Here is a 72,089-nt window from a genome sequence, read left to right on the forward strand (position 1 = left end):
ACATTACTAATTATTTATGTTTATGGCTTCTCAAGTTGTCTTAGGTGTGACTCTAATCTCTTTATTTTTCCGGACTGACACCGGTCATCGGAACAGTGAAATATACCAGGCTATACAACGGGGGTGTTACAATTGAGACAAATATAAAGCAAGATTAGTTTATGGCTTGACATGTGGCACCAATTAATTGCTTTTATCTCTTGTATATAAATACAATATAAGAAGAAGAAGCAATCTTCTTCTTTCTTCAACCCCTTGGACGGCATCACTCCCTCTCTCTCTCCTTTCAATTTTCTTCCATTGACAAGTGAGAGAAATCTTATTTCTTCTTGAATCAAGACTACTAGAAAGGTTTCTAGTGTCATATATCCATATAACCTTCACCAAAGAAAAACCCTAAAGTATTAGTGGTTAGCAAGCTTCAAAGAGAGGATTTGGGACTAGTGAACCTTGGTGTGCTTATGGTGGACAAGCTAGAGGGGCAATATTTTTGGAGCCCTAGGAGCACCCAAAGGGAATAAGAAAGATTGATTCAGCGCCTTGGAGGTTAGTTGACTTCAATCCCTTCTTTAGTTAGGGTTTAATAAGATTAAATGCTAGATACCAATCTTTAATGGCAAATAAACTCTTAATGTGTGCTAAAAGTATGTTTTAGCATGCCCATGGGCACTAGAGGTTGGCTAGGTGCATAATTAATTTGGCATGCTAGCATGTAACCCTAGATAAATTTTTTGAATTCCAACCTACTAATAGCCCCAACCACGCTTCCCATGCCTTCAGGAAATAGTTCTAAATATAAATATGAGTAGTGTTTAAAGATGAATAAAAACCGTGGGAGATGCAAATGCGATCAATTGAATTGGATGTATGGCTGCTCTATAAACTTTAATTACTGATTTATTGCCCTACTGTTCTGTTTTGTATATTTTTGCTTTATGAAAATTTTAGTTGAAGGCTGGACATATAAATAATATAGTAAAGAAGTAATCCTAGAGCAAACACAAAAGTATGTAGGGATAAATATTGATTGTGAAGAAACAATTATGGAATGTGAAAAAGTTAGAAGGATTAATGGTAAGTAAGATATTTGCAAGGTAGTAAATCCCTTATAAAAAAGTTTAGCAAATATAAAATCTTGTGATAATATAAATATGTAAATCAAAAGAACTCGAGCATGAATGAAGTTAAAATATGATGATTGGAAATAAGGAAGAAAAATAAAGACTGGTTTGGGGAAATTGTATTTATATAATTTCTTATATTTTCTTGATTTAAAAGTGGTTCTTGAATGCTTGTAGGTTTCTTATAAGATGTGAATTGTGATAGGTGAATCATTATGTGTAGTTTTGAGTTATTGTTGATAAGAAGAAGGATGTATACCTAATAGACAATAAGACAACTTAGCTCTAAATTTAAATTTTGGGTAATGTAAATGAGCATAAGTGCATGGCATTTATGGAGGGATTTTTCTTGCCTAAACTTGGTCTACTATGAACTCAAAATAAAAGATATATAGTGGGACTCACCTATTAAATTCATGGGTCTCACTTGTTTGTGTCATGGGTTCATAATAGATCAGATCTAAGTAAAAATTTCCCTTTATAGGGTTAATTTTAGATTTATTTGTAAGATAGGAATGTCTATATTTAATTGTTAAATGTAAACAAAGGTATATTGATTATGATTATAAAAACATTTTTTTTCGATACGCATTATATTCAAAGGATGAAATGATAATTAATAGAAACAAATGAATTAGGTACCACTAAATTATATTATTAAATGTGATAAAAATTATTACATTTAGTAGGATGGTTTCATTTCACATGTTCAATTAGCTATATGTTTTTATAGTATAGGGACGGGTGTGACATTATGATTTTTCTTGTAAGAATTTTGTTGAAATGCATGTATTGGTTTCTCCTTGACCTTGGATTACTCTTCCAATTGTCCTTTAAATTCTTCTGTTACAAAATACTAAAGACATAATGATGGTTAAGGCTATATTCAATAAATAAATTAATCATTCAAGTATGACATGTTTGCTTTTTGAATTACAGAAAATTGAAGATTACGAGAAAAAAAAATTAATTTCCCAATTTTTTCAAAATTTTCTGCAGTAAATTTGAGAATTTCACTAAATAAACTTAGAGTAAGGACAAAGATACCCATTACCCACCTATGCTTTTCTTTTATTTGAACGTTATCTTTCACGGTTAGATTGTATCTTCTTTATCAAGGCTACATCCTCCTTCATCTTTGCCGCCTCTTCAAGTTTAATCTTAAAGCCAAATTTTGCAAAACATTGAATTTAGTGATAATGAAGAAAAAAAAAGAAATGAGAGAAGTAGGAAGAGGCAAGCAAAATTTGATTTTTGTTTTTATTTTTAAATTTGGGGAAATCACAAAAAAGTATCATGTGATTTCACCCCATTTTCACTTAGAGTTTGTGGTTTATTTTGTAACAAAGTAGTACCCTAAGATTTGCACTATTAACAAAAAGACAACTTTTTGTCCTTGGTTCCGTCAAATACTACTAACATGGAGGAAAGGTGGTTGACGAGGATTAAAATAATATTATTTAATATTTTCAAAATATAATATTATTTTTTAAATATTTTCACAAAAAAAGAATATATATAAAAAAAACACATAAGTGACCTTATTTAACCTTGCTTGACTCAAGTTTAGAAGAAAATTTGTTTGCTCTCATTTTAACATAACATAACATTCTCTCCCAATTTTTAGTCAAGAATCTCAGTTGTTTGAATTGATTGAGGGTTAAAAATTGGATTAGTTGTTTAAACATCATTCAATTGAAGGTTTTGGGTTTGGAAGATTGGATTACTGTGAGTGTTGACAGATATTGGGATAAATTCACTGTAGAGTGAGAGAAATTAAAAGAAGAAATAAGCTCCATTTTCTTGAGGTGCAAGGCATCAAATCCCCTTGCTACAAGTCAAGCTACTACCATTGAATTTTAACAAACCTGGGTACATCAGAAAATTTGGACATATGGATGAATTTTGTGAAAATATTTTATATTTTTCTATGATGAATTTTTTTTATTTTGGTCTTATTTATATATACTATGATTTTGGGAGAAATGGGGGAAATAGTCTATAATAGGAAAGAAAATTTATAGTGTTACTAATGTAGAATTTTTTAGGTCTTCTGTGTTGATGATATAAACAACTTTCTATTGCCTTTTGTCCTACTACATAATTTTATGAGTCTTGTTATGTTAATGATGTAAACAGCTTAAATTGGCTTTATTAGCAATATTAATCAATAAATTTTTCATTGTTTTTCAAGTTTATAGTGCATTCTTTATATATTACAGAACTGCATTTTCACCATTTGTATATTAGAGGTTCAATTTTGTCTTTGAACAATACTATTTTGCATTTTCACCATCAGTTGCATCCATTTCCTATTTATGTGATCAATCAATAACTCATTCAATAAAAAATTGTAACTACATTCAATCCAAATGCACTAAACAATCACATCTGAATTATACAAAATTTTCTTCATTCAATAAACAAAAGGTCATTACATTAGCTGTATATTCACCAAACAATTTTCAGTTAAATAGATCATGTTCAAGGAAAATACAAGTGCCCTTTCTCATTTTCACTTCCCAATCCCAATTCACTCAATATAATATTGAGAAAGCACATAATATTCCAAGCCATTTGCACATTCTCTACAGGTATCCATTACATAGCCTTAGAGTTGCTTGCAGTTCCCTTAGAGCCGCAATTTCCTCAATATATGCATGTAATGCCCTCTCCATATGATTGTTATGCTCTTTTATTTTCTTCATTTCATACACCAGTTTTGCTCCCTTGCATAAGCTTCAATAATTTCATCTTCACACTTTATATTTTGTAAATAAAAATATTTTAACTTTAAAAAATATTTTTAATTATTTAAACTATAAAACAACTTTTTATTCTTTAATATATTATTTTATTTTTTTAACGTTGTTAGTTGATACCATTAATTTTAGACTTATTTAATCAAAATTAAAACTCACGATTTTATTTAACCATCATTAATTTTTAGGTCTTATTTAACTATTTGATATTAATTTAAAGGTCAAAATAGATCTTTTGCTTAAAAAAATCTAATTACACAAAAAAATGCAACACTTTTATTCTTGAAAAAATGGGCCGAGCCTAACGCACCCCTAAAAGCTAGCTCAAATGGAGGAAGTGCTTAGGTTTTATATATAGCTCAAATGCCTCATCCCAAACCTATGTGGAACAACATACCCCCCTTACGTTCTGGCATGAACATCTGCAGCGTGAAGTTTGTAGGCAAACACAAATGCAGGTGATTTAACATTGAAGCAGGGTAGGCTTGAGAGAATAGGTTAGTGAGAAAGAAGAGAATGAGAGAATTATAGAGCTTGATTATTCTCTCAAGCCGATTGGGGTTTATATACCTTTACAAAATATTATAATATAGGAATATACAGATTCTAGGCTATTTTATAGATTCTAAAAATAATAATTACAAGATTGTAGCAACTAATTAGGAAGATTAGCATGTGAGTTAAGGTAAGAATACAAATAAATCAAGGCAAGCATCTCAATAGTCCCCCTAAAGCTAAAGCGTGCATGTCATATGCTCCAAGATTGTTACAAATGTATTCAATCCGTGGTCCTCTGACAGATTTAGTCAGAACATCTGCTAACTGGTCATTTGAATTAACAAAACTAGTGGCAATACACCTTGATTCAATCTTCTATCTAATAAAGTAGCAATCTATCTCTTTATGTTTCATTCTTTCATGAAAAACTGGGTTAGAGGCAACATGGAGGGCTACTTTATTGTCACATATTAACTTCATTTGACTATGTTCCCCATATTTTAACCCTTAAAGAAGTTGTTTTACCCAGATAAGTTCACATGTTGCCAAGGCCATAGCTCGATACTCTACTTCTGCATTTGACCTGGCAACCATATCCTACTTTTTGCTCTTCCAAAATTTTAAATCTCTCCAATCATGATATAATATCCTGAAGTGGATCTTCTTTTTTGAGTCTAAGTTGCTGTAGTAACTCTATGTCCATATATTTTATGGATATGATCTTTCTTTTGTTTAGCCTGGCACATACATCACGGTGGGCAGCATTCCTGAAATCTAGGCTAAAGCAAAGTCAAGTTGTAGCGGGGTTTGGGGTTAGGGTTGGGGTTGGGCGGCTTCTTAGCATGCTTGCCTTATCCTTGGTCTTTAGGGTGGTGATGGGGTATCATTCCTTATCCTAGAGGAAGAGGAAACTCATCTAGCTACTCTTTTTGTTAAAGCCATTAAGAGAGAGAATCAAGAATGGGTTAAAGTTTGGATGGGAGAAATCAAGAGAGGGAGAGAGTTTTTGAGAAATTCTTAAAGATATAGAGTTTTGATGTTATGGAATGGGGTATTAAAACATTTAAATAGAAGTTAAAAGGGCTATCACATTGTTTCATAAAGATTTTTCATGCCTCTTTAGATTAGGTCTATGAAGATTTACACGAGGTCGTGTTCCACTACACGGGTCGCTCCATGTGATCTTCTATTTCTTTTTTTTTTTTAAGCTTGGTGAGTTACTTAGCCTCTGTGTAACTATCTATCCCTCTTTCTCCTTTTCTTTTTTGACCTTCAATTTACACGGGGCTGTGTACCCTTACACGGGGCTGTGTACCCTTACACGGGTTGCCTAGTGTATGTTTTTGTTTCACAAAATTCCCATTCTTTTTCCTTTTCCTTGTTATAGAACCCAAGTGTCCTTGCATAGGGCACCTTGTGTAACTTTCTAGAGTGCTTAGTTCATGTGTGTTTTGTGCTTAGTAGGTTACACGGGGCATGCTTCAAAGCACGAGGTACCCCATGTAACTTTTTGGAAAAAAAAAATTCAACATTTCAAATGCATAATTTTTCCTATCTTTTCAAAGTTTCATGCTAACCTATTTTTAAAGATATGAATGAAATGCATAATAGAGATTAGCAACAAATGTACTTCCCCAGTTTTGAAAATTTCCCATCTTATGTGGTTTTGATTCTTTCCTTCCATCCATTCATTTCTCTTTGCCTATAATGTCTAGGGTTTTGGGATTCCTACAAAACTTAAAAAAAGCAAAAAAAAAAAAAAAAAACTTAAAGAAAAATTCAAAATTCTTAGGTTGCCTCCCAAGAAGCACTTATTTATAGTCTTTAGCTTGACTACTCCTCATGGCTCAATGTTATGCAAGTGGGTTGCTAAAGGAGTGTGTTACTTCTTTCCCAGTTGGTTCTCTGAAGAAGTATGGCTTCAGTCTTTGGCCATTAACTTTGAAGGCTCCTGATGTTTCACTTCATACTTGTACTATTCCATGTGGGAATACTTGCAGGACCTTAAAGGGGCTGAACCACCTAGATCTTAGCTTTCCTGGAAATAGCTTCATTCTAGAGTTGAAAAGCAAGACAAGGTTTCCTTCTTTAATTTCTCTCCTTTTGATATGCTTTTCATACTAGCTTTTCGTCCTTTCCTTCAAAAACATTGCATTCTCATAGGCATTTTGCATAATCTCTTCCAGTTCATTTAGCTATAGAAGCCTCTTTTCTCTAGCAGCTTTGAGGTCAAAATTAAGGGTTTGGATTGCCCGTTAGGCTTTGTGTTCAAGTTCAACAGGGAGGTGGCATGACTTCCCACACACCAAGCAAAAGGGAGTGGTTCCAATAGGTGTTTTGAAGGCAGTACGGTAGGCCCATAGTGCATCATCCAATTTCAGGGGCCAGTCCTTCCTAGAGCAATTTACTGTCTCTTCAAGTATCCTATTTAATTCCTTATTTGAGATCTCCACTTTTCCACTTGTTTGAGGGTGGTGTGGTGTTATCACTTTGTGAGTCACCCCATATTTTCTAAGTAAAGCTTCAAACTGTTTATTGTAGAAGTGACTTTCTCCATCACTAATGATTGCCCTTAGTGTGCCACATCTTATAAAGACATACATTTTGAGGAACTTGATAACTACTTTTACATCATTTGTTGGTGAGGCCATTGCTTCTATCCACTTGGATAGATGATCCACATCAACTAGGATATACTTATTGCCAAAGGAGGATGGGAATGGACCCATGAAATTTATACCCCAAATGTCAAATAATTCAACTTTAAGTATTCCATGGAGTGGCATCTCATTCCTTCTTAAAATGTTTCTTGCTATTTGACATTGGTTACATATTAGCACAAAATTTATCACATCTTTAAATAAGTTTGGCCGATAGAACCCTAATTGCAAGATCTTTACTATTATTTTAGAGGTGTTAAAGTGTTTTCCATAAGGTGATGAATGGCAATGCTATAGCACACTTTCTACTTCCTCCTCTAGTATGCATCTTCTGATAAGTCCATCATTGCACCTTTTGTATAGTAGAGGTTCTCCCAAGTGTAGTCCTTTATGTCATGTAAGAACTTGTTTTTCTACTGTTAAGACATATTTGATGGCAAAACTCTGCATGCAAGATAGTTAACAATATCTGCATACCATGAGGGTTGAGAGATGGATAGGAGGTGTTTGTCTGGAAAAGAATCATCAATTGGTAGGTCCTCCATAAGATTTCCCTTTTCTTCCTACTTAAGTTTGTAGAGGTGGATTGTTACCACATTCTTGGTTCCTTTCTTGTCCTTGATTTCTAGGTCAAATTCCTGCAGAAGAAGAATCCACTGGATTAATCTTAGTTTGGCTTCCTTTTTCTTCAAGAGGTACCGAATAGCAGTGTGGTCTGTGTATACAATGACTTTAGATCCAACTAAGTAAGATCTAAATTTGTCAATTGCGAATATTACTACTAGAAGTTCCGTCTCTGTGGTTGCATAATTAACTTATGCATCATCAAATATTTTGCTTTCATAGCAGATAACATAGACTTTCCTATCCTTCCATTGTCCAAGCACTGCTCCTACTGTATAGTCACTTGTGTCACTCATTACCTCAAATGGTAACTCTTAATCTGGTGGTTGTATTATGGGTATAAAAATTAAGGCTTCTTTTATCGTGTAAAAAAAGTCAAGGCAACTATCATCAAACTCAAAGGGAACATCTTGATTTAACAAATTTATTAATGGCTTAGTTATTTTTGAGAAATCCTTAATAAATATTCTATAAAGGCCTGTATGTCCCAGAAAGCTTCTCACTCCTTTGAATGATGTTGGTGGTAGCATCTTCTCTATTATCTCAATCTTTGCCTTATCCACTTCAATCCTTCTTTCTAATATAAGGTGAAAAGGACTATGCCCTCTCTTATCATAGAGTGGCATTTTTCTTAATTGAAGACTCGATTTTACTTCTCATATCTTTATAATACTTTAGACAGGTTAGCTAAACACTCATTAAAAGTAATTCCATAAATAAAGAAATCATCCATAAATACCTCCATAATATTTTCAATGAAATAAGAGAAAATAGCCATCACGCATATTTGAAAAGTGGCTGGGGCATTATGAAGACCAAAGGCATTCTCCCATAAGCAAAAGTGCCATAGGAACAAGTAAAGGTGGTCTTTTCTTGGTCTTCTAGGTGAATTGGGATTTGAAAAAATCCTGAATACCCATCCAACTAACAAAAGAGGAATGCTTGGTTAGCCTTTCAAGCATTTGGTCAATAGAGGGAATAGGGAAGAGGTCTTTTCCTAGTAGCATTTTTTAGTTTCCTATAATCAATGCACATGCGTTAACCAGTGACTGTCTTAGTGGGAATCAGCTCATTATTTTCATTTTTAATGATGGTTGTTCCATCCTTTTTAGGCATTACATGCACTGAACTAACCCATTTACTATAAAAAATCGAGTATATGATACTTGCATCTAATAGTTTCAAAATTTCTTTCTTTACTACTTCCTTCATGTTAAGGTTTAGTCTCCGTTGATGTTTAATGATGGGTTTATTATTTTCTTCCATAGGTATTCTATGCATACAAATGGATGGGCTAATCCCTTTAAGGTCTTCTATTGTATGCCCTATGATTTTACTTAGAAGTTTTTTCTCTTCTAACTCATTTTGGCTAGCACTTATTATGACAAGATAATTAGAATTTGATTATAAAAATGCATACTTGAGAGTAGAAGAAAGAGGTTTTAGCTCTACCTACTTTTTAGCCTCTTGTGGTTCAGCCAAGGGTTGTGATTCCTTTAATTCTTCCACTTGGAGCAGTTGAGCTAAGGGTAGAGGTGGGCTAGTGCTCCAAGTGATTGTGCATAGGCTACTATTTCCTTGTTGTCATAATCTATGGTGTTGCTGTGCACAATGCATGCTTTAAGAGGATCTTCAGGATATCTCTTATAGAATTCCTCTTCCACTAGCTTGTCTATAATGTCAACCCTTAAGCACTCATCCGTATTTAGCTTATGTTTTATAGCTCTAAACAGGTTGAACTCTACTTCCTTTTCTCCTACTTTAAGAGTTAACCACCCATTTTTAACATCTATGATAGCTCTGGTGGTTGCCAAGAAAGGTCTTCCGAATATGATGAGAATTTGAACATCTTCCTCCATCTCCAGGACAATGAAATCAATAGGAATAACAAGCTTGCCTACCTTGATGGGGATGTTCACCAAGATGCTAATTAGGTACTTGAGAGACCTGTCTGCTAGTTACAATGAGATCATAGTTGGTTTGAGCTCTCCAACATTTAGCTTTTGGCATATTGATATGGGCATCAAACTAACACTTGCACCTAGATCACAAAAGGTCTTGTCTATATTCATGTTGGCAATAAGATAAGGTATTGAGAAGCTTCTAAGATCCTTAAGTTTTGGAGGTAGCTTATTTTACAAGATGGCACTGCATTCCTCCATTAGAGCATTTGTCTAATAATCCTCCAGCTTTCTCTTCTTTAAGAGGATCTCCTTTAAGAATCTTGCATAAGATGGCATTTGAGATAATGCTTCAATGAAAGGAATGGTAATGTAAAGCTTTTGTAAAACTTTTAAAAACTTTCCAAACTGCTTATCCAATTTGACCTTTTGAAATCTTTGAGGTTTGTATAGGAGGCTGGTATGGCTCGGGTAGCTTCTTTTTCATGTTCTCGTACTCTTTTTTATCCTTGTCAGCTTCCTTCTCTTCTCTCTTTGCTTGGTTATCAGAATCACTAGAAGTTTCCTCTACTGACTTTTGTTTATCTTTTGGTTATTGCTCTTTTAAAATTCTGCCACTCCTCAAGGCAACTGCCTTCCAATGCTCTTTAGGGTTCATCTTTGGCTGACTCGGTAATTTACCAATGGCTTTACTTGAAAAACTAGCTTGCTGAGCAATTTGGTTCTTAAGCATTTTGTTGTGAGTATCTAGTTAGTCCATTTTGGAAGCTAGTTGCTTTATTATCTCATTTTGTTATTGTTATGCTACTAAAAAGCTTTTCTTCATAGATTCCATAGTCATTTTAGATTCAAGCTGTTGAGGTAGAGGAGGAGGTGGTGGTTGAGCTAGATTCTGTCCTCTATTCTGAAAACCAGGTGGTGGTGGTGGTTAGTATCCTTAATGCCTATTGATGGACTGATTTTGTTAGTTCTGCGAGTTTGACCATATGAAGTTAGGGTGGTTCCTCTATCCAGGGTTATAAGTGTTTGAGTATGGATTGTTTAGCTGCCTCTAGTTAAATTTTCCTCCATTATTTACATAGTTCATCTATTCTATGAAGGGCTTACTATAATTACTACATTATAAAGTCACGTGCCTTCCACCATAGTCGACGCAGTTCTAACTGCTTGTCCCTATTGCATTGGCTTGCATCTTATAAAGTCTCCTTGTGAGTTGGTCTAAGCATTGATCATGCTTAGGGCATCCAATTCTAGGATTCTAGCTATTTTTCTCATGTCTCCACGCTCATTTAACCATTCAAAATTATGGTACGCAACCCTCTCTAGAGGTTTAAGAGCCTTATTAACTACTTTATCCATAAGGTCTCCTCCTGCTGCTGAATCAACTGTACTTCTTGTAGATGGTAGTAATCCATTGTAAAAGTTCTAAACTAGTAGCTAGTCCTCTATGCCATGATGTAGGCACTCCCTTTGAAGGTTTTTGTACCTTTTCCATGCGTCATACAATGATTCTCCTTCCCTTTACCTAAAAGTATTCAGCTTGATCCTCAATTTTGTAGTCTTTGTAGGTGGGAAGTACCTTGCTAAAAAGGCTTGTGAAAGATCCTCCCAGGTGGTGAATGTTCTAGCTGATTAAGAAAGTAGTCACTTTCTTGCCTTATCTCTGAGAGAGAATGGGAATGATCTGAGTCTAATAACTTCATCAAAGACCCCATTCATCTTGAACGGGTTGTATAGAGCAAGAAAGTACCGAAGGTGATTTTGTGGATCTTTTACAAGTGAACCCCCAAACTGAGTCTATTAAATCATTTGGAGCCATGCTGGTTTAAGCTCTAAGTTATTGGCCTCTACTATGGGCTTGGTGACACTAGATTAGAATCCTTAGATTGTCAAGGCTCCATAGTCCCTCAAGGGCCTTGGCCTGTTATTAGCGGCCATGGCTAAAGTTTCAAAAACTACTGGTTCTAGCTCTTCATGTCTCTTTCCTCTCTTGATGGCTTTAAGAGTCTTATCTATTTTAGGATCCAATTTAAGAAACTCCTCCTCAGGTTTTATTCTGGTCATAAACTGAAAAGAGAGCCTGAAAAAGGAATAAAGAATAAAAAAAAAATAAGTAAATTAAGTAAACAAAAATAAATGCCTAAATTAGCTAAATTGCTTATCGCTCAATATTACTAAATTCCTTAGCAATGGCGCCAAAAACTTATTTGTTAGTTTATAACCCTGCAAGTGCACGGATTGTGAACAAGTAATATAGTAATGAGTAGAGTATCGTTCCCATGAGGAATTTGTAAGTACCAAACTAGAAAGCAACTTTGACTACTTAGACAATCGAATATGATGAGAGATTTAATTAAAGTTGACTAAAGATGTTAAAAATAAAAGAAGATAAAACAGTAAACTTCAATTTAGAAATCAATTCACTTAAGCAATTGCAGAATTAGGATTTTACACTTCAACCTTATTATGGACTTAACCTTACCTATTTAACAAATTGAGAATTGTTACTTTAATGGAAATTAATCTTAAGATATCTTAAGTCCTCACTCAAGGCACCTAAGGTATATTTTACTTAACTTGAACCCTACTTTCGTGGTGATCAATCTTAATTAAAACCCTTTAAGCTCTTTGATTAATTATGAAACTTCATAAAGGATTTTAGCCTATCTTTAGGTCTAATCTCCTAGGTTTAAAATCCTGATTTCTAATACTAATATTCACCTTTTAGTTCTTCAATTAGTATCTTATATCATGACTAAGTGGGTGCTAACACATAATATGCATTAAGAATAAATACCCTCTACACTGTATTGATGATTTGTTTGATAAACTAATTGGAGCTAGTTGTTTTTCAAAAATAAATTTGAGGTTTGCATATCACCAATTGAGGATTAGGGAGACAGACATTCTGAAGACTGCCTTTTGGATCAAATAGGAGCATTATGAGTTTCTTGTGATGCCGTTTGGTTAACATATGCCCTAACTACATTTATGGAACTCATGAACAGGGTATCCAGGCCTTATCTGGATCACTTTGTGATCATCTTTATTGATGACATACTGGTGGACTCCAGAAGTCCTGAAGAGCATGCACAACATCTAAGAATGAGTCTTCAAACATTGAGGAAACACCAATTGTATGCCAAGTTCTCTAAGTGTGAGTTTTGGCTAAAGAGTATATCTTTCTTGGGGCATATAGTTTCAGGGAATGGAATCGAAGTGGATCCTAAGAAGGTTGAAGCAGTAGCAGATTGGCCGAGGTCGACTATAGTGACTGAGTTCAAGAGTTTCCTAGGTTTAGCAGGGTATTATAAGAGATTTGTTTCTTATTTCTCTAAGATAGTTGCTCCAATGACTAGGTTAACTCAGAAGAATAAGAAGCTTGAATAGAGTAATGAACGTGAAGAGAGCTTTCAGAAGCTTAAGGAGTGTTTGATTTCAACACCAATACTAGCTCTGCTTATAGGCAATAAAGATTTCACAGTTTACTGTGATGCCTTTAAAGTGGGTTTGCGATATGTTCTTATGCAAAATGGAAGGTTAATAGCTTATGCTTTAAGACAGTTGAAGAAGTATGAAGCTAATTATCCCACTCATGACTTAGAGATGGCGGTCATAGTCTTTGCCCTAAAGATGTTGAGATATTATCTTTATGGTGCAAAATATGAGATCTTCACAAATCATAAGAGTCTCCATTACATCTTCAAGTAGAAAAAGTTGAATCTCAGACAGAGGAGATGGGTATAACTATTCAGTGATTATAATTATATAATTTAGTACCATCTGTGAAAGGCAAATATTATTATAGATGCCCTCAACCAGAAATCATTTGGCAGTTTGGCTCATATATCCATAGAAAGGCAGCCTATCTTGAAGGAGTTGCACCAGCTAATTAGAGAAGGGTTGTAGCTAGAGTTATCAGCTAAGAGTACCTAGATAGCTTAAATGAAGTTGACACCAATGTACCTAAGGCAAATAGCAGAGAAACAACATGAAGACCTTGAGTTGGTAAAGATGGTAGAAGTAATACAGAAGGTAAGATTAGTGACTTTTATTTTGATGGAAAAGGAGTGTTAAGGTATGGCAATAGGTTTTGTGTGCCAAATGACATCCAACTCAAGGGAGACATTATGAGAAAAGCTCATAATGCTAGGTATAATGTTCACTTTAAAGCCACTAAAATGTATCAACATCTAATGAAGGTGTATTGGTAGCCTTCCATGAATAAGGAGATTACACAGTTTTTGTCTGCTTGTGAGGTCTATTAGAGAGTGAAGCTGGAGCATTAGAAGCAAGCAAGAATGCTCAACCCACTATCCATTCTAAAGTGGAAATGAGAAAATGTGGCCATGGACTTTATTATGGGGTTACTAATTGCCTCCAACACACATTACTCGATATAGGTTATAGTGGACAGGTTGACTAGGCTGCTCACTTCATTCTTTTTAGAGCTAACTATTCAGTGAATAAATTAGCTTATGTCTATGTGGCAAAGATACTAAGGTTGCATAGAGCTCTAGTGACAATAGTTTTTGATAGAGGACTGTAGTTCAAATCAAGGTTTTGGCACTATCTTCAAAATGAGTTAAGCACCAGGTCAGACTTCAGTATGACTTTTCATCCTCAGATAGATGGACAGTTAGAAAGGACCATACAGACTCTAGAGGATATGCTAAGGATGTGTGTACTTAACTTTGGAGGATCGTGGAAAAGTACCTATCCCTAGTTGAGTTTGCATACAATAATAGCTATCACTCTAACATTAGAATGGCACTGTATGAAGCTCTATATGGGAGGAAATATAGATCTTCTGTGTGTGGCAAAGAAGTAAGTGAAAAAGCTTTAGCAGGAGCATAGTTAGTGGAAATCACCAATCAAGCCATGCCTTTAATCAGAGTAAGGTTGAAGACAGTAGCCAACAGATAGAAGAGCTATGCAGATCTCCATATGAGAGAAGTAGTTTTCCAAAAAGGGGACTTGGTGCTTCTAAAGGTATCTCCAATGAAAGGTGTCATCCAATTTGGAAAGAGAGGCAGACTAGCTCTTAGATATATTAGACCATATGAAGTGCTGCAAAGGATCAGGAATGTATCTTATAAGTTAGCATTGCCACTAGAAATTGAAAGAATCTATTTGGTGTTCCATGTTTCTATGTTGAGGAAGTTCATGTTAGATTCGAACAAGGTTATAAGTGAACTAGACATGAAAATTTCAAAAGATCTTTCTTATGTTGAACAGCCTATTTGGATTGTGCATATGCATATAAGGAGCTAAGGAACAAGGAGATACCTATGGTCAAGGTGTTACGGAATCACCACAACATGGAAAAATGCATGTGGAAAACTTGTGATTCCATGATACAACAATATCTCTACCTTTTCTAGGTATGTTATGTTATGTTATGTTTTTATGTGTTTGTTTTAACATTCGAGGACGAATGTTCTTAAGGGGGGAGAATGTAATACCCATTATTTTTTGATGTTGAAATATCTTTTCTTGATGAAATATTCAGGTGAAAATTAAAACTTCACTGATAAGGGAATGGTGGTAAGATGTGAAAATATGTTCATGTATATGTGTTGAGATGTTCAAAATGTATTTAAAAATGAAAAAAGTTTTAAAGGTTTTATTTTCCAAAAGTTTTAAAAGTGGTTGTCTTGGGCAGAAGGGACTTCAGTAGCTAAAGTCCTTTTACGGTTCAAATGCCCTTTTGGACATAATGGACTTCGACAACCGGAAGCATGGCTTTTGGAAATCGAAAGTCCCTTGACTATCAAGAGTATAAAAGAGACCAAAGCTTATTTTTCTACCCAAAACACTTGGGTTTTCTCTCTTTCTTTCTCTCTCAACTACTGGGGCATACAAAGAGTTCTTTGAAGAGATTTCCTTGGGTTTTTCAAGATTCAGAGGTTGATTCTTCCATTTAGATGTTTGGAAGAGGAGATTCAAGCTTTGGGATTTTGGTTCTCTCATCTCCAAGCTCCAAAAAAAGAGGTAACATTCTTTTTTTCTTGATTTAATAGGTAAATCTAAGAAAGTTGATGAGAGATTAGGTTTTTTTAACTTCAATTTCATGAAAAGTTATTGTTAAATTGAGTTTTGAGGAGTTTATGTATGCTAAGGTTAGAGTTTCATGATTTTATGTTGAAGTTACATGTTTTGTTTTCAGAATAATTGTGTTTAAGTGTTATGAGCCTTAAATGGCTAGTTCTCCTTGATGGATTGAGGAAAATCCATGTATTTATTATGTTAGGTTTGGGGAAAACCTAGGGTTTGAGTTTTTGATTAATGTATGTGGATACTAAGCATATTTTCAAGTTGTTTTAGGCCCTAGAGATGTGTATATGTGATGTGATTGTGTTTTAGAACTTTGGAGTGAGTTTGGGTATTGATGGGAGAAGGATTCTATAGGTTTTTTTAACTTGGAAATTCTAGAATTCCCAGTTTTGGCTGTTAAAAGCCAAAGGTTTGGCAGCCAAAGCATGCAGTTTCTCAAAAAATCTAGAAAATTTCCAAGTTCAATCGCTAAAGTTAGTACTGGACAAAAGAGCCATCCAAACCCTAAGAGTTTGATAGCCGACGTAGGTTCTGCTTGACTTTTTCTCCCTTCTTTTCTAAGGTTCCAAAACATGGATTCATAGTTCCTAAGGGCTAGAATAAGATGTTTATGATATGTATGAAGTTTTAAAACCTTGTATAATGCTCTAGGTTCCAATTTTATAGGATTGAGCTTGAGGGACTAAGAAGGTTAAGAATTTGAGGATAGCTGCTATTTAAGATATATGTTTAATAGGCTACAAGAGGTGAGTAACCCTAACTTTAATAAAATGTAAACTTTTTAAATTTAATTTATGATCATCCTTATGCATTGTAACACCCCTCACCCGGCTACAGTGTAGCCGAGCAAGGTGTGCTACACGGCGTGCCGGAGCACCTAGTCTGTGATTATCTCATTTTCTGAACTCAATTTGATTTAAGAAGTCTTTATGTGATATTCATAACATATTGGTTATATTTTCATATTTTAATAAAATCAGTTTTTCAAAATAGTAATAAAAATCTGGCAAGGTGCCGTCTGTATTTCGGACAAACTGTCCTTCTAAACCTGTTAAAAACAGTTCAATATGATAATATTCTCAAAATTTCAACTATTTCATAGTTTTAAAATACAATCCATCATAATTTACATTCATCCAAACACTCTCCATAGGAGTTTAATATAACATATTATTACAAATCTTAAAGTTTTAGAATATACAAAATTACATAACAAAATATCAAAATACAACTGATAATCATTACACAAGATCTTAAGTCCTACCATGTATGCAGTGTAGTGCAGATGACTCTGGACTCCTGTGCAGATCTGATGTCTCACCCGGTCGTAGGTCTGCTGGGCTCCCCAGCTGTGTCTCCAATACCTACACATAGCAAAAGCAACGCACTAAGCAATTCTGCTTAGTGGTGCCAAATATAAAGAAATATATACTAAAATAAGATAAATGAATTGTTTATGAATTTATAACATCGATATTCTTTGCAGTTTTTTATTCTACTTTTATTTGCTAACCTTTCATTTTTTTTGCTAATTTTGGTGGTGTTGTATGTCAATAAACTAAATTTAGCTATTTGAATTTAATAATGTTTAAATTAACTGCCCGTGTAGCCTATATACTGACCAGAATGGATAAATGGATATACTGGCACTGGGTACCTAGTACCTCGGGTCATCACACCATCGGTCATAAAGTGTCTCCCGGTGTGTAAACAGTGTGGCTAAATAGCCATATAGTCAATCCGGCGATAAGCCAAGTATAATAACACAATACGTATAGCCGTAGGCTATTAAAGTCACAGTGCGGTATAATATGCCGTAAAAACACAGTATGGCATAAAGCCATTTACAGAACAGCTGTCAGAATCCTATTGGTATGCCAACCTATCCAAACTAGTCAACTAGGCAAACTAGGGCACATTATAAATTAATTGTTTAATTCTTCATTTTTTTGAGTTTACTAGTTATCATGTAATTCACAAGTCAATGTATATGTTGAACTTTTTAGGTAATATGGATAAGTTGATTCTAGCATCAACTTTTCATAATTTGTAATTCAATATGCTACCAGTATAGTACAATTTATCCTTTTTACAAGTTGGCATTCATTGCCAAATTACTTCAAGTATCATTGTATGTAAATATCAAATTTTTAGTTTTAGTGTGCTAGATTGGTCTAGCTTATTGTCCTATTTCTCTTGGTTTTTAGCTTCTGGTCAAAGAAGCAAAATTGTAGCTCTATGTCTTATTAAATTTTTGACACAAATTTCAGGTCATTCTGAGTTGTATAGTCCAAGATATGGTTAATTTACTAAAGTTGGACAGATTGCATCTTTAGTGCAAAATTTGGTCAATTTTAGGTCACATTCAGTTCTGGCAGTTTTGGTACCCGAATTTGTGCAAGCAATTTGACTTGGTTCTGGCCATTTTTGGGCTTTTGTGTCTTCATAAGAATTGTAGCTCTATGCCTAAACTTTCCATAGTAAAAATTTCAGGTCATTTGGACCTATTTTGAGTGAGTTATGGTCAGTTGAATTGTTACTATTCATATGGTCAATTTCTGGGTCTGCAAGGTTGCATTTCCGGATTTGATCATTTTTAAGGTCAGTTTCTAGGTAAAATTTTGGCAACATTTCTACATGAAAGTTGGCCTATTTTATGTCTAGTTTCACCTCCCATTAGCCTCATACCAATTGGATTCACAATTTTGCATTTATAACCTAATTTAGCTACTGCTAACAACACACAACCTGCACATGAAAATCACACTTCCAATTTGACAATCCTCCTCCTCCCAATACTTCAATATTCATTTATGGCACTTCTATACATATTCAACACAATTCCAGCAAAGCATTTTGGGCAGAACACTCAAGTGCTCAATGCACACAATACACCCTTAATGTTCAACATTTACTTCAACACAAATTCAATATGCATCAACACCTATATTACACATACACTTCCATGGCAATTACACAAACTGCCCACAATTCAACACCATCATATTTCATTAATAAATTTCATAAACTTACACACAATTTCATGAGATTAAAGGCTGCCAAACATGGCAGTTTACTAAAGTATCAAAGTCCCATTTTTAAACCCTTAATTCAAGCACTAACATACACATACTTGGGCATTAACCTACTACAAATTCCATTTGAGTTAATCAACCTTAATTCCCATCCATTAAAGGTAAGAAAAACTCAAATACATCAAGCTTTCATGGCTACCGAAAGTAAACAATTTCATAACTCAATAATTTCTTCCATTCTCTTCACCAATTTACTCACCTCAACCTAAACATAAAGTTTACTAAAGCAAGGGAGAGGAATTGGACACTTACCTCTTGAGAGCTTCCCTAAAACTTCACCAATCTTCTTTTTCTTGTTCCCAATATCTTCCTTAAGGTGAGTGTGCAAGTTTTAATGAAGCAACCAAGTGGAGATGATGGCTAAATCATTGGTGCATGGAGATGGAAGGAGTTCGGCCATGGAGGTTCAATGGAGGACCCATTTCAGCTGGTTATTTCTCAAGGTTGAAGGTGATGATTTCTGTTTAAAAATGACTTAAATAGGTGTCCCAAGAATTGAGTTATTGGAGCACTAACTTTAATTTAATGTTTAATTATTCAAAGTTTCCTAATTTGCACATTTATCTCATTTCTTTCACTATTTACATAATGTATCTCATTTTAATTTTTCATGACATTTCCAAAGTGTAATATCATTTATTTTTAATGGACATTGAGGTCAAAAGATAACTCTTGGTGTCAAATGATCAAAATGCCCCGCTTCAGGTTGTATTCCCGATTTTTCAGTAACACCGATTTTTGTCTGTTTCTCGGTTTTTCATTTTTCCTTATACTAATTTATTAATTTTTCTTTGATATTTCTAATGTCAATTACATTTCAATAAACCTTTAATTATGTCTCAAAATTTAATTTCGAGGGTTTCTCGCGGTCCTGGGGTCGGCAATTGCCTTCGCTGTAACTTCCCGGTGCGGTCACCCATCGCTACGGTGTCGGCTCGTTTAGCCTAGTTTCATTTTCTCTCTTTTATTTTTCTTTAATTTTTCTTGTATTTTCTTTTTATTTATTTCATCATTATATGTCTGTTCACTATCACCGAAGTGTAGTTTCAGACATTCTGACTTGCCTGGACTGATATTAGGTCACTAGAGCAACAGAACATACATAATTGGTACAGGGAGGATGTTACATGCATCATGTCATTTATTTAGGATGTATATATATCTATAACACAAAGATGTTTCAATAATTGTTGTTGTTACATTGATGGATGTTAAATGACCCACTGACTCCTCCCATGTTTATGACTATGTTATGTTATGCTATGCATGTTATGGATCTATAAGTAAATCCCATAGGGAGATCTTTATGATGCCCTATTAGGGGAGATATTTAAGTTGCCCGGGGTGTATGACACATGTCATGTTTTAAGCGAAAGTCCTGAGAAGCTTCTATATGAGCCGGGCACATTGGATTTGGGGAGTTATTAGTGACACATCCATCCTACGTTAAATGTTTATGATGTGAAAATCCGAGTGAATGATGCATTACCTATGTATGAATTAAATAATATAATTAACGCCGGTTATTTTACTCACTCAACTTGTGTAAACTTACCCCTTTCCCCTAACCCTCAGATGTAGGGTTGCAGGACTAGAAGGGTTCTTTGAAGAAAGAGCATCAGGGGTAGCTTTAGCCTTTTCCTTTATGTATGATGTATGGGTAGATGAACATGTAAAATGTAATTGAATAGTATTGTGCTGGTAATTAAAGAAAATTGATGTTATGTAATATGTTTAAGTATGATTTATATGTTATATTAACCCTTTTTAGGCGTATACATGTTGAACCATTACACTTTAGAGCTTTTGTATGTCAAAGTTCAAATTATGAACCATTTTTATGTTATAAATGTATGAAAAGACTAAAGTGTAACGGTTTGGAGTATGCTTAGATGGTGAGATATAGGAATGTACGTATGTTTTGCATGTTTTAGGCTTGTTATGAGTTTTTGCAGCCTTAAGCTGACCCGATCCCTAGCATCGGTAATGGGCCCTACTTTAGGTCATTACAGCTAGGAATTATTTTCTATAGCTTGGCAAGACTTGGATGCCCAGATGACTATCAATGAGATTAGCAGAAGTTAATGAGGTAAAAGCAATTAAAGAATTTAGAGTGGAGAGATGGTACAGTCCTTGTGACTCATGCCTTATTCTAATCATCTTCCCTATACCTCGGTCCTACACAGTGACAGAGTCAGTGGTAAAGGTTACAGAGCAATTAAGCTCTTTAGTCAATTTGCTAATGGAAATCAGATTATCTGGGCATTCAAGAGCAGATAAAACTGTTGTTAAGGGAATAGAAGTAAGTGGTTTTACTTCTCCTATTCCGTTAACTACAGTTTATAACCATTAGCTAAAGTGACTTTAGATGGTATGGAAAAAGAAATAAGAGTGGAAAAAAGATTGTTATTACTAGATATGTGGTTAGAAGCACTGGGGTTTAGGATCCATGGACCAATAGGTGAGGACTTGGTTGGATAAACATGAAGGAGTGGAAGCGTGATTATTAGGCATTAGAACCTTGAATTTCAAAAATTATTTCCAAGGTTACATGCACCATACCAAGTTTCTTATGAACCTAATCAATTTCCAATGCCCAATTGCATACCAAAACATATTTTAGCATGCATTAAAATTTCATTTTCAATTAAAGATTATGAATTAGCATTTAATTCAATTAAACCCTAACTAAAAGAGAGATTTTTAGGTACTAACCTCTTGATGCACAATTGATGCAATCTTAGGATGCTCTTAGGACCCCAAATGTTGTCCCTCTAGCTTGTCCACCACAAGCACACCAAGAAGCAACTATGGCTGCCCCAAATTTTGCCTCTTAAGATTTGCCAACCACTTGAAGATGGGGTTTAGTGCTTTAGTGAAGGTTAATGGGTATTTAGGACACTAGAAACCTTTTTTAGAAAATTTAATTTTCTTTGAATCAAGTGAAAAAAGAAGAGAGGAGATAGACTCACAAGGCGCCGTCCACTTTGAAGAGAGGAAGAAGAATTGATTTTGTTTCTTCTTTCTTTTCCTTTTATACTTAGGTTAAAATCTCATTAACTCTCTTGCCACATGTCACTACTAGATTTAATCTTACTTTTGTTGACTAAATCTCATCAAGCTAAGTGTCAAAGGTAGATTGAATCTTGACTTTTATTATCTTGCATGATTGAAAGACAAATGGCAAGCTCATTTGGTGCCACATGTCACCATGTGAAATGACCAATTTGCCCTTACTCTTTAATTTGAGTTCTCAACCCAAAATTATAATTTCTCCTCTTTAAATCAATTTATATCAAATATAAATTAATTAATTAATTAATCTCCATTAATTAATTTTCCATAATTAAATTCATATTTAATCAAATTAAATACAAATTTAATTTATACTATACATCCAATAACCTAGATTTGGTTTCAAGTCATGCTAGAGACTTTGCAATCTTATTACAAACCAAACCTCTTTAATTAATTAGTTAAACTCTTTAATTAGTCAATTAAATCACATTTTAAATGGTGATTAGCTTGTGTAGATGTGTGACCTACTATGTAACACCCTCACTGTAGCAATTCCGTACATTCTACTGTTCCGATGACCGGTGTCGGTCCGGACAGCTAGAACGTCTGGAAAAATAATTAGACTAGAGTGAGGAGTCATAAATAACTCAAATATTAATAAGAAAAATTTAGAAACAAATTTTAGAAATAAAATACAACCAAGTTAAATGAGCCGGTGCCCTAGCGATGGGTAACCCAGTGGGAAGTTGCGGTTCTCGCAACTAGGAGCCCTAGACCCGGGAGAAAATTCATAAAATAATTTTTGAGACTCCAGAGAAGAGTCATTGAGGGTTCTATGGCATTAGAATGCCAAAAAAATATTTAGAAAAATTTTTCAATCGGTACAGACAATTTTAGTCTATTAAGCCAAACGGAGGGCATTTTGGTCATTTCGTCTTCAGAGATGATTTTTGACCGACTTGTCCAGTTAAGTAAATAATTATTATGATCTAAAATATGAATAAATATTGCTAAAAATTGAATTGGAAATGAGTAGAAAAGAAAAGAAAAGAAAAATGAAAGAAATTAGGAATTATGACATCATATGATGTCATTAAACACTCTCCACCCAATCACTATTTGACAAGCAAATTAAAAGGGATTAAAATGACATAAAAATGAGATAAAGAATGAAACAATTCTAGCAGCCCCTTCTTCCTATTCCCGCACCAAAGAGGAAAAAAAAGGAAGACCACCATTAAAGCTCCAAATGAGCTTGATTCCCTAGCTAACTACACCATAAAACCTCACCCTCTCTTCACAAAAAATTTCCCTTACCACTAAAGCTAAATTTGGGCAGCCATTAGAAGAGGAGAAAGTGAAGGAAAGTGAAGGGTAAAAATTCATCCAAGAGGTTAGTGCTAATTTTCTTGCTTCCATTCTTTCCTAAGCATGAATTTAAGTTGAGTTAAGTTGAAAATTTGATGAAAAATGAATTAAAGATGCATGAACTTGCCCCATGAAATTTTGGCAGCCTTAGGGTACCTAGGGTTTCAACAATTTGATTGCATAATAGTTATGTATGGCTGCCATTAAACATGATTTTGGTGTTTTAATTCATGGATTGTATGTATATAGAGAATTGAAATTGATGGAGTTAGGGTTAGGGTTTGAGTATAAAATGAAGACTTTGAACATGTAATGATGAAAGTGAGTTTTAATGGTCAATTAGTGACCATTTGGTTATTGGTAAACAAGAAATAAAGTGTGTTTAGTGATGGGATTTAGGTTTAGTGTGGCTGCCCTAGGTGACCTACAAAATTGGACATGAGTCCAGCAGGTTTGGGCAGCCATAAATTGAATTGCAAAGGTTCAATTGGTGTTTGGCCAACTGGACATGAAACTAGACACATAATGGCATAACTTTGGTGAAGAAACTATGCCCATAAGACCAAACCAAGTGGACCAAACGCTTGCCCCAATCCGGGTGACCTGCAGTCTGTTTCTGCAGAATGACCAAATAAACAGTGTTTAGTCATTTGGCCATAATTCAGTGTAGAATGGTCCAATTGACCTGAAATTTTACCCACAACAAGATGAGATATAGACCAACAACTTTCATGAGGAAACCTAATCCAAAATATGACCAGAACCTATCCAACAAGTGAGTTGAAGTCACTGTTCACTGCACTGTAGATATGGTCAGTCCAGAAAAATTTCAATCCGGCCAGTTGTGGTTTTTGGACCATAACTTGAGCTACAAAACTCCAAATAGAGTGATTCAAAAAAGGAAATTCAACTAGACAAAATAAGGAACAACTTTTATGTTTATCATTTTTCCAAATTCCCACTGCAACAGTAACTAATGAAACAGTAAACCCAAAGCTTGAAAACTGAAAATTCTGCCCAATTAACATTAAGCTTGGAAATGGTATTGGCAACCAATACCAACAAATTTTGAATGCAAAATGTGGTATCTTTGAGAACTTAGGTTCAATAAATTTATTATGTAATAAAAAGTCAACATTTTGGTTGACTAGTAAGGTGAATAGTAATCAAAATGATTAGCAAACTAAGATAAAGACTTAGAACCAATTCTAAGCTTAAATGCTTAGAATTGTATGACAAATGTGGACTATGCATCTTAGTCAAAATTGTTAAAAAGAAATTAAAGCCATAAATTTGAAATCCATGAAATGTTCATGGATTACTTGAAATAGAAATAGTAATTTACCTAAATGACTTAATGAACATTTAATTTATGTGAATATATAATTAAGATTTGTATTCCCATTACTAGTAGGTTTAATAAAACATGAGTGACACCGCTTGAATATGAAATGAAATTAACCTAGAAGGATTGTTGAGACATACTCCCAACACTAATGGAGTTCATCATATATTAGCAATACAACTTGAAGTATGAAATGTATTTTACATGAATAGATTGTTGAATGAATAAATGTGATAAAAGTGTCATTTGGGATTTAGGTTCCCATCAAGAGAGAAAGGAAAGATGTTTTGAATGTGAATGGTACATGAGATTAAATGAATGTGAATTGTAATTAGTATGAATATTACGATGAATGCATATATTACCTAGAAATATGAATTTGGAAATTATGTTTCCATTATAAACAAAATTAGAATGCTATAAAATATATAAACGAAAAATATAATGAAATGATGAAACATATAAACTCTTAATGGTACTATATGCCCATGTATTGCCTAGACACGTATGTCAGATTGGATAGATTGGCATGCCAATAAGGTATTGTTTTAGCAGTACTTCGAAAGGCTTTATCCCTATATTCATGGCTTTATGCCCGTATTCATGGCTTTATGCCAACATTCATGGCTTTTATGCCCGATTGTGTTATCATGGCTTTTTAGCCATACTGACTGCATAAGTGGTTGACATTCCGCGTCCCATAGTATGACGGCCCGAGGCACCGCGTTGTCTAGTGCCAACGACTCGTTATCCAGTTTAGTTAGCCTGTCATAGGTTACTTGGGCAGTGAAATTTATTGAGATAAGTTAAGAATATTAGCAATTAAAAATATTAGAAATTAAATAAAATAAATGAGTAAGATGACCTAAAATAAATTAGGATAGTTATTTATTAGAAAGAATCGAAATGAACTGGACAGATATTAAAATTTATTTATTATGAGATAATCTGAGACAACCTAGCAAGTATAGAGAAAATGCTAAAAGATTAGCAAAGAAAATTATAACATAAATAAATATTGCAAATGTGACTTATATAATAATATAAGCATAAATTTATTTTCAGATTATTTTTTTTTGTACATTATTACTGTACATTGGCGAAATAAACACTTTCAAAGAAGACTAAATTAGGATAAAACATATTAAATTTTAGAAACCGCATGTGAAGTATAAATAAATCTTAATTATTTGAATTATGTTTTATTTCTATCTTTATTTGTATATTATTTCCTTGTTATATTATTGCACCACTAAGCAGCAATGCTTAGCGCGATGGAATTGTTTCCTTCGCGCAGGTACTGATGCTAGAACCCAATGGACGTTTGACTGGAAATTTTGGGAGTTTTGATCTGCGGAAGTGCCTGAAGCATTCAAGGTTGTCACCTCCTCAGCAATGCATGTAGATAGGGCCCATATAAAACATATTTTATATTTTGTATAAATTGCTTAGATATTGTATTGTAATGTATATTATGAACAGGTAATTAATAAGAATGCGATGTAAATTAATAAATTAGCTTTTTCATATGTAATTAATTTATATATCATGTAAATTATGAAATTTTATAATTATTTTGTAAATTATGTAAATTAAGGAAATTTGAAAATTTTGCTTATGTAATTTGAGAATGTTTGCATATGAATTGAGTATGAATGGAAATGTATAGAAATGATTATGAAATTGAAATGTATGGATGAGATTTGAAATATGAGAAAATTATGAGAATGATTGATGAGATAATTATGATTAGCATGGATGAGATTTTTATTTTAAAATATTATTGAATTTCAAACAGGTGAATATTGAAATATGCCAAATGATAATAAAATAGGGGAAACTTCACTGGTTTCTCCGTAAAAAAAAAAATTGATATTAAATTAAACGAATTCAAAATTATTAAAAAAATAAAGTAAGATAAGTTAGGGTGCTCCGGCACCGATTGTAGCACGCCTTGCTCGGCTACACTGTAGTCGGGTGAGGGGTGTTACATACTAGGCTCATTACTTATTGGCAATGAGAAATGATATTAACTCTTAATATCATTAGAACTCTTTTTTACCATAAATGATTTCTCTAAATTATTTCAGGCATCTCATAGACCATGGTCGACACCTAGTATAGTATGCCATGGCCACCCAATCAGTAATAAGGAATATCTTAAATGAACCTTTAATCATATGTTATCATGCACTAGAATCTCTCCGTTACAAAATCCCAATTCGAGCTAGAGTCATGGTTAATGTCAAACCCCATTTGCTATAAATATTATGTTCTCTTTTAATTCCAGTTCTTGATTAATTAGATTTTCTTGTCAGAAACTCTTTTCTGACTAAATCTATCTATCCTGGTCAGAAACTTAAAATATCAAGAACAATTAAATAAACATAAGATTTTATCCCTATTTACTTAGGGTAACGGATTCCATCTTGATCAACACCTATCTCCATATATAACTAGTAGGAGCCAACACATGCCCATATACCCATACACAGTATAAGTATGAAAGCAGTATCAAACTCAAATCACCTATATACAAGATAACTGTGTTATCTCAGCTCTAAAGATTATATGAACTGATATGATATATAACAATGCATTGACAAGAGTAAACTCCATGTGCTTGTCGTAAGCGTCACTGGTTTAGCCTACTTATCATGTATAAGTGCCTATCATGTTTGTTGTGTGGCATGAGACTCACCATTCCATCTTATTTATATCTCATATAAATACCTTGGGAACAAACATGATTACAATCTTTCTAGATAAGTCATGTCCTTTGTGAAGTATCCTTGATTGTGAACTAATTTATGATACTTTGTGCTAAAATACTGTCATTCATATTCTTAACAACTTAAGAATATAATTTCTAACAAAATATCAATGGACCTTTTCTATTACACATAAATATATTATGTAAACGGAAAAGTGAAATTGCCTTTTATGAATAAAATATGTACAAGATATATACAAAATGATATACTCTAGGGCATACTACTAAGAATCTCCCACTAGCGCTAGAGCCATTCATTACAATATCTTAGACCCATCTTCTCAAGATGTCAGTCTAACTGAGTTTGTGACATAGGCTTTGTGAATGGATCAGCTGGATTTTCGGCTGATGCTATTTTCTGCATGGCTACATCGCCTCGCCCAACTATCTCTTTGATAATGTGGTAGCGCCTTTCTATGTGTTTGGATTTCTGGCTAGACTGGGATTCTTCAGCCTGTATGACTGCTCCATTGTTGTCAGAGTAGAGAGGAATTGCTGACTCAATGAAAGGATGTAATACCCTCACTGTAGTAATCCCATACATTCTACTATTCCGATGACCGGTGTCGGTCTGAATAGCTGGAACGTTTGGAAAAATATTTAGACTCTAGTGAGGAATCATAAATAACTCAAATAAGTGTAAGAAAAATTAAGAAAAAATTTTAGAAATAAAATACAACCAAGTTAAATGAGCCGGTGCCCTAGCGATGGGTGATCGTACGGGGAAGTATCGGTAAAGATAGTTTTCGACTCCAGACTCGGGAGAAAATTTATGAAATAATTATTGGGACTCCAGAGAAGAGTCATTGAGGTTTCTATAACATTAGAATGCCAAGAAAAGGTTTAGAAAAATTTTTCGATCGGTACAGACAATTTTGGCTCAATAAGCCAAACAGAGAGCATTTTGGTCATTTCGTCTTCGGAGATGATTTTTGACTGACTTGTCCAGTTACGTAAATAATTATTATGATCTAAAATATGAATAAATATTGCTAAAAATTGAATTGGAAATGAGTACAAAAGAAAAGGAAAGAAAAATGAAAGAAATTAGGAATTATGACATCATGTGATGTCATTGAACACTCTCCACCCAATCACAACTTGAAAAACTAATTAAAAGGGATAAAACTAATTAAAAAGAGACAAAATGAAAACCCAATCTGCACTCCCATCTTCAAATAGCCGCACCATAGAGAGAGAGAGAGAGAGAGAGAGAGAGAGAGAGAGAGAGAAGGGGTTCCACCATTGATGAAGCTTGTGAGCTTCATTTTCTCCCTTATCTCACCCAAAAACTCCTAGTTGTCTTCACTAAAATTTCATCTTACACCTTGAGAAAGCTTTAAGTAGCATAAAATTGAAGAGAGATTGAAGTTTTAACAAGTCAAGGGTTAGCCAATTCAAGGTTAATGCTAAATCTCTTACTTCTCTCTTTATATTTTAGATTTGAACCTTGAGTTAAGTTAGAAAATGGAGAAAATTTGATGCATATTATGAACATTCTAATTTTTGGAAGCCATGGTGGAAGGTTGAGAATTGTTGATTTGATTGAATAAAATTGCTTGGGAATGATGTTTGATAATTATATTAGAGTTAGATGTTGATTTGTGTATGTTAGATAAAGTGTTGGATTGTTAGGGTTAGGGTTTTGAGATTTAATTGAGGGTTTAATGCTTAGTTGTTTAAATTAAATTCTAATGGTCAATTAGTGACCATTTGATGAATTTTGACCTTAAATTGGAGACCATTGTGGTATTGGAATTGAAATGGTATGCTGCCTTGAGTGCTCCTGCAGGTCTGGATGTGAGTCCAGCATGTTTAGGTAGGGCTGAGCATTCGATTCGAACCGAACCAAACCGAACGGAACCAAAAAAACTGAATAAACCGAATTACATAATATTATGAACCGAACCGAACCGAAATATATAATAAACCGAACTGAATCGAACAGAAAAATTTTGGTTCGGTTCGGTTCAATCGGTTTGGGCTCTAAATGGGCTTATGTTTTGGACCCGATTTCACCTTACTTGAACTTGATTTTTGCTTTTTTGATTTGATTTTTACCCCTTACTTGAACTTGATTTTTGCTTTTTTGATTTGATTTTTACCCTACTTAGACCTGATTTCACATTAATCAATAAAATTAAACATATAGTACTCAAAATCTCTATAAAAATAAAATAATTAAAAAAAATTCATCATAAAGCAAATGGATAAGTCCTTGACAATCTAAATACATAAAATGAAAGCCATCCAAACCAATAAAATAAAAGTTCTTATACAGTCCACATTAAACAAACTCCATAAAATGCATCAAACATGAAAGCAAATAAGCAAGTGTCCAACATAAAAAATCATACAATTACAAATTAAATAATTATAATAGTTCCATCACTTTGTCTCCAACTAGCAAGCCTGAATGCTTCAAATACCAATTGATGGATATGCAAACATGAAAAGGATTAGAATTGGTAAAAAAAATTTTAAAAAATAAACAAAATAAACAATTATAGCCATATTTACTTGTAATATCAACTATCCAGATTCACAGTGTTATCATTGATGCTACTTATTTCACAAAGTGAAAATGCTGAAAAATAAATAAAAAATAATTTAGCAAATAAATCAGAAACAAATAAAAGCAAATTAATAGAAACACATACCCTCTTCAAGCCTTTCAAGGTCAGTAATTTGCTCTTCAATGGATTTGCAGCAATGGGACTTCCGCAACCAATCTTGTGCACATATTAATGCTTCAATAATTTTAGAAGTTAAAGAACTTCTAAAAGGATCAAGTACTCTACCTCCAGTACTAAAGGCTGATTCCGAAGCAACTGTAGATATAGACATTGCCAATATATCTCTTATCATGATTGAAAGGATGGGAAACCTACCAGAATTAAGTTGCCACCACTTTAATATATCAAATTCTTCTTTTTCATCCACCACTTTAATGCCCTCATTCAAATAGCAATCTAAGTCAAACTTGCTATTAGCTTCTCTAGTCTCTATTTTATGTTTCAAGAATTGATCCCCCAAATTCAACTGTGATTTCTTTTTTGCTCCTTCACTTTCATTGTTTTCACTTGTATTCCCAGCTACATTGCTACCACGTTCATGTTCAACTTGATATGTTTTCTTGTATTCATCAAACAACTCATATACAGTCAATTTAATTTTCTTTGCCAATTCCATACCCTTTTCTTTCCCATGCACAGTTGAAAGAGCAAATTCCATAAATTTCAACTTATATCGAGGATCAACCACCACTGCAATATAAACTATTTTATTCATCTTATCAGGATCCCCCCAATATTTATCAAATTTTACCTTCATCCTATCACCCATACATGCCAATTCTATGTCATTACTCCCTTGCCACTCTTGCAATAAACAATCAACTGAACTGATCTCATTAAAAAATATATTAGAAGTGACATATCGAGATCTTGATATTCTCAAGGTAAGATCATAAAAGTGGCCCAAAAAATCTACAAGTCTCCTAACATTTTCCCAATCCAAACTATCTGGCAAACCATCACTTGACTGAAGATCAAATTTAAAGCATGGATCTATAGTAGCATATCTATCAAATGCATTTTCAAACTTTTGTGCAACATTTAACATCAAATAAGTAGAATTCCACCTGATGTACACGTCTAAGCATAAAGAACTTTTACTTTCAATCCCCTCCATCTCACAACATGATTTAAACTTTTGCAACCTAGCAGGAGATTGCCTAATATATCTCACTGCTTCCCCAACCCTTTTCACTGAAACATTAGTTTCCTTCAATCCATCAACAACAACCAAGTTAATTATGTGTGCAATGCATCTCATGTGAAGGTACTTGCAATTTAAAATGCTAAACCCCCAACCAACTATTTTCTTTTTCAAATAGGCAATAGCAACATTATTTGAACTTGCATTATCAACAGTTACTGTAAACACTCTCTTAATTCCCCAATTTAGTAAACAACTCTCAACTGCCATGCCAATATCATCACCCTTGTGACAAGTAATTGGAAAAAAAATTAAGAATTTTTTTATGCAATGTCCAATTATCATCAACATAATGTACAGTGATACACATATAATTGATTCTTTGCAATGAAGTCCATGTATCTGTGGTAATGCAAACCCTTTGATTAGAATTTTGAAAATAATTCTTCAATTTTTTTCTCTCTTCCATGTACAAGTCATAACAATCCCTTGAAACTGTCCAACGGGATGGAATTCGAAACCTAGGTTGTGTAACTTCCATAAATTCCTTAAACCCTTCCCCTTCCACAAACATAAATGGGAGCTCATCAACAATTATCATTTTAGCTAGGTTCCGCCTTGACCTCTCTTGATTAAAATTCCAAGTATTTAGTGTACCACAATGACTTCCCCCTCCCTCTTGTATACTAGAAGATGGTTGTAAATACAATTGTGATTGCCTAGTAGTCATACCATGTGGGTTCTTTATGCATGCAAACATGTGATTTCTAAGTGCAGTAGTTCCATTTTTTTTGGGGTCACAGAAAAATTCTTTATAGTAGTAATTGCACTTGCCTTTTTATATGCCACTACCATCAACAAACTTTGAAAAGTGATCCCAAATAGCTGATCTTGGCTTCATTCCCTTCCTCTTCATTTTAGAAGTTGCTTCGTTGACTTTGGTTTGACTTGAAGCAAATGGAGGTGGATGAGAAGGTTCAAGAAGATCATTTGTTGTTTCTTATTGTGCCATCTTTGAAATTTAAAAATTAACCTGCATATGAAATCAAAATATATAATTACATATAATATACAATTACATGTCATTTAATATGTTTTATGAAGGAATGAAACTTAAACATGATACATCTACTTATATATATATACCAGCTCATTAATCTAATCAAAGACAAATAATTAATTGAATTTCAGCATTCCTACTCCTTAGATTAAACATAGAAGTGGCATGAGTTTTGGCTTGTATGCATTCTTTACTTGCCTGTGGAGTTATTTCATTTCTTCAGATTGTTCTTTTTGGCAGATTGTAATATGGTTCATCATTCCAATAATTAGAAGCTCTCATTCTGATCATACCAACAGTGCCCTTGTATTGATTGTTCGCTCCAAAGATGTTCCAAGTTTATATCCGATTTTTCCTTTGAGTTCTCAAATCATCAAAGCCATCGGAGTAGTTACAAAACCGCTTGGGTCAGTGCTTAAAATCTCCTACCATACATGTTGGCTAGTCATGTATGTATTTCTACTCAAATTTTGCATAACATTATTTATCAATACATGGGGCCATTGCATGTTGCAATGGTAAAAATCTTGGACTTGCAACCACAAGGGTATAGGTTCAATTCTTAAGAGCAGCAACCACTTCATGCAAAAATGCTGAAGTAGGATTATAATTCAATATTGGAATTTTATATGACTTATTTTTGTTTAACCACTTCTATATGAACATGCTTTTGGTTTACATGCTGCTCTATCTAAATATTATTTGTACTATTAGTCATTTTAAAGCAGTTATGCACTGCCTTCTAATCTTGTAGGTCTTAGGGGCGTCGTGGTATTTGTTGTCAATTGAGCGTCATGCAATTGCAACATGCTGGAAATCTGTTTGCACACATGAATTTAGTCCTGTAAAGTGCAAACTTCCTTTCTTACATTGTAGTAGTTTGACCAAAGATGAATGCAAACTGTGGCAAAACAACACTCAGGTCTTTAGCAGTTGCGATCTAGAAAATAGTACTGTTTTTTATTATGGGATATTTGCAAATGCTGTGACACAGAATGTTGTCTCCTCTAAATTTCTAGAGAAGTATTTCTATTGTCTCTGGTGGGGCTTATAGAATGAGGTACAAATTCATGAAAATGTGCCTCAATGTTTATTTCTTTTCCAATGATAATAAATGACACAATATTGTTATGTTTAACTGAATGCTTGGAAATTATCTGAAGTGTTTGCTCCCTTAGTGCTAATGCTATACGTATAATATGAATATTTTCACATTCATCATTCTGCCCTTAAATTTCACAAGTGATATTCCAAATAAAGCAAGATTTTTCTTTGTCTTTCACATACAGAGGGATGGAAGGAAGATATATAATCATAGAGAAATTTTAGTATAAATCAAGCATTTAATTAAACATGCAGTAGATATAGATTTATAATATCATGTATCAAACATTCAAACTACTCAATTGTATTTGAGATTGAAAGTGAGAAAAGAACTAAGGAGAGTTGAACCTACCGTGGACTGGAGAATGAGAGCGAGAGACCAAGCACTCCAAGACAGCGACGACAGCCTCAAGTTGCAAGAAGAATGAGTCAAGAGAGAAGAGAGGAGAGGAATGAGTGAGGAGTGTGAAGACTGACTAGACGACTGAGTGAGAATCGAATGACTGGCTGCTATGGAGAATCAGAATCGTGCGGCGAGCAAGTTTGAAGGAAGGGACTAAAGAAGTTAATAAGAGATATTTACTTAACCCTAAATCTCAAGGCCAAAACGATGTGTTTTAATAAATTTTGGTTCGGTTCGATTCAACCGAACTTTTTGGTCAGTAAAATCGAATCGAACCGAAATAACCGAAATTTTTTAAAAAATAAAACTGAACCGAATTGAACCACTCCTAAAACTGAACCGAAATAGGATGATTCAGTTCGGTTAATTCGGTTTGAACCTAATAGTGCTTAGCCCTATGTTTGGGTAGCTATAACTAGAGTTGTATAGGTTCAGTTAGTGCAAGGACAATTGGACATGAAACTAGATACATAATGGCACAACTTTAGTGAAGAAACCCTGCCCAGAAAACCAAATCAAGTTGACCTAAAAATTACCCTAATCCCGGTGACCAACATGCTGTCCCTGGAAAATGACCAAATGAACAGTATTTGTTCAAATGGTCATAACTCAGTGTAGAAAAAGTTAAATTGATCTAAAATTTTACCAGAAGAAATCTGAGACATAGCCCTACAACTTTCATGAAGAACATAAACTCAAATTCTGAACCTAACCAATTCAAATTGCTAGTCTAACTTAGGTCACCAAATCTGGTAGAACCAAATTGCCCAGAAATTCTGGGTACAGGTCAATCTGGCCAGTTATGGTAAAATGACCATAACTTGAGCTATAAAACTCCAAATGGAGTGATTCAAAAAAAATAAAATATAACTAGACACAATAAGGAACAACTTTTATGAAGACAATTTTATCAAATTCCTACTATACAAATGACCAATGGAATAGTAAACTTAATGCTTGAAATCTGAAAATTGTAAAGTAACCAACACTAAGCTTTGAAATGGTATTGGCAACCAATACCAACAACTTTAGAATGAAAAATGTGGTATTTTGGTGAACTTATGTTCAATAAATTTATTATGTATTAAAAAGTCAACAATTTGAGTGAACAATAATGTGAATAGTAATACAAAGACACAAAGTGTAAGAACTAAATAGGTAGAGGAAGTTAAGGTATGAAATTTGGAATCCATGAAATGTTCATGGATTACTTGGAATAGAAATAGTAATTCGCCTAAATGACTTAATGAACATTTAAGTTATGTGAGTATATAATTAAGATTTGTATTCTCATTACTAGTAGGTCTAATAAAACATAAGTGATACCACTTGAATATGAAATGAAATTAACCTATATGGATTGTTGAGTATAAATGGGATAAAGTTTACATTAGGACTTATGTTTCCATTACAAATAAGACAATAACACCTTGTATGAGTTATAAATTCATATAAATATTGTAATGAATAAATGAAAATATGAATGGAACATTAGTTTTCTTTATGAGTAAAGGAGGAATGTCTTGAGTAAAATGGTACATGAACACTATTGTTGAGAATTGTGATCAATATGAATGATGTAAGAAATGTATGAATATTATGATGAATGTATAAATTATGGAATTTGTCATGAAATAATAAAGTCATAAAACACAATATATTAATATTTAATGATATTATATGCCCTTGCATTGCCTAGACATGTGTGTTAGATTGGATAGATTGGCATACCAATAGGGTATTATTTTAGCAGTACTGCGAAAAGCTTTATGCCCGCATTCATGGCTTTATGCCTACATTCATGGCTTTTATACCCAATTATGTATTATTATGGCTTTTTAGCCATACTGACTGCATACGTAGTTGACGTTCTGCGTCCTATGGTATGACGGCCTAAGGCACCGCGGTGTCCAGTGCCAACGACCAGTTATCCAGTTTAGTCAGCCTGTCATAGGTTACCTGGGCAGAAAAAATTTATTGAAATAAGTTAAAAATATTAGAAACTAAATAAATCAGTGAGAAAAATCCGAAAGGTATTAAACTAGTATTAAGAATTTAATTATTATGAAATGATCCACAACACATAGAAAATATTAAGAGAGTAAATGCAAGATTAGCAAAATAAGCATAACGTAAGTAATTATTAGAAATGCATCCTCCATAATAAAATAAACATAAACTAAATATTTAGATTTATTTGTACATTATATAAATGATTATTGTAAACTTATGACAAAAGAGATTCTAGAGAGCAACATAAATGATGAAAAATGTACTGTATGACAAATTTCATATGAAACCAGTAAAATTCTTGAATATAGAAAATATGCTCCATTTATTTTTATTTGTATACATTATTTCTTGTCATATTATTGCACCACTAGCAGCAATGTTTAGCGTGATGGATTTGTTTCCTTGCGCAGGTACTGAAGATAAAAACCTAGTGGACATTAGATTAGAGAATTAGAGTCCAGATATGCAGAAGTGTCAAAAGTGTATATGGTTGTCACCTCCTCAGCAATGCATGTAGATAGGGTCCATATAGATCATATTATGTATTTTGTACATTATAATTAATTATTATTTGTAATGTAAACTATGAATTGTATGTTGAAATATAGCTTATGGAACTATAATTAATTTGTAGATCATGTAAATTATGAAATTATGTAATTATTTTGTAAATTATGTAAATTAAGGAAATTTGAAAATTTTGCTTATGTAATTTGAGAATCTTTACATATGAATTGAGTATGAATAGATTTGTAAAAATGAGTATGTGAGTTACAAGAATTGAATGTGAGATGAATATGATGAGCATGAATGATATTTTTATTGTAAAATATTATTGAAAATTTCAAGCAGGTGAATAGTAAAATACGTCAACTGATAATAAAATAGGGGAAACTCCGCTGGTTTCTCTCTACAAAAATAATTGATATTAAATTAAACGAATTCAAAATTACTAAAATAATAAAGTAAGATAAGATAGGGTGCTCGCATGTCTCGCTCGGCTACACTGTAGTCGAGTGAGAGGTGTTACAAAGTAACTACTGCAAGTTCTGTCATTAACTTTTTTATCCAAACAGCCTCTTTTTGCAGCATTTGATGTAGCAATGTACTCGGCCTTTATAGTGAAATCAGCAGTCATACTCTGTTTGGAACTCTTTCAACTAATTGCACCTCTATTACAAATGAACACAAACTCAGAGGTAGACTTTCTATCATCGATATCTGATTGAAAATCAGAATCCGTATAACCATCCAATTGCAAGTCACCACCTCCATAAATCAAGAATAAATCCTTAGTTCTTCTCAAGTACTTAAGGATATTCTTGACAGTTATCCAGTGTTCCAAACCTGGACTGGATTGAAACCTACTAGTCAAACTAATAGCATATGTGATATCCGGCCTAGTACACATCATTGCATACATCAAACTTCCAATAGCTGAAGCATATGGAATCCTAGCCATTTTATCTCTTTCTTCTGGTGTCTTTGGAGACATCTCTTTAGAAAGGTGGATACCATGTCTTACTGGTAACAATCCTCTCTTGGAATCAAGCATGTTAAACCTCTTTAATACCTTTTCCAAGTATAGACTTTGGGATAAATCAATTATTCTTTTCGCTCTATCTCTATAGATGCGAATTCTAAGAACATAGGTTGCCTCCCTTAAGTCTTTCATGGAGAATGTATTTGACAACCATACCTTGACAGTTGTCAACATACCAATGTCATTATCTATCAAAAAAATGTCATCCACATATAAGACAAGAAAAGTGACAGCACTATCACTAACCTTCTTATATACACATAGTTCATCCACATTTTTTATAAAACCAAATGACTTAATGGCTTCATTAAAACGGATGTTCCAACTCCTCAAAGCTTGTTTTAACCCATAAATGGATCACTTTAGCTTGCACACCTTGGAACTATTTTGGGATTCAAAACCCCTAGGTTGTTTCATGAAAATGTTTTCATTAATGTATCCATTGAGAAAAGCTGTTTTGACATCCATCTGCCAAATCTCATAATCATAGTATGTAGCTATTGCTAATAGAATCCTAATTGATTTAAGCATGGCAATAGGCGAAAAAGTCTCCTCATAGTCGATTCCTTGCCTTTGGCTAAACTCTTTCGCTACTAGCCTTGCTTTATAGGTCTCTACCTTTCCATCAGAACTAATTTTTTTCTTGAAAACCCATTTATTCCCTATAGGTACAATACCTTCAGGTGGGTTAATAAAGTCCCAAACTTGGTTCTTATGCATGGAATCAATTTCGGATTTCATAGCTTCAATCCATTTTGAAGAGTCTATATCTGATATAGCTTCTTCATAGGTAAGAGGATCATCTCTATGATCTATTTCTTCATGAGTAAACAACTCTTGTTCATCTTCATGAAGAAAACCAGATCTCACTAGTGGGTGAGATATCTTGGTCGATCTGTGAGAAATTACTGTAGATGTTACATCAATAGGTGTAGGTTGACTAGATGGATTTATATCCATTTGATTTGTTGGTTGGTCAGAATTCTCCAATTCTAGCTCTATTTGCCTTCTTTTGCCACCTTCTTAAATAAACTGTTGTTCAAGAAATATGGCATCTCTGCTTACCACAACCTTTAGTGATGTAGGCAAATAAAAATAATATCCAAAACTTTCTTTTGGATATCCAACAAATCGATCTTTTTCTGATTTGGTTTCTAATTTATCAGTGTTCAGCTTTTTAATATAAGCTGGACAACCCCAAATCTTAACATGCTTAAGACTCGGTTTTCTTCCATGCCATATCTCATAAGGTGTGCAAGAAACTGATTTTGATGAAATCCTATTCAGAATATGCAAAGCTGATTCTAATGAAAGTCCCTAAAAGGAGACTGGCATATTAGTATAGCTCATAATACTGTGTACCATATCTAATAGGGTACGATTTTTCCTTTCAGATACACCATTCAGTTGTGGCGTTCTTGGAGGAGTCAGTTGGGAGACAATGCCATGCTCTTTCAAGTATTCATCATATTCAGTACTTAAGTATTCACCTCCACGATCTGATCGAAGAGTTTTAATACTTTTTTATGTTTGATTTTCTACTTCACATTTAAATTCTTTAAACTTTTTAAAGGATTCATATTTGTATTTCATCAAATACAAATACCCAAACCTTGATTTATCATCAGTAAAGGTAACAAAGTAAGGAAAATCGCCTCTAGCCATTTCCTTAAATGGACCACATACATCACTATGTATCAATTCCAAAATATTTTCAGCTCTTAACCCTTGTCCAACAAAAGGTGATCTAGTCATTTTACCTTGAAGGCAGGATTCACAAGTTGGAGTAGGTTCAGAACCCAATGAGGATAAAATCCCCATTTTCTCCAGCTTTGCAATCCTATCTTTTGCAACATGACCTAATCTTAAGTGCCAAATATATTTCAAACTTGAGTTGATTTTCATCATGGCATTACATTTATTTAGATTGCTTGCATTAGATTTGTATTTAACATTATTATCTAAATAATAAAGTCCATCATGCATATAACCCGAGCCAACATATTTATTTCAAAAATAAATATTGCAAACATCATTTGTGAACTGAAATTCATAACCATTTCTAATCAAACTAGATATAGAAATGATGTTCTTAAAAGCATCAGGTATATGCAAAACATTATTTAAATACAAAACATGTCTACACATGTATAAAGATTTAGATCCTATGGCTAAAGCTTCAATAGTTGAGCTATTGCCAACCCGGAGTCTAATATCTCGTGACTGCAAGTTACTACTATTTGCTAGTTCCTGCATATCATAAGTAATGTGAGAACTAGCACCAGTATCTAAAACTCAAGCTGTAGATGAACTATGAGTATCATCAGAATCTAAACAGCAAGACACAGACATTCCTTCTGAAGGTCTATTCTTCTTGTCCTTCAGAGAAGCAAGATACTCTGGGCAGTTCCTTTTCCAGTGCCCATCCTTCTGGCAGTGGAAACACTTTCCCTTGCCTTTTTCAACTTCGGTCTTGCCCTTCTGTTTGGCTATCTTCTTAGAAGGTCCAGGAATTTGAGGTTTCTTATTCTTATTGCCCTTGTTCTTTTTGGACTTTCCAGCAGAAAAAGAAGATACAATCAAAGCCACCTCTTTTCCTTTATTGCCCGGCATATTTTTTTGGGCAATAACCAGCATGTTGAGCAACCCAGTCAAAGTACACTCTTGCTTTGTTATATGGAAATTTGTCACAAAATTCACAAATAATTCAGGCAGGGACTGAAGGATCAGATGCATTTGCAGTTGGAAATCCATGTGAAAATCAAGATGTTCCAGCTGCTCAATAAGCCGAATCATCTTGTAGACATGACCTCCTATATTCTATCCCTCAGACATTCTCATGCGGAATAGCTGTCTAGATATCTCATATCTAGTATTCCTACTGTGCTCACCATACAACTCTTGCAGGTGAAGGAGAATCTCACTTGCATTCTGCATATTTTCATGCTGCTTCTGTAACTCATTAGTCATAGATGCAAGCATGTAACATTTGGCTCTCATATCATGCTTCTTCCACTTGTCCAAAGTGTCTAGTTCCTCTTGAGTGGCCTCTGGAGGTAAGGGACTAGGAACCTTTGAATCTAAAACATATCCAATATGTTCTAGGTTCAGGACAAGTTTTAAATTTCTAAGCCAATCAGAAAGATTAGGTCCCGTCAACCTATTGTGATCAAGTCTACTCACAAGGATACTGGATGGTAGTGGTTGTTGTGTGCTCATTATTATCAGAAAAATTAACTGCAGAAAATAACTAGATTAATTAGTAAATGTATCAAGTAATTAACCAAAATGATTATGGTCTTTTAATAAAATTAGTCCTCCCACTAACTTGGCAAATCCTACACTTCTAAAGTAGGAAACGAAAATCCTAGTTGGATGGATTGCTAGTGGGTGATTAAATTCTTATAGTCTTATTAATCATCCTCAGGCACATCCATTATTGAAATTATAATAAACTATAAGTGAGCTACTGCTCGCCCATCACATCTCATGTGAGGTTCAATCATTTATCTAGCCCCTAATGCTCAAAATCTCAGGCACATCCATTATTGATTTATCTTGCATTAGTTAAGTTGATCTCATTGAGCCAGTAAACATGCAAATAATTTTTAGTGTCCTTAAGCACATCCATTATTGGCCACCAACTATTTACATTTTTACAACATCTTATGCTTAACAATTATTCTTAAGAAATTCTCTTAAATAAATGCATCAGATGCAAGTATTTAAAATTTCTTAAAATAATTGCCTCAATGGAGGGCCATGATATAATTACCTTAATTATACTGTTTCCAACTTAATCATTTGTTTGGAAGATTTTGTGGTCGACTTAATTACTATTATGGTCTCACTTTGCACATTATCTAATTGGCATGCATATATCATATACTTGCATACATTGTCACACCCTACCCCTCAGTAAGATGTAACATGATCCCGTAGTACATCTAATGAATTACCGTACTTCGCCTATCGGTAACCCATTAAATATACTACAAGGGATTTTAAAACAATTTTCTTACTTTTCAAAGGTGGCGGGCACTTTTGGTAGGAATTAAAAAATTTTACTTGAAATTTAAAGACTAGTTAAAATTTTTGCACATTTTTACTTTTACGCAAAATTTGGAAAATTTTCGGTAGAGTGCCGTCTATATTTGGGAAAAGCAATTTTTCAAACACCTGTGAAAAACACTTCCAAATAATTCATTTCATTTCTCAACCCCAACCGCTAATATATCCTCAAATCAATACAATTCAACTAAATTTCAACTCAAATTTCACAACTTAAAAATTGTTCAAAACAATTCGATAATTCATAAATATTGCATTAAATCAAACTTACATACACAAATCTTAATTTACATAAGAAAAATAAAAAATAATATTATTATAACTTTAATGTACAACTGCTCAATTTTACATTAACACATATGACACTAAACTATTTACATCAAAATAAACTACAAAGGTATAACTAAATACCCGTACAAAAGCCTCTGTGTAGTCCCAAAAAAACAGTTGCTCACTCTACTACTTTTTCCTTGTCTCTATCTGTGACAGTAAAGAAAGCTATCGCTGAGTATAAACATATTCAGTGGTGCACAATAAAATGAAAAATGCAAAATATAAAACATTTGTTATCAATTCACAGTTCAAATATTTCACAATCACATTTCACAATTTTTTAAATCACCTTTATAAAAAATCACAATTTAAATATTTCATAATTTTTAAAGCTTAATATAACACAATTTGATTAAACAATTTAATAAACACAGTGTTGCCAATCAATAACACAACTTAGGCCATGACACAAAATTTCCAAACATGCCGTGTTGTACACCACGACAAGGCAAACTCACCCCACAAATCAAAATCAATGAGGGAGGTGGCTAGCTAGTTAATGAGTACTCATCCAAACTCACCTTAGACTGGCAAGCCAGAGAGGGAGGAAAGTGATCAAATATTAAACTCAACCCTACAAGTGGATGAGGAACATATTAAGGGACTGCCATGCCAAGTGTGAATCCAAAATCAATTTAAAATAAGTTATTCAAATATTTCATGCAAAACACAATCAATTTCCAAAGTCAATTTTCCATTCACAAAGTGGCAACACAGTAGTTATCGAAACCCATAATTAACACAATGCATACTAATTAAGTTTTCAATACGAAAACGATAATTTAAAGTTATTGTGCACAAACCTGATATGAGTCGCCTCGAGGCCTTGACTCAGTTTGCCCTATCTTTATCCAGGTCTTTTTCAGCTGAAATATGCAATTTATAGTGTTTCAATATCTTATCTCACAATAAATCTAATAATTAATTCATATATACTTAATTCTAGCCCCAATATGCTTAAACTAAAGTTCTTGAAAATTTTTATTTCAAAGTTACAATTTATGATACTATTCAAGTCAATTTGTTGACTTTCTTATGCTTAATAGGTATAGGGATTTCAATTTCACCCACATACCACATTTTGGTTACTAATTTTGTTGGTTATAGTTGTTTCCTCAAATTTTAAGTCTCTTGGGCACAATTTCAAATTTTCAGTTTTGATGTCCTGTTTTACACTACTCCATTAGTCATGTTGCTGTGGTAATTTGGCTAAGTTTTCTCCATAGAAGTTGTTTCTTATTGTCTTAACTTTATTTCCCTTATTGAATCACTCCATTTGGAGTTTTGTAGCCCTAGTTATGGCCATTTGAACATAGCTGGCCAGATTTGGTGTTACCTAGAATTTTGGGCATTCAATGGATAATGGCAGTTTTTGTGTGTTGACTGCAGGAGTGTTTTTGGATAGGTTATGGTCAAAATTTAGGTTTGTTTTCTTCATGAAAGTTGTAGAGTTATGTCTCAGCTTTCTATCCGTATAAAATTCAGGTCATTTGGACCTTCCTAGACCAAGTTATGGTCATTTACATAACTACTGTTCATTTACTCATTTTTTTACAGATCAGTGTGCCCAATTCCAGATTTGGCCTAATCGTTCACTAAGTTATGGTCATTTTCTGGGCATGATTCCCAAATGAAAAATGGTCCATTTTGTGTCTAGTTTCATTCCCAATTGGCCTCACACCAATTATGTTGGTAAATTTTTAGTTTTGGTCCCTAAAAGGGACCTAGGTCAAGCTGCCTGCATACTGACCCTAACCAATCCGAATTGAAACTTATTTCTAATAATTCACACATGCCACAAATGGTCACAATTGACCTTTTCTCAACTCAGATAAGGTCAACTACATCAATTGATCAATTCTCAACTTTTTCTCTAATTTTTTCAAAATGCTCAAAACCCTAATTATATAGAGTTCAATTCTAATGCATTCAAAACATATATCCATACTTCACATACACAACTCAACCTAAACAACCATTTAAACACCTCAAAATCATTCATTTCAAACCCTAATACAAGCTGGCTGAAATTTCCTTTTTGGTCCCCCAACAATTATTTTCTTTTAATTTTAAGTTAATTTCTAATTTACCTACACCAAGAACACAAATATTAAATATAAATTTTCAATTTAAACCACTAACCTTACTTTGAAGTTAAATCTTCAATTCCACTCCTTTTTCCTTCTTTCTTTCTTGCTCAATCCTCTTCTCAAGTGAGGTTATCAAGTTCTAATAGATAAATTTGGGGTCAAGGTTAGGTTTAGGGGTTGGAAGCAAGCTTAAACTCAAGCTTTATGTGTAACAATGGTGGTTTAGTGAGAGAGAGGAGGGTAGCCGAAACTCTTAGGAAGAAGGTCTAATTTTTTTTTCTTTTTTTATGTATTTTTAAGTCTTTAAGAATGCTTTTGACTTGGTCAATTTAGGTAGGAAAAATTAAAATTAATTTTGGCATCATGATGATGTCATCCAATGAGGTAAGCATGATGTAATAAACTTTTTCTTTTTCTTTTGCATTTATTTTTCCATTAGTTTTTTAATTTAATTCTTGATTCCCAAAGATTTTTTTCTCTGATTTTATTGGACAGTTAGGTCAGGAGTCAGCTCTAGGGGTGAATTGACCAAATCGCCCCTTGCCGGTTCAATCCGGTTTGCAAGTTATTCGGTATTTCTTTCGGATCCCTGACCTAATTATTTGACCTACTTAAAATTTTTTTTTCATGATTTTCTCTTTTCCACTGTGTTCGCAATAGTCCTAAGGATCGAGGCGTCACATTTTTCAGTTTGAAATTCGAGTTAAGACTGACCTCGCAGTTAGTTCCTAGGAAGGTCACCCATCGCTGTGAGTCCCGGCTCATTTAACTTCTTGTGTTCTATTTTTCTTCTTTATACTTAACTATTTGGCAATTACTAATTATTTATGTTCAGGGATTAACTAGGTGTCTTAGGTGTGGTTCTAATTCTCTTAATTTTTCGGACCGACACCGGTCACTGGAATAGTGAAATATACCAAGCTATGCAAATATGGGTATTACATAGATTCACATACATCTCATGCATATATGGATAAACAAATAATATGGTATGATCGTGGACTTTCTAAGGGATTCAATTCTGAGCCACCAAGAATTGAATTAGGGCATTTCTAGGTGTATTTCATTCATTCATTCATTTTATAAGAGTTGCTGAAGGAGTACATAATCAACACTTGATCTTGATTTCCTCCCACTGGTCCCACCGATACTCTTGACCTCCTTGACCTTCTTGCAACCCAATTACATTGTAATCCTTGGTATACTAAGGCGAATTTATAAGAATATGGACTTTAAAGTCCTCAAATAAATGAAATTACAACTCAAATTACTACAACATTTATAATACATGCCAGTAAAATAAAATTAATTATTTTACATCCCAAAGAAGAATAAAAGAAATAAATCCAATCACATTAGTCTTTTATTATTCATATTAATATTTAACAATTAAATAAAATATACATACTAAAATTAAATTGAATATCACATATTTAATCAAAATTCATATTTGAATCTCATTCAAATAAATTTAAATTTAGAAACCTTTTCCAAATTTAATACCTAGAAAATAATTTTCAAAAATTAATTGTGTGATTAAAATTTCTAATTAAATAATTTAATTAGGTATGGGCCTAATTATGGGCCTTAAGATATGCAACAATTGCATGATTGGCCCATAAACCAAGCACATAATTCAAACACTCCCTAGGGGTGTTCTTAACATTCATGCCGCCATCAAGGTGAGATCCGAACAGCTTTAGATCAATGCAAATTTGATCCAATTACACAATTAAACCTCATAAATAATCTTAATGGCAAATGTAGTGGTTTTGATACCAATTGAAGGAGTGGAAGCGTGATTATTAAACATTAGAACCTTGAATTTCAAAAATTATTTCTAAGGTTATATGCACCATACCAAGTTTCTTATGAACCTAATCAATTTTCAATGCCTAATTGAATACCAAAACATATTTTAGCATGTATTAAAATTTCATTTGCTGTTAAAGATTATGAATTAACATTTAATTCAATTAAACCCTAACTAAAAGAGGGATTTTTAGGTACTAACCTCTTGATGCACAATTGATGCAATCTTAGGATGCTCTTAGGACGCCAAATGTTGTCCCTCTAGCTTGTCTACCATAAGCACACCAAGAAGTAACTATGACAGCCCCAAATTTTGCCTATTAAGATTTGCCAACCACTTGAAGATGGGGTTCAGTAGAAAGCTTTTCTAGCAATTTTAATTCAAAGAAAATAAAGGATTTTTCTTTGAATCAAGTGAGAAAAGAAGAGAGGAGATGGACTCACCAAGGCGCCGTCCACTTTGAAGAGAGGAAGACGAATTGATTTTGTTTCTTCTTTCCTTTCCTTTTATACATAGGTTAAAATCTCATTAACTCCCTTGCCACATGTCACTACTAGATTTGATCTTACTTTTGTTGACTCAATCTCATCAAGCCAAGTGTCAAAGGTAGATTGAATCTTAACTTTTATCATCTTGCATGATTGAAAGACAAATGGCAAGCTCATTTGGTGCCATGTGTCACCATCTCATGGTGTCATGTGTCACCATCTCATGGTGCCATGTGTCACCATCTCATGGTGCCACATGTCACCATGTGAAATGACTAATTTGCCTTTACTCTTTAATTTGAGTTCTCAACCCAAAATTATAATTTCTCCTCTTCAAATCAATTTATATCAAATATAAATTAATTAATTAATTAGTCTCCATTAATTAATTTCTCATAATTAAATTCATATTTAATCAAATTAAATATAAATTTAATTTATACTATACATCCAATAACTTAGATTTGGTTTCAAGTCATGCTAGGGACTTCGTAATCGTATTGCAAACCAAACCTCTTTAATTAATTAATTAAACTCTTTAATTAATCAATTAAATCACATTTTAAGTGGTGATTAGCTTGTGTAGATGTGTGACTTACTAGGCTCATTACTTATTAGCAATGAGAAATGATATTAACTCTTAATATCATTAGAACTCTTTCTTACCATAAATGATTTCTCTAAATCATTTCAGGCATGTCATAGACCATGATCGACACCTAGTATAGTATGTCATGGCCACCCAATCAGTAATAAGGAATACCTTAAATGAGTCTTTAATCATATGTTACCATGCACTAGAATCTCTCCGTTACAAAATCCTAATTTGAGCTGGAGTCATGGTTAATGTCAAACCCCATTTGCTATGAACATTATGTTCTCTTTTATTTCCAGTTCTTGATTAATTAGATTTTCTTGTTAAAAACTCTTTTCTGACTAAATCTGTTTGTCCTGGCCAGAAACTTGAAACATCAAGAACAATTAAATGAACATAGAATTTTATCTCTATTTACTTAGGGTAACAGATTCCATCTTGATCAACACCTATCTCCATATATAACTAGTAGGAGCCAACACATGCCCATTTACCCATACACAGTATAAGTATGAAAGCAGTATCAAACTCAAACCACCTATATATAAGATAACTGTGTTATCTCAGGTCTAAAGATTATATGCACTAATATGATATATGACAATGCATTGACAAGAGTAAACTCCATGTGCTTGTCATAAGCGTCATTGGTTCGGCCTATTTATCATGTATAAGTGCCTATCATGTTTGTTGTGTGGCATGAGACTCACCATTCCATCTTATTTATATCTCATATAAATACCTTGAGAACAAACATGATTATAATATTTCTGGATAAGTCATGTCCTTTGTGAAGTATCCTCGATTGTGAACCAATTTATGATACTTTGTGCTTGAAATACTGTCACTCATATTCTTAACAACTTAAGAATAGAATTTCTAATAAAATATCAATGGACCTTTTCTATTACACATAAATATATTATGTAAACAGAAAAGTGAAATTGCCTTTTATTAATAAAATATGTACAAGATATATACAAAATGATACGCTCTAGGGCATACTACTAACAAAACAAAGGAATTACTACAGTGAGAAGTGCTAGTATAGAGGACTGCTACTGTTTTATTGTTTGGTACTACAAATATTCCTTGTAATCTGCTACAATTAGGGTGACTGAATCTAGTGCAGCTTCCTTTACACTAGGTAGTGGAAGCAAGCAATCATTACCAGAGTGAACTATATGTGCAGTTGATTGAACATTGTTAGACTGATTGGTATGTGGTGGATGACCATGAAGTGCCTAACAAATATCCATTGTGTGTCCACTTTTATCATAATAGGTGTAATGAGACTTCTTTCCCTTTTTTTGATAGCCACCTATTCCCTTTTGATTTTCATTTTGCATGGCTAACAATAAAGACTCACTTTCTATTAGGCTATTCTAACTAAAAGAGATGCGAAGAAGTCTTGCAGAGACATCTTCCAATGTAGGAATAACTAGACTAGCCAATATTTGATCCTTTATAGAAACAAGGTCAGAATGAAGCCTAATTAATGCCAGAGCCATAAAAAAACTTGTCTCGCTATTATTCTATATTATCAGTGAAGGGCATGAGAGAATTAAATTCATCTTTTATTGTCTTTACTTGTCCCAAATAACTGGCCATATCTTGATTATTTTATTGTAAATAAACCATAACAGACACTACCTTATAAATACATTATACGTCATTAGTGGACAACATTTTGGCCTTAGTCCAGACCTTGTAATAGGTTTTATAGGATTGAAAAAGAGTAAGTATTATAGGATCTAATAAGTGCCACAAGAGACTACATAATTAAGCCTAAATCTTAGCCTAATTTGTTTGATCTGTTGGAGTAATATCAGTGTCTTTTTTAACAAGTGGTCATCATATCCCTACCCCATAAACCATAATTCTATTGAAGTAGCCCAAGACACATAATTGTTACTTCCTTGCAACTTAACAATAGTTATAGTTAGAGAACTAGAAACAGAAGAGTAGAAAGTTTTGAATGCGCCTATGTCCCCCTTTTCAATCATGTTGAATAGTCCAAGAGATAAAAAAAAATCAAGGGAGAAGAAAAATAGACCTAAAATGGATAAGTAAAAAGAAAGTTGAACCACTGCCTTCTCATTAGGTGTGAGGAGACAAAGTTGTCAGGTGGTGGGCAAGATCCAAAAAGGCTAATTGACTTTTGGCAACCTAGTCTATGAAGGTTCCAGTGAGATATATCGATGGGGTGCAGGTTACACACCAATGCGTGGAGGAAGGGACAAAAGTTTATTATGGCATATGAGTCTCATGTAGACATTTTCCGGTGACCAGATTTCAACTATGAGGTCGCCAACACTTGTTCTTGCTTCTATAGGAGGTGGTAAGACAAGGAGGAAGCACTCTTTTATTTTAAATAAGAGAGAAACTCTTGTTTTTGAAACTAAGTCTTCAACTGATGGGAAGAAAAGAAGAAAATAGAGCTGGATCTTTGATAACCAAGCTCTGATACCATGAGGAAGAAGACAATGAGAGAATTATAGAGCTTGATTATTGCATCAAGCCAATTAGGGTTTATACAGCTTTACAAAATATTACAATATAGGAATATATAGATTCTAGGCTATTTTAAAGATCCTAAAAACATTAATTACAAGATTTCAGCAACTAATTATGAAGATTAGCATGTGAGTTAAGGTAAGAATCCAAACAAATTAAGGCAAGTATCTCAACATTTATAAATTTAAATTTTTTTAATTTTAGCAATTTAAACTAAATTCTTGAAATTGATTTGAAATTTTATTTAATTGATAAAATGAGTCAAAATTCATATTAAAAATAACAGTTTACAAAATTAAAAGTACATTTTTCATTTTTGTTTTTTTAATCCTCTCTCTTTCCTCTCTATTTGTCATTCATTGCATGGTCAATCACCTATGAAAGTTCAAAAGATGTAAAAGTTGGTATTGTCCACCCATTATCAGAAATTAACCATGGATCAGCATGAATCATATTGAAATGTTGCATGCCAATCATTGCCAATCTATTAAAAAATCATCTAAATCTGACAAGATTGTTTGCTGGTTCGAAGCTTTATATAAGAAGAGTTAAGCATTATTGTCAATGGGACGATTTGAGGCTTGAAATAGTCAAAATTGTCATCTAAAACTCATGGTTTTCCTCTTTTGTATGACACAAATTCTATTTTGGAAAATCTTTAGCAACGAGAGTGGTTGTAATTGTAGCAAAGGGGACTAAATAACTTGTGTGGTTTGCAAATTTAAAAAGGGGTGGCTTGTGAGAAAGGAGAAGAATTAGGTTGCACAAATAAATAATGGGAAGGAAAATGACTTAAATTTGTTTAAAATATAATTACATATTTTTTAACATTATATATTGTGTGTATATTAATTCAAATTTTCATGCATATTAATATATTTAACATCAAATAATTTAATTAAATGTATATGTTTATGTTAAATTGATTTTACTCAATTTGGGTGTGTCAAAAGCAATTATAGCCTTTCCTCATGTGTAAACTAGATTACAAACGTGCCAAAAATGCTAAGAAACCAATTGTGAATGCATCAGTCGAACTTCTAATCTAACGATTGGCTAGAAACAAATGACTAATTTTTCCTTGGGTTATTTGACTCTACTAGGATGCTTTTTGTCAATATTTCTACTTGAATCACTTAGAGAAATTTGAGAATGAAATTTGATTGCTTGTGAAACTAAAAGGTCACTTGTGCATAAAAAAAGTAAAAGGTTTTACTTGAAAATAGAGATTGATCATTACAAAAATGTAAATATTGCATTGAAAATTAAATTTATGCAGAAATTGTAAACAAGTGCTTGACTAAAAGGTAAATTGATCACTTGAAATTTATAAAAACTATAAGGAAATGTAGTTGAGTGTTTTGAAATTAAAAGGCTAATTGTAACACCCCTTACCCGTCTACTGCATAGCCAAGCAAGAAATACCACATTTGGTGCTTGAGCACCCTATCTTGTCTTATCATATCCAATGTAAATTTTTAATATCATTTAAAAATGGTAATCCATATATAATTTTCTTTTTATAGAAACCCGGACAGAGCCTCATTTGTTTTGTTAGCATCTGGCGGGTTCCACTAGTTACTTGTTAACATGTTCATATTCATTTCACACTTTTCCATATCATATTCTACTATATCAAATCATTCACAACTATTTATGAGATCTCAAAAGGATATCATCTATTGCATTCATATAGAAATTCATAGACAATAATTTACAAGTTTACATTATAATCTCAAATTTTAATTACAATTCAAAATGAAATACATCATGTGTTTATGTACAATGAACAAAAGAACAAAATCTAGGCATACATGGGCCCTACCAACAAAATTACAACTGTCGAGGTGACTAGTAAACACTAGCAAATCTGATAGGCCTCTGTATGAGCACTACTACTGCTACTGCTGTAGCTGCTCGGACTGGTCTCCAATACCTACGCGATGGAAAATCAACGCGCTAAGCATAACGCTTACTGGTGCATAATTTATAATAACAATAACTGAACAATTGAAATAATAATTCTATATGGCAATTCATAATTTCTAGGTATTTTACATTTTTATTGTACTTTGGAAACAATTAAAATTATTGAGATCTTTTCTATTTACTTATTATATATTCAGTCTTAATTTATCATTTTCAGTACCCAAGAAACCTATAACAAATTATAAAAGCTGGATACACGGGAGTATACTAGTTAGACAGCCATATGTCTATCCAATATACGTCGGTCATGTCAGGCATGAAGCCTACGGGTAGGCATTTAAGTCAGATATAATATTAGGCACAATGGCCAATGGGTAGGCATAAAGCCTGTAGAATAATCATATCATATAGATTTTATCTATTAATGATTATTCCTATGGGTAGTACTGCTATCTGTAGTCCTTAATTGATTTACCAATTGATCCAAATTAAATAAATAAGTCTAGGTATACTATAGGCAATTACACATTATTACTTATTTATTTGAAATGTTCATATCACTTTATAGTGGGAAAATAGGTCTCACAAACCCCTTTCATGTGGTTTAGTGTTTAATGGCTTGTTAGGGTTAAATTCCCTACCATAAGATAATTTATCTCATGGACCCTTCTTTGGTTTCAGTTTTTGTGTCTTACATTTGCCTATCCATATAATCAGTTTGTAGCCACTGTTGGCCACACTTCCTTCATGGAAGTTTTTCTTCTACGTCTTATCTTTATTTTCCCTTTTGAATCATGTCAATTTGATTTTTAGAACTCAAGTTATGGTTGGATAACCATAACTGATTCATTTCTAGATTCTGGTTCCTTAACTAGGCAATTTTTGGACTTAAACTTTACCTAAATAATGGAACATGTTGCAGTCACTTTTAGGCATGGTAATCTTCATAGAAATTGTTGTCCTATGTATTATGATCATTGAGAAATTTGTATCACAATTTTTTAAGTTTTGTGGAATTATTTATGGCTAATTAACTGACCTTGACTCATATGCCCTATGACAACAAGTGTTCAGTTCAGGTCAGTGACTTCAAGTCAATTTTTAAGGTTCTTATAGGCATAATTTGAGGAAGTTTCTGAAACAAAGTTGGAGCCCTATTTCTTAGGTTTTTGGAAAGGTATGGCTCATCTAAATTGGATTTTTCTAGTGGGAGATATGACTAAAAGACTGTTTTGGGGTCAAATAAAGTCTGGTCAGATTCCAAGTTTCGATGCAGTGACTTGTTCCAACTATTTGACCTAGTTCTCTTGATTTCTGGGTTTTGGTCAAAATACCAATTTTGTAGGTCTATGTCTTGTGGAAAATTTTCCACTGGTTTCATTACATTTTAGTTCTTGTTGACCAAGTTATGGCCATTTTGCCAAAACTGGTCGAGTAAGTTTATGTCCAGCAGTTTCAGGACAACCTAATTCTGGGCAGTTTTTTGACCCAACTTGGGCCATCAATTTGGTTTGCTTTAAGGCATTTTTGGGTTCTGTGGTCTTCGTGAAAATTGTAGCCCTATATCTAAGTTTTCCAATGGTATCAAATTCAGGTTATTTGGACCAGTATAGAGGGAGTTATGACCAAATGAATACGTACTGTTCATTTGGTCATTTTCTGGGTTATGTGCAGGGTCATTCAGATTTGGGCAGAAAATTGGTCAGGATTTTGATGAAATTTCGGATGGTGTCTTCATGAAAAATGGGCTATTTAGAGTCTAGTTTCACCTCTAATTGGCCTCATACCAATTGGAGTTACATAATTTCAGTTATGATTCATGAAACACACTGAACTCATTAAGTCCCAACCTGCAGAAAATGGCACTCTCAAATATTCAATCTCCTCCAACTTCCTTACTTCAATTTGCATACATAGCACTTTTATAAGCAACAATCTCATCTCAATTAGGTAATCTCAACCATTATACAAAATCTTCAAATCATGTACACAAACCTTAATTTCAAAGTTCCAATTTGCACAACACAACACATTCAAATTCCCAATCATATCAACTTATCAAACATTCTCATGGAACCCATTTTCATCATTTAAAATCATCAAACCCCAAAGAGTTCCATGGCTACTGAAAATGGTGACATATGGGTTCATGGGTTTCTTTTTAATTTCATGGAATTTACACTTAGTTTAGCATGATTTTCATGCTTAAAGAAGAGAGATTAGGAATTTAGTGCACTAACCTTTTTGGTGACTTATTAAACTTCCCTTCTATCCCTTCTTTTTACTATCAATGGCTTCCTTATGGAGTGGGGAGAATTTTTAATGAAGAGGGCTAAGGGTTTTGGTCAGTAAAGGAGGGAAGATTCAAGCTTGAAGCTTGAACAAAAATGGTGGAAAAATAGAACTAAGTAGCCGGCCAAAATAGGGAGAGAGAAGAAGTGGAGTGGAGAAGAAGATGGGTTGGTGGCTTTTGTCTCTTGTGGCTATTTATGTATATATATATTTATGGTACTTTAATTTTTTTTTGAATTGTCATAAACCCATTTCTTTTCTTTTCTTTTCCTTTTCTTTTCTCTTCTTCTTCTTTCTAATTCAACTCATAAATTTTAACTTATGTTAATTATTTCATTCTCTCAAATTTTATTTTGAAATTTAGGTCAAAATTCACCTCTGGGGGTGAAATGACCAAAATGCCCTTCATGGTGCTCATCGGGTTATTATTATTTTTTTTGTACCATTTAATAAATTCTCTTAAATTTTATTTTATTTTCTCTAAATTTTTCCTATATTTTCTTAATATTTATTCCATCAACTTATACCTCCTCATTATAGTTTAAGTGTAGTTCCAGACATTCTGACTGTCCGAACAGACATTAGTCGTCGGAACAGTAAAGTGTACGGACTACCTATGGTGAGAGCGTTACACTAATTGCTTGAAATAAAACATTTACAAGAAAGTGTAAATAGGCATTGAAAATTAAAGGTCGATTTGCTGAAATTGTAAATATGTGCATATAGTTGTAGACTAGCACTAAATTAAAAACATGATTTGCAAAAATTGAAATATGAACAAAAAATTGTAAATTGCATTGAAAGTTGAAAAACTTGATTATAGGAATTGAAATGTTTGTAGAATAATTGTAAATTGCTTCATTAAAAATGAAAATAAAAGGCTAGAATGAAACTAATACTATACTAAAAAACTAAGAAATAGAGCTAAAATGTAAAGAAAAAGGTTGAACAAAAGAAATTGAACTAAGGCATTATGTCTGTGAGGTTATGTTGGCTATTAAATTGTGTGTTGAAAATAAAGTCTTGATGCCCTGTTTATATACTTGAGCTACTTGTTGGCCAAGTTCTGCAACAAAGAAACTTATGCTACATTAAGTCATAACCTGCTACATCAAGTCATAACCCACTGCATCAACTTTTTATACCTTGAATTAACTGATGCATCAGGTTTTCTTAATAAAATCATGTGATTTTGATGTTGACAACCACTTGCCCATTACATGCACTACTCTCACCACCTTTTGCAACTAATAATGTCACACCTTACCCCTCTGTAAGGTATAATATGATCCCGTAGTATACCTATTGAATTAACGAACTTCGCCTACCAATAACTCAATAGATATACTACAAGGGATTTTAAAACAAATCCATTTCTTATTTAAATGAAAATCAGAATGAAGGAGTTATTAAAATACCTTTAGATTAAGTATATACCATACAATTCATTTAGAATTTATTTAGCAGTTTGAAAATTTTTACAAAAATTTCAGCAGAGTGACGGCTAAAAATTTAGAAAACAGTTCTTCAAAACCTGTAAAAACAATTTATGACAATATATAATTCACAATTCAACTCAATTCGACATTGAAGCATTTCATTCCAGTCTCAAGAAATTCCATCACAAAATATAATTCATCATTTGCAAAATTCCAAAAAGAAATTTAAATGTTTGCATTCATTGAGATATCAAAGTTGATATTGCAAAATTTACATTAATTGAAGAGATCAAAATCATATTACAAAGATCTTTATATAACTGCTCAAGTATCACACATAAATACATATAGATACATGTACATCAAAATAAATATACAAGGGTATACCTTTTATGTCCTATCCTGATCAACGCTCCTCACTCTACAGCTCCTTCCTTTTCCTTACCTGTGATAGCATGAAACAACAATCGTTGAGTCAACACTCAGTGGTACACAACTTAAAATTTTAAAGTTCCATACAAATCATAATTTATCAAAACTAAATCAATCATAATTTTTAACACATGAAAAATATCATAATAGTTCTGAAGCAGGAGAATCATTTATTAAAAATCACATTTGTATGCCAAATAATCATATAACACACTTTTGTTGAAAACCGCACAGTTCAGAACATGACACAAATTTTCAATTCATCCCAATAACCAAAGCCTAATGGGGGAATACAAGGGCTAGCTAGTATATATATGAGTACTTATTCAATTCATCCTCAACTGAAAAAACACCTCAACACTTCAACCAGAGAGGGAAAACAAATCCAATTCATCTCACTAGGCAAGCGAGTGAGGAATACAAATCACATAGTCAAGTCAATTGTGATTTCAAACCATATTCGAACACTTTCCCATTCATAAAATATATTTCATTCAAAAGTATTACTCCTGTAATGCCCTCACTACAAATAGTCCATACATTCTATTGTTCCAGTGATCAATGTCTATCCGGACAGCTAGAATGTAAAATGTTATCACTTTAGATAGTCTGTACATTCTACTGTTCTGATGACTAATGTCTGTTCGGACAGCTAGAATGTCTGGAACTATATTCAAACTAGAGTGAGAAGTCATAAATAACCCAAATAATGATAAGAAAAATTAAGAAAAAAATTTAAGCAATGAAATGCACTGAGGTTAAATGAGCCTTGACTCCAGCGATGGGTGACCTAACGGGAAGTGATTGTAAAGACAATTGCCGACCTTAGACCTGTGGGAAACCCTGTGAAATAATTTTTGAGACTCTAGTAAAGAGTTATTGAGCCTTATGTAGTAATAGAATGCCAATAAAATACTAAGAAAATTTTCTAAGTCGGTACAGATAATTTTAGCTCGTTAAGCTAAATGAAGGGCATTTTGGTCATTTCGCCTTTAGATATGATTTTGACCAACTCGTTCATTTAAGTAAGTGAGGTATATGACCTAAAATGTGAATAAATATTGCTAAAAATTTAATTAAAAATAATTAAAGAAAGAAGAAAGGAAAAGAAAAAGAAAATGAAATTTAAAATCCCAATTATGACATCATGTATATGTAAAAGTGATGCAATTAAAATTTCTAGCCAATCAAACTTTGACAAACTTAATTAAGGAATATTAAAGAAGATAAAGAAGACCAAAAATTGAATCATCTTCCTCATTTGTTTCAGCTGGCCGAACCAGCTCCTCTCCTCCTCCTCCATTTTTACTTTTCTTCAAGCTTGAATCCCCTTATTCTTCACCCAAAAACTCAAAGCCCCAACACTAAAAGTAACCCTTGGATCCTCCTAGAGTGTTTGGCTGCTAAGAAAGAGAAAGAAAATTTGAGTTTAGCAAAGGGAAAATTCGAGTTTAGCAAAGGGAAAATTCTTCTTAGTGTGGTAAGTGCCTTTTTAGTTCCAAATTCTTTGAATTTCCTTGAATTAATTCTAATTGTGAGTGAATGGAAGAAGAATTTATAAAAGGGATGCATGGGTGAATCACTTAGATTTCGGCCAGGCTTAGGATCACTAGGATTTTGATTAAACTGATTTGATTAAACTTGTTCACAAGTGATAGATAATAAGTATATGTATAGATATATTATTAGTTATTAGTTGTGAATTGTGTTGCTTGAATATGGAAGTATGGAAATTAGGTTTTTGAACCAAATTAGGGTTTTTGTCAAATTGTGGTTGAATTAGTATTCTAATGGTCAATTAGTGACCATTTGGTATAGTTTGACCTCAATTTGAAATGAATTGTTGCATTGAATGGTAAAATGGAATTGCTGCCCTTTGTGCCAGAAATTCTAGACTTGAGTCCAGTGGGTTTGGGCAGCCCTAACTTGACTTGTGTAGCTTCAATTGGTGCAAGGCTAATTGGAGGTGAAACTAGGGACATAATGCCACAATTTTGATGAAGAGACCCTGCCCAGAAAACTAACTTAAGTTGACCTAAAATTTACCTAAATCCAGGTATCCTAATTCTAGACCTAGAAAATGACCAAATGAATAGTGTTTATTCATATAGCCATAACTTTGTGTAGAGAGGTCCAAATAACCTGATTTTTAAACCCATGGAAAGCTTAGATAATGTAGAACAACTTTCATGAAGAACAGAAATCCAAATTGTAATGCCCTCACTTTATGTAGTCCGTACGTTCTACTGTTCCAACGACTAATGTCTATTCGGACAGCCAGAATGTCTGGAACTACACTCAAACTAGAGTGAGGAGTTATAAATTGATTAAAAAAAGACCAAAAAAAATTAATGAAAAATAAAAGAAAAGAATTGTAAATGAGTTAAACGAGCTGGAGTCACGGCGATGGGTGACCGTACTGGGAAGTGACTGCGAAGACAGTTGCCGACCCCAGACCCGCGAGAAACCCCAGAAAATAATTTTTAGAACTTAATTGAAGGTTTAGTGAGGTATAAATGACATTAAAAATGCCAAAGAAAATTCAAGAAATTAGCCAATCGGTAAAGGGAATTTATAACTCGATAAGCATAATGAAGGGCATTTTAGTTATTTCACCCTCAGTGTTGAATTTTGACCTAAATGTCAATTAAAATGAGAAATATTAAAACTCATAAAATAAATTAAAATCATGAAAAATGCAATGGAAATGGGAAAAGAAAAGAAAAGAAAAAGAAATAAAAATTTTGATGTAAGCATGACCTCATGCTAACCTAAGCATAACCTAAGCATAAGGCAAAAATTACATCATAAAAATTTAATATACATTATTATAGGATAAATATGACTACATAAGAGAAAAATTAACCTAAAAAGCTTGTCATCTCCTTGGTCTTCCATGGCCGAAACTCCTTTCCGAAATACTCCCACCATTTTTCAAGCTTTAAGCTTGAAATCCCTCCCTTTCTCATTATAAAATCCTAGGTTCTCTTTAATAAAAATTATCCTCACACCATAAGAAAGATTGTGGCAGCCAAGAAGTGAAGAAAAATTAGAGTTTTCACAAGTCCAAGAAGTGTCCAAAGAGGTTAGTGCACTATTATGCTTCCGTCCTTCATTAAACTTTGAATTTTAGTTAAAATTAGTTGAAATTTTATGAAATCAAAGGAAAATCATGAACAAAAGGGTAACCCTAATTTTTGGCAGCCATTAAAAGAGTTAGGATTTGATGATTTTGATTGAATCAATTGTCTAATAGAGTTGTTTATGAGCACATGTGATGGACAAATTGATTGGATATTAGTTTGGTATGTACTTACATGAATTGAGTAATGTTGAGTTAGGGTTTTGACCTAACTTTGAGAACCTTGTGTATAACTAGAATTTGACCTTTTTAAGATGATTTGTTGATCATTAGAAGTGCTATGAATGCTAATTGAAGTTTGGGAGTTAGAAGAAATTGAATTGACAGTGTTAATTTTTCATGCAGGAATTCTAGACCTATGGGTCCAGCATGTTTGAACTGCCATAACTTGAATTGTGTTGCTTCAATTGGTGTGAGGCCAATTGAAGATGAAACTATGGTCAAAATGCCCCATTTTTCATGGGAAACCATGCCCAAAATCTATTTACAACTAGACCTAAAAACTGCTTGAATCTGGCTGACCATACACTGAACCCAGAAAAATGACCAAATGAAAAGTACATGTTCATTTGGCCATAACTTCCTCTATAAAGGCCAGAATGACCTGATTTTTATATCATTGGAAAGGTTAGATATAGGAGCAAATTTTTCATAAAGATTACCGAACCCAGATCTATCTTTAACCAAGTCAAATTATTAGCACAAGTTAGGTCAACAAAACTGTCAAGAACCAATCTACTTAGAATTTGTTGGACATAGGCTTACCCGACTAGTTTTGGCAAAAATGCCATAATTTGGTCTACAAAAATCCAAATGTAATGAAACTAGTAGAAAATTTTCTATAAGACATAGATCTACAACATTGGTGTTTTGACCAAAACCTAGAAACCAAGGGAACTAGGTCAATTGATTAGGTCAAGTCAGCATGTAAATTCTGGAAATTGCCTAAGTAACCACTTGACCCTAGAACAGTTTTTATATCATATCTCCCACTAGAAAATCCCAAATGGGATGAGCCAAACTGTTCTGGAAACCTAAGAGACAGGGCTCCAACTTTGATTTAGAAACTTGCCTTAAATTTAGAGTGTAAGAATCCTAAAATGGGAGTAAAATCCACTAACCTGAACCTGGAATTCTATAGACATAGGGTACCTGAGTCCAGGCCAGTTAATTGGCTATAACTAATTCTAAAAACTTGAAAAATTGAAATTAAAAATTCCAAGTGATCATGAGACATAGGGTAACAACTTCTATGAAGAACATTAGGCCTAAAAGTGGCTATAACATGTTCAAATAATTAGGGAAAGATTGACTCCAGAATCTACCTGGTTCTGGAACTAGAATGAGTTAATGAACCAGTTTTGGTTATTTGACCATAACTTGAGTTCTAAAACTCTAAATGACATGATTCAGAAAGAAAAACAAAGATAAGACATAGAAGAACAACTTCCATGAAGGAAGTGTAGCCAAACAATGGCCACATCTTCACTAATTTGATAGATAAAGTTAAGGCACCAGTTATGAACCTAAAGAAAGGTTCATGAAATCATTTGATACATAAAATGTAAATTACCTAAATGGTTTGCTAAACATATAAGTCATATGAAAATACACTTGGAACCTATGTTTCCATTATATATGAAATAACAATACTATAAATATGTATAGTACATGACATAAAATAATGAGAATGATAAATACATAAGTTATATGAATACGTACTTGGGACCTATGTTCCCAATATAATGACATGAAAATGGTATAAAGCATAGATAGTACATGAAGTGAAATAGCAACATGTTATGAACCTTTAATAGTACATAGCATGAAATAATAAAACTATAAGTGCTTAATAATATTATTTTGCCCAAAGTATAACTATACTTATTTATATAACATGGATTGATTGGTATACCAATTAAGGACTACAGATTGCAGTACTGCTCACAGGAATAATCATTTATAGACAATATATGTCTGATATAATTGTTCTACTGGTTTTATGCCTGCCCATTGGCCATTGTGCCTGATTTTATTTCTGGCTTCATGCCTGCCCGCTGGCCTTGTGCCTGATATGACAGATGTATACATGTTAGACATACGAATGTTTAACTAGTATACTCCTGTGAATCCAGTCTTTATAGTCTGTCATAGGTTACTTAGGCATAAATATCAGTAATAAACCTTAAATTTAAATAAGTACATGAAAAGATCACAAGTATAAGTAATAAGACTGAACCTGCAATAAACAAACATTGTCACACCCTACCCCTCTGTAAGGCATAACATGATCCCATAGTATAACTAATGAATTACTAACTTCGTCTACTGATAACCCATTAAATACACTATAAGGGATTTTAAAACTTTTCTTACTTCTTTTTACAGTGGTGAGCACTATTTACAGGTGTTAAAATTTTTTTTGAACTGAAGTGAAACAACTAACACATTTGAATAATTAACAATTTCTGTAAAAATTTTAGCAGAGTGCCATTTGTATTTTGAATAAAATAGTTCTTTAAAAACCTGTAAAAAACACTTCAAATATATTTCTCAATCTCAAACTCTAACATCCAAATCAACACAATAAGTTTTTCAATATTTGTCTACTCAATCCACAATAATTTTCCAGTGTTTTCAAAAGCTGAGATCAAAGAAATATATCACAATATTTACAAACCAAAATAATTTACAAATTTAGTTTACAACTTTAATGTATAATTTTAATTTACAACTGCTCAAAACCAAGAATACTATATACATACAGTGAACATACATTACAATACAAAATATAAAATATGGTATACTCAATATACCCGATGAACTCTCAATATAGCATTAGCAGCCTAGTCTCACGCTGTCGATCATTTCTACCTACGACAGCAATGAAAAGCTATCGCTGAGTAAAATTTACTCAGTGGTGCACAATAACATTTGAAATGCGATATATAAATCTTTTATCAACAATTCACAAAATAAATAATTCACAATTCCATTTCACAATTTACAAAGTTCATATAACACAAATTTGATCAAACAATTGAATAACACAGTTTTGCCAATCAATAACACCATTTGATCAAATGACTGAATAATACAGTTTTGCCAATCAATAACACCATTTGATCAAATGAATGAATAATACAGTTTTGCCAATCAATAACACCATTTGATCAAATAACTGAATAATACAGTGTTGCCAATCAATAACATAATTTGATCAAATAACTGAATAACACAGTTTCAGCCATGACACAATTTTTCCGCACATGCCATGTTGTACACCACGACAAGACACACTCACCCCAATAATCGAAATCAATGAGGGAGGAAGCTAGCTAGATAATGAGTACTCATCCACACTCACCTCAGACTGACAAGTCAAAGAGGGAGGAATATAATCACACTCACCCCAGACTGATAAGTCAAAGAGGAAGGAATATAATAAGAGTGTCATGCCAAGTGTGAATCAAAACAATTCCAAATCATAATATTTCATACAATTCCCAAATACATTTTATCTCAAAATTTCCATTTGCAAAGTAGGCAACACAATAATTTCCAATTAAGATTCCCAAAGCCAAAACAATAAAAAATTATTCATAACTCATTTCTCCAAATAAATTTTCTGGTAAAAACAGTGAATATAAAAAGTATTGTGCACAAACACAATTTAAAACTATAATGTTTAATTAAATTTTTAAGTAGAAAATGAGAAATCAAAATTATTGTGCACAAACACAATTTAAAACAATAACATACAAATAATCATAATTTATTTCAATTGAAAAATTCAAAAGAAATAACTGTTGTGCACAAACCTCTGATATATGCCTCTTGGCCTTGACTCAATGTCCCTTATGCTTCTCAATATCATTTTCAACTGAAACACAAAATTTAAAGTATTTCAGTACTCAATGAATTTGTTTCTAACAATAAAATCTAATATTTAAATTTTCTTGGTACTATTCCCTTCAATTCATTTCATTAGTCAACCTATAATGTTGACCCTTGATGCACTCTAAGTGAGTCAATTCTAATGTTACCAATATGTCACATTTTATAGCCCTTTAGTGTTGGTATATGTTACCAATTTCATTTCCAAGTGTATTGCATTTTATTGTAATTTACCGGATTTCGGTGTACTATTTTGACCTAGCCGGGTGACCTAGTTTCCTCGGTTTTCGGGTTCCGGTCCAAACTACAAACTTGTAGGTCTATGTCTTATTGCACGCGAGGCAAAATTTCAGGTCATTCTAAGTTGTGTAGACCAAGTTATGATCAATTTACCAATGCTGGACAGAATGCACCAAAATGGTAGGCTTAGGTCATTTTTAGGTCACTTTTGGTTCGGCTAGTTTTGGTACCTGAACTTGTGCAAGATATTTGGCTTGGTTCTAGCCATTTTTGGACTTTGGTGTCTTCATAAGAATTGTAGATCTATGTCTAAACTATTCATGGTAAAAATTTCAGGTCAATTGGACCTATTTTACATATGTTATGATCAAAACACTAACTACTGCTCAAATGGTCAATTTTCAGGCTTTCAAGTCACTAATCCAGATTTGGTCATTTTTCAAGTTACCTTCTAGGCAGAATTTAGGTAAGCTTCCTTCATGAAAGTTGGCACATTTTGTGCCTAGTTTCACCTCCAATTGGTCTCATACCAATTGGAGCCACACACTTAAGGTTCTAAGCCAAAACATACACTGCCCTATTAAATATTGTTCATCACTTATCAATTACACATCCTATGCTTACCAAGTTAACTTTTCCATGTCATTTCTGTTTTGTACCTTATGATTAACACATTTAAAAACAAATTTTTGGTTATTTTGGCAGCTTATAACCATTCACAATATGCACACTATAACCCAGAATTTTCCAAGTCCAATTACAACAATTAAACACATAAATGCACCTCATTTACATGTCCAAATTCAAACCTTAATACACACATACATGCTGCCATCCATAACAACGTAATTCAACAATATAATTCCATAAACCAAACCATGAAACAACACATTTTGATCTTCTTCATAAGGCTGCCACAAGTTTACACATACCTATCAATTTCCATTTTTACTTTTTAAGCTTCCAAATCATACCTTACACATGGAATTCAAGTATAATACAATCAACCATTTAAATCATCATTCAAACCACCATTTACATGCAAGAATAAACTGTTCTTATTGACGTTCCATGGCTGCCAAAATGTACATCTCCCTTAAAACATCAAACTTCAAAAATTCTTCTACAAATCAACTACCCATAACATCCATTCAAGGTTTAATGAAACAAGAATAAAAAAATACATACTTACCACTTTTGAAATTCTTCAAAACCTCACCAAAACTTAAATTTCTTGCTGACTATCTATTGCTCAAGTTGTGTAGAACAACTTTAGTGAAGAAATCAAGTGGAAAAGGGGCTTACTTCATGCTTGCATGGAGGTTAGGAAGCTTTGGCCATGGTTGGCCATCCATGGAGGTTTTGAGAGTTTTTTTTTTTTCAATTCAGAAAGAAGATGAGTGATCTGCCACCCACAATATGTTTAATGGTCCACTTTAGTGGAATTAGTGGAGCACTAAAGGATTAAAAACATTTTTTATGTTAAACTTCCATAATTTGCACATTTTCCTCCTATCTTTTGATATTTAGATTTTGTACTACTATTTTAATTTTTCATGATATTTTCCAAGTGTAATATCATTTATTTTTAATGGACATTTAGGTCAAAAGACAACTCAAGGTGTCAAATGACCACAATGCCCCTGTTCAGGTTGCATTCCTGATTTTTCGGTAATACCGAGTTTTGTCATTTTCTCGATTTCTCGTTTTTCTTTGTACTAATTAATTAATTTTTATTTAATGTTTCTAAGTCAATTATACCTCAATAGATATTTATTTGGGTCTCAAAAATATTTTCTAGGATTTCCCGCGGTCCAGGGCTAGTCAACGGTCCACGCCGTAACTTTCCGGTGCGGTCACCCATCGCTATGGTTCTCGGCTCGTTTAACTTGGTTACATTTTATTGCTATAATTTTTTCTTTGTTTTTCTTGTCTTTTCTTTTCTTGTATTTCATTATTCTATGTCTCCTCACTAATATTTAAATATAGTTCTAGGCATTCTAGCTGTTCGAACAGACACTGGTCACCGGAGCAGTAGAATGCACTACCGAACATAAGGATGTTATAATTCTCCCCCCCTTAAAATAAATTTCATCCACGAAATTTTACCCAATAGCCATCTTATAATAGTCATACGTTTATTTTCTCCTTTCTATATGATCGTATAATCTTCTTTCCCTCAAATTTGTATAAGACTTTTAACAATCTAATGCAACATTTAATTTGTTTGTATAACACCAATCTTCTCTTACTATTGTGCTGTCTAATATTTCGGTTCATTTTCCTTCTTGAATGACCCTTGAGGTCATGTTAGAATGATTTATCTAGTCATTGGTCCTCTGACCATTCTAGTCAATAGTCTTCCTCACATTCGTAACATTTCTTTGTTATATCTGAACCAACTGTTCAAATTTTTACTTCCACAATTCTTTTTATCTATTAATATTCTATAACTTACTTCCTTTTGTACTAAACTATAAGCTTTCGATTTTCTAACTTTTGAGTTTTAAATTCCTAAGTAGGATTTTCAAACTTATTTCTAACAATTAAATTATGTCCTGGCATAACTATACCAAAACAGATGCCGTTGGCAACTATTCTCATCTTGGTGTGCTATCGAGTAGTACGTAGCTCTACACAATAATCCCAAGTCAGTACTGTAATCTGCAGCTTATAGTATAAACATCAAGAACATTGCATAGTTACTACGATACATTCCAATAAATCAAACTTTCCTATCTTTTATCCTTTTCGAATTCACTAATATCCGAGACTCATTCTGATTACAATATCCATTGACAATTACTAACTGTAACATCTTTGCCCTCATCTAGAGCAATTCCATTACTATAACTTACTTTTAGGTAACTAACAATTTTTTTTATTTTATATGAGGGACAGCAGGAAGGCAAACAATACTGGTACTAACATAAAAGTATGCAGACCCCAGGTTAAACAATACATATATATATTAGTTACTAGTTTAGAGAGTACCTGCAATGATGTCAAAAGTCTCAGCCTCTTCCCTCTGTTGTATAGCGTATACTCTAGCTGAAGCATCACACTGTTCTGGCTGATTCACAGTACTTTGACTTCTAGGTTTACTACCCCTAACTCTACCTCTGCCTCTACTAACTGATGGTGAACTCTTTGGGCTAGAAACTTGGGTTGACCCCTCTAGTATAGTAAATGATTCAGAACGGCGTGGATTTATACAATCCCTAGCAAAATGACCAATCTTTCCACAATTAAAACATGCTCCTATGGCTCTATAACATAACCCACTATGTGGTTTACCTCAAGTTTCACAAAGTCGATCTGACAGCGCATTTCTGGGTTTCTGTTGAGTTTGCTAATCGGATCGAGGTGGTTTCTATCTAGAAGATATATCTCTACCGGACTTCTTACCACCTCTGTTGTGTCCCCCAAAGTTTTTCCTCTTTCCAGTAGGACCACTGGAACTCTGTTCTACTGACTTTCCCTCTTTTTCTATCTTCTCTGATTTCTTTTTCTCAGGGTGAATTATCGGAAGCGTGAAAAATACAAGTTTATACCATTGAATTCAAAAATTTTCACCTAGGGTCACATGCACCATGCAATATTTATTTTTATCTATTTGATTTCAATGATAAACAACATATTAAAACTCTTTTAATATGTTTTTGGATCTGTATTTGCCATTTAAGATTTTAAAATTAATCAGATTAATTTTAGAACCCTTGATTAAATCAAGAACGATTACACTAACCTCTTGATGCACTGCAGCGTGCCTGCGCCTTTGAGATTCGTCTTCAGGACACCAAATGTTGTCCCTCTAGCTTGTCCACACCAAGAACACCTATGGCAGCCCTTGAACAGCTTCTAAAGCCTTTTCTATTAATTAGAAATTCAAGTTCTGCCTTTTAAGAGATTAGAGATGTAAACAGGACACTAGATCAAGTTCTGCCTTTTAAGAGATTAGAGATGTAAACAGGACACTAGAAACAATTTCTAGTGTTCTTAATTCAAGAGATTGATGGCTAATCTCTTTGAATTGATGAGAGATGAAGAAGAATAGAGGGAGGGCTGCAAAATGGCGTGACTAAGGAGTGTGGCTGCTAGTTGTGTTTTGTTTTCTCATAACAACACTTAAATAGCTAGGTTAACACATTAAACCCTTGCCACATGTCACCCTTTGATTAGCTCTAGGTTTAAGTGACCCAATCACATTGTGCCAAGTGTCAAACCTATATTTAATCTTGATTTTAATCATCTTACATGATTAAAAAACATTTGGCAAGCTTATGTGTTATGCCATGTGTCACCATCTCATGGTGCCACGTGTCACACTACAAAATGACCAAAATGCCCCTGTGTCTTAATTTTGAGTTCTTAACCCAAAATAATTATTTTTCTTCTTCTAATTAATTTATATCAAATATAAATTAATTAATTAATCTCTATTAATTAATTTCTCATTAATTAAATTCATATTTAAACACTTTAAATATAAATTTAACTTATATTATACATCCAATAATCTAGATTTGGTTTCAAGTCATGCTAGGGATTTTGCAATCTAATTGCAAACCAAACCTATTTAATTAATCAATTAAACTCTTTAATTAATTAATTAATTAAATCATATTTAATTAGGTGATAACTTGTGTATGTGTGTGACTTACTAGGCTCATCACTAATTGGAAATGAGACATGATATCAACTCTTAATATCATCAGAACTCTTTCTTACCATAAATGATTTCTCTAAATCATTTTATGAACCTCATAGACCATGGTTAACACCTAGCATAGCATGCCATGGCCACCCAATTAGTAATAAGGTTTACCTTAAATGAACCTATAATTATATGTTACCATGCACTAGAATCTCTCTGTTACAAAATCCCAACTCAAGTTGGAGTCATGGTTTATGTCAAACTCCATTTGCTATGAATATTATGTTCTCTTTTAATTCCAGTTCTTGATTAAAAAGATTTTCTCATCAGAAACTCTTTTCTGAATAAATCTATCTGTCCTGACCAGGAACTTGAAACATCAAGAACAATTAAATGAACATAGGATTTTATCTCTATTTACTTAGAGGAACAGATTCCATCTTGATGAACACCTACCTCCATATATAACTAGTAGGAGCCAACACATGCCCATATACCCATACACAGTACAAGTATGAAAGCAGTATCAAACTCAAACTACCTATATATAAGATAACTGCTATCTCAGTCTAAAGATTATATGCATCGATATGATTTATGACAAAACATTGACAAGAGTAAACTCCATGTGCTTGTCATAAGTGTCACCGTTCGACCTACTTATCATTTATAAGTGCCTATCATGTTTGTTATATGGCATGAGACTCACCATTCCATCTTATTTATATCTCATATAAATAACTTGGGAATAAACACGAATACAATCTTTCTGGATAAGTCATGTCTTTATTATGAAGTATCCTCGATTGTGAACCTATTTATGATACTTTGTGCTAGAAATATTGTCACTCATATTCTTAACAACTTAAGAATAATATTTCTAACAAAATATCAATGGACCTTTTCTATTACACATAAATATATTATGTAAACGGAAAAGTGGAAATGCCTTTTTAATTAATAAAAATATGTACAAGATACATACTAGATGATATGCTCTAGGGCATACTACTAACACAGGGGCCGCTTCAGATTCAATTCTTTCTAATTCTAGTGCTTGAGAAATAAGCTCAGAGAAGTTGTTATGGTTGAATCCGATCACTTGTAATTTGATACTAGGCTTCAAGCCGATTTCAAACCTCTTACATCTCTCCCTACTGGTAGAAAGTAGACTTACTGCATAATGGCTCAGACGGGAAAATTCCCTTTCATATTCAGGCACCGATCTACTCCCCTGTTTTAGACTTAGAAACTTTTGCAGCTTCTGGTCCGTATAAGCATCAGGGATATATTTTTGTCTGAATTCCCATAGAAAATCATTCCATGTTAGCACTGAAGGTTCTACCAGACTATGGGGAATGGTTTTTCACCAGTTATATGCATCCCCTTATAGCAGAGACACTGAATATTCAAATCTGAGCTCCTCTGTGCAGTGACGTTTCTTGAACACCCTATCCATTCTCTCTAACCACTATTTTGCCTCTAGAGGATCTATTATCCCCTTGAACTCAATAGCCCCATATTTCATCAATTTGTCATACTGCCTAGCAGAAGACTGTAGTTATACCACTAGTGTATGTAATGGGACTTGAGTAGGCACGTTACCAGCCATTTATTAGAACATTGCAGCCATCTGCTGAGCGAACTGAGCAGGAAACTGCAGTATTGAGGGGGCTGGTGCGGCTGATCCACTGACATTGTATAGGGCTGGGGCATCCCTTTGTACCTCAGCCTCTATCGATTGATCGACTGAACGATCACCCTCTTCCATAGTCAATTCGAGGATCTTAGACCTCCTGAACAAATAACACAAGGAGATTTCCTCCCGTTAGTGCATATTTATAATGTAATGTACTGTATGTATCAAACAATGACATTGAGCAGTTATACTATGAAGAAAGAATATTCAAATTATAGGTAAAAACAGAATTTATAACCTGGCTCTGATACCACTAAAACATGTCACACCCTACCCCTTCGTAAGGCATAACATGATCCCGTAGTATACCTAATGAATTACCAACTTCGTCTACTGATAACCTATTAAATACACTATAAGGGATTTTAAAACTTTTCTTACTTCTTTTTACAGTGGTGAGCACTATTTACAGTTGTTAAAAATTTTTTTGAACTGAAGTGAAACAACTAACACATTTGAATAATTGATAATTTCTGCAAAAATTTTGGCAGAGTGCCATCTGTATTTTGAATAAAACAGTTCTTCAAAAACCTGTAAAAAACACTTCAAATATCAAACTCTAACATCCAAATCAACACAATAAGTTTCTCAACATTTGTCTACTCAATCCACAATAATTTTCCAGTGTTTTCAAAAGCTGAGATAAAAGAAATATATCACAATATTTACAAACCAAAATAATTTACAAATTTAGTTTACAACTTTAATGTACAACTTTATTTTACAATTGCTCAAAACCAAGAACACTATATACATACAGTGAACATACATTACAATACAAAATGCAAAATATGGTATACTCAATATACCTGATGAATTCTCAATATAGCATTAGCAGCCTAGTCTGCTGCCCTATCAGTCTGTCTACCTGCGACAGCAATGAAAAGCTATCGCTGAGTAAAATTTACTTAGTGGTGCACAATAATAATTTGAAATGCGATATATAAATCTTTTATTGACAATTCACAAATCAAATAATTCACAATTCCATTTCACAATTTACAAAGTTCATATAACACAAATTTGATCAAACAATTGAATAACACAGTTTTGCCAATCAATAACACCATTTGATCAAATAACTGAATAATACAGTTTTGCCAATCAATAACACCATTTGGTCAAATGAATGAATAATACAGTTTTGCCAATCAATAACATCATTTGAACAAATAACTGAATAATATAGTGTTGCCAATCAATAATACAATTTGATCAAATAATTGAATAACACAGTTTAGGCCATGACACAATTTTTCCACACATGCTGTGTTGTATACCACGACAAGACACACTCACCCCAATAATCGAAATCAATGAGAGAGGAAGCTAGCTAGATAATGAGTACTCATCCACACTCACCTCAGATTGACAAGTCAAAGAGGGAGGAATATAATCACACTCACCCCAGAATGATAAGTCAAAGAGGAAGGAATATAATAAGAGTGTCATGCCAAGTGTGAATCAAAACAATTCCAAATCACAATATTTCATCCAATTCCCAAATCACACTTTATCTCAAAATTTCCATTTGCAAAGTAGGCAACACAATAATTTCTAGTTAAGATTCCCAAAGCCGAAACAATAAAAAATTATTCATAACTCATTTCTCCAAATAAATTTTTTGGTAAAAACAGAGAATATAAAAAGTATTGTGCACAAACACAGTTTAAAACTATAATGTTCAATTAAATTTTTAAGTAGAAGATGAGAAATCAAAATTATTGTGCACAAACACAATTTAAAACAATAGCATACAAATAATCATAATTTATTTCAATTGAAAAATTCAAAAGAAATAACTATTGTGCACAAACCTCTGATATATGCCTCTTGGCCTTGACTCAATGTCCCTTATGCTTCTCAATATCCTTTTCAAGTGAAACACACAATTTAAAGTGTTTCAGTACTCAATGAATTTGTTTCTAACAATAAAATCCAATATTTAAATTTTCTTGGTACTATTCCCTTCAATTCATTTCATTAGTCAACCTATAATGTTGACCCTTGATGCACTCTAAGTGAGTCAATTCTAATGTTACCAATATGTCACATTTTATAGCCCTTTAGTGTTGGTATATGTTACCAATTTCATTTCCAAGTGTATTGCATTTTATTGCAATTTACCGGATTTTAGTGTACTATTTTGACCTAGCCGGGTGGCCTAGTTCTCTCGGTTTTCGGATTTCGGTCCAAACTACAAACTTGTAGGTCTATGTCTTATTGCACACGGGGCCAAATTTCAGGTCGTTCTGAGTTGTGTAGACCAAGTTATGGTCAATTTACCAATGCTGGATAGAATGCACCAAAATGGTAGGCTTAGGTCATTTTTAGGTCAATTTTGGTTTGGCTAGTTTTGGTACCTGAATTTGTGCAAGATATTTGGCTTGATTCTGGCCATTTTTGGGCTTTGGTGTCTTCATAAGAATTGTAGATCTATGTCTAAACTATTCATGGTAAAAATTTCAGGTTAATTGGACATTTTTTGAGTAAGTTATGGTCAAAACACTAACTGCTGCTCAAATGGTCAATTTTCAGGCTTTTAAGTCACTAATCCGGATTTGGTCATTTTTCAAGTTATCTTCTAGGAAGAATTTAGGTAAGCTTCCTTCATGAAAGTTGGCACATTTTGTGCCTAGTTTCACCTCCAATTGGTCTCATACCAATTGGAGCCACACACTTAAGGTTCTATGCCAAAACATACACTGCCCTATTACACATTGTTCATCACTCATCAATTACACATCCTATGCTTACCAAGTTAACTCTTCCATGTCATTTCTGTTTTGTACCATTCCATTAACACATTTAACAACACATTTTTGGTCATTTTGGCAGCTTATAACCATTCTCAATATGCACACTATAACCCAGAATTTTTCAAGTCCATTTACAATAATTAAATACATAAATGCACCTTATTTACATGTCCAAATTCAAACCTTAATACACACATACATGCTGCCATCCATAACAACATAATTCAACAATATAATTCCATAAACCAAACCATGAAACAACACATTTTGATCTTCTTCATAAGGCTGCCACAAGTTTACACATACCCATCAATTTCCATTTTCACTTTTGAAGCTTCCAAATCATACCTTACACATGGAATTCAAGTACAATACAATCAACCATTTAAATCATCATTCAAACCACTATTTACATGCAAGAATAAATTGTTCTTATTGATGTTCCATGGCTGCCAAAATGTACATCTCCCTTAAAACACCAAACTTCAAAAATTCTTCCACAAATCAACTACCCATAACATCCATTCAAAGTTTAATGAAATAAGAATAAAAAATACATACTTACCACTTTTGAAATTCTTCAAAACCTCACCAAAAATTAAATTTCTTGCTGCCTATCTACTGCCCAAGT

General features: G+C 33.3%; 1 protein-coding gene across 1 annotated transcript; it reads right to left on the reverse strand.

Moving 5' to 3' along the window:
• Window positions 1-9,188: 9,188 nt before the first annotated feature.
• On the reverse strand, window positions 9,189-31,212 carry LOC131177942 (zinc finger BED domain-containing protein RICESLEEPER 2-like). The gene is made up of 2 exons (XM_058143118.1): window positions 29,883-31,212; window positions 9,189-9,616 (listed from the first exon to the last, which is right to left on the reverse strand). Exons 1-2 carry the CDS (start codon window positions 31,210-31,212, stop codon window positions 9,189-9,191), a joined length of 1,758 nt encoding a protein of 585 aa, XP_057999101.1.
• Between the last annotated feature and the right edge of the window lie 40,877 nt (window positions 31,213-72,089).

Source organism: Hevea brasiliensis, chromosome 2 (genome assembly GCF_030052815.1).
Source record: "Hevea brasiliensis isolate MT/VB/25A 57/8 chromosome 2, ASM3005281v1, whole genome shotgun sequence".
NCBI lineage: Eukaryota > Viridiplantae > Streptophyta > Magnoliopsida > Malpighiales > Euphorbiaceae > Hevea > Hevea brasiliensis.

Bases quoted from the DNA above. Each gene is read 5' to 3' on its own strand.
- LOC131177942 (XM_058143118.1), bottom strand. From the start codon at position 31,212: ATGGCAGTTGAGAGTTGTTTACTAAATTGGGGAATTAAGAGAGTGTTT. The intron at 9,617-29,882 runs GTATGTGTTTCT...TGTAACTAGCAG, and splicing joins CCTTGAAAGGCTTGAAGAGG to ACAGGTCTCTCAAGTACCTA.